Source organism: Crocuta crocuta, unplaced genomic scaffold, assembly GCF_008692635.1.
Source record: "Crocuta crocuta isolate KB4526 unplaced genomic scaffold, BGI_CrCroc_1.0 scaffold209, whole genome shotgun sequence".
NCBI lineage: Eukaryota > Metazoa > Chordata > Mammalia > Carnivora > Hyaenidae > Crocuta > Crocuta crocuta.
Genome location: NW_027551566.1, coordinates 4463452 through 4535326, shown reverse-complemented (window position 1 = coordinate 4535326; position 71875 = coordinate 4463452). Strand labels below are relative to the sequence as shown.

The 71875-nt window shown below is 45.0% G+C and overlaps 1 protein-coding gene across 5 annotated transcripts; it reads left to right on the top strand.

Moving 5' to 3' along the window:
* Nucleotides 1-12382: 12382 nt before the first annotated feature.
* BANF2 (BANF family member 2) lies at nt 12383-48287 on the top strand. Of its 5 annotated transcripts, none has more exons than XM_077750202.1 (4): nt 12383-12477; nt 34684-34811; nt 39519-39647; nt 48088-48287. In XM_077750202.1, the coding sequence occupies exons 3-4, from the start codon at nt 39522-39524 to the stop codon at nt 48232-48234; spliced, it is 273 nt and encodes a 90-aa protein (XP_077606328.1). In that variant the 5' UTR covers nt 12383-12477; nt 34684-34811; nt 39519-39521; the 3' UTR covers nt 48235-48287. The 5 variants fall into 5 exon arrangements, with proteins under 5 accessions (XP_077606328.1, XP_077606326.1, XP_077606325.1 ...); XM_077750200.1 differs by lacking the exon at nt 34684-34811 and adding an exon at nt 26746-26814; XM_077750199.1 differs by lacking the exon at nt 34684-34811 and adding an exon at nt 12661-12879.
* Nucleotides 48288-71875: the final 23588 nt, after the last annotated feature.

Genomic DNA, 71875 nt, shown 5'->3' with positions numbered 1-71875 from the left:
AGAGAAAGTAGACAAGTCAACCAATAAATAAACAAGATGAATTAAAATGGTGCAAAGGCCTATAAGGAAAAGAGAACAGCATCTAGTGATGGAGAAGGACAAGGATTTGGGAACGGGGAAGATGGTAGATATAAAGAACATGGCCATGGGGAAGTGATGGTTGAGTTGACACTTAAACATGAGAAGAAGCTGATCTTGTCTTGGAAACAAGGATAAGAAGAATAAGTGAAAAAAATCCAGGAGTGGCGGGGAGCTTAGCAGGCACTTCAGGGAACGGGAAGAAGGCCGGGAAGAAGGCCGTATGGCTTGAGCTCCCGGAGGAAGAAAGGAAAGGCAAGGATGAGTGAGGCAGAAAGGTACTTAGGTCCTGCATTCCCTAGGAGGTATTGGGAAGCCACTGGGGGTTGGGAGCTTTAAGCAGGAAAGTCTTGCCATCTGATCTACATTTAAAAGATTACATTAGCATTAGTTAAGTTAGTGGGAATGAGGGATCCCCAGACCAGCTGGGAGGCTTTGGCAAAATTCAAGCAAGATAAGACTGTTATACTGGTAAATATTTAACAACTGGCTATGGAAGTAGGGGGTAGAAGGGGTACTTCTAATTTGCAGCAATTGCCAATTTCTATGGTGTCACTACTCCCGCCATAGCTGATTTCAAGCTACTGAGTCACTGAACACAAAAGTGGGGAGAAATTTGCAGTAATATGCCTTTATACATCACAGAGATAATCTCATAAATAATCTCAAAGACATATGTAATAGTAAAATGTGGTGAAATAATTGGAAAGTGATGATGTTTAGTATTTCTTACTTTTGTTTTTCATATAATCTATTTCATTGTAAGTTTATATTATTAAATTTTTTTAACAAACTTTTTCTTAAGTTTATTTATTTATATTGAGAGAGAGAGAGAGAGAGCCGGGAAGAAACAGAGAGAAGGAGAGACAACCCCAAGCAAACAGCATAGAGTCTAATGCTGGGCTCTATCTCACAAACCACAAAATCATAATGAACCAAAATCAAGAGTCAGATGCTCAACTGGCTGAGACACCCAGGCGCCCCTTTATCATTAAAATTTTTAATAATGGTTAAGTTTAATGAAGTGCTTGAAAAATTCTTGAAAATGTAACAATCATCTGTCTTGAGCCAGCTGGCTTCTCCACACCACTGAATATAATAGTCATCTGGACCAGAGTAGAGGGTGTGTGTGTGTGTGCGCGTGTGCATGTGCATGTGTGTGTGTGTGTGTGTGTGTGTGCATGTGTGTGAGAGAGAGAGACCCAACAAGCTTTGAAAATATTAGAACAATGAAGTACTGTACATGTTCATGTTGACATTTCTGCACACATGTCATTCCTTGTATGAGCTTTGAACTTGGGGTCAGTAGCTCAATCTGATGTATCATGGTGCTCCTTAAACACCTAGCTCAATGCCTTGATTCTGGCACAAATTCACCCTAGGCTGGGTCTCCCCAGAAGACATTAGAGAAAAAGATTTGAGTGAAGGCAGTCTATTTGGAAGCTGATCCTAGGAATCACCAAGAAGGGAATGGAGAAATGAGGTAGGAAGGGAAGACAGCTGAGGAGCAGTGCATCCTCTGTAGGCAGCTGAAGCCTAATTCCATCAAGGAGCTCTGGGAGACAATGTGGACTATGCCTCAACGTCCCCCAAACTGAGAAGCAAGAAAGCTTGGGTACTTATTTACCAGCTCCTCTCCACCACTGGTTGAAGCCTGCTCCTGGTATTTCCAGCACACACTACAGACGAAGTCCTGAGAAGAAGGTGCTGGGGTTTGCAATCAGAGGCTATTGAAATCACAGAAATGGCAGACCGGATGTGAACAAGCCACCAAAAGTGTTGGTCCGAAACTCATAAACATTTCTTGAATGAACGAATGGGTAAGCGAATGAACGAAGATAGGGCCCTTTGAGCTCTCTTAAACACAAATTTAAGATTTAAAAGTTTTAAAACTTTAAAACTTTTTCCACCCCAGAGGCAGCACATATATACCTTTGCAAAAACTAGAGCGAAAGACCTATGCTATCCCAGAGGATTTAAGTTTTGCAGTCATGTTACTTAAAATAAGAGTAATTTTATTATACACTTAAAAATCTTTCTCAATGGACTATCGTAACTCTCAAAAGAAAAATAAAACGTACACAAAGAAATTAGATGGTAAACATGACCCTAAATTACCAATTTTTACAGTAGTAATGGATAACTTGGGTAAGAGTGGTTTTGTGTGGGTGACATTGGAAGTGAGCTTGGAGTTAGGAGTTTTGCAAAACTGAGGACTGACCTGGATGGCTGTGAGTACCCAAAGAAAGCAAGGGGGTGGAAAATAAATGGATGATGGTTATCTGACACTTTCCTGTTTCTAAAATGCTTTGCAAATGATCCTTAGTAGAAGCACGAGAGAGTAGTATTATTTGTTACCCTCAGTAGCATATGAGGCAGGTGACTTCAGGGAAGTGCAGTAGCTTGCTCAAGACTTCACACTTAGGACCAAGTTAAATAAGCCTTGGAGATGCCAAAAATGGCATCTTTCCATAACATGCCCTCTCTGGGGTCTGCAATCACATTCCCCTGTCTCAGATGGGAAGTACCAGTCGTGAGTAATGTTCCGTGGCTCTGAGGCCAGCTTGGCAGGGTTAGATGCCTCTCACCGACATCCTGGGACGAAGCCTGAGAGCCACTGAGTTAGACGCACGATGCGGCTTCATTTTTCCAGCCCTGAGCACAAAACATCCTTCACTAGCCCAGCTGGTTAGATATCTTGGCTCTTCTCTGTGATGACCAGCAATGAAGAACTCAGGACTCCAGAACTTTGCCCCCCATTCCCGACTTACTTTATTCATTCAATAAATATTTATGGAGCAATGCTTCACATTAGAGTCCCTGCTAGGTGCTAAGACTTCAGCAAAGAAGACCAGTAAGACCCTATCTATGCTCGGTGAGCTTATATCTGGTAGACAGGGGGGCAGGCAATCAATAATTCACTACACTAACGTTCAGCTTGTGTAAGTGCTCCAGAGTAGATAAAGTGAAATGGTAGAGAGGAACTGTGAAAAGATCTGAATGTCTTCTTTTTTTTCCCCCCTCTCTCTTTCTCTTTCTAGTCCATCCTCCTCAGTTTTAACAAACATAACTTTCCAAAACTACTGCTTCTATCCAGCCTGGCCTCACCCCGTCAGGAGCCTGGAATCGCTCCCACCACATTAAATCGTCCTTTCTCTGCCCAACTTTTGTGGAATGCCATAGCCCACTGGCTGCCACCTTTGCCAGGCTCTGCCTATTCCCATCTGCGCCCACCCTGTGCCTCTGCCCCAGGCAGGCTCTCCCCACTTCCGATCATTATCTCTCACTCCCACCTTTCGAGAGCTGCCTGTGGCCATCCATTCCAGAATCAGGTGCTAGGCTTGCCAGGCCCCCTCTCGGTGGGAGTGCAACGCTGGAGTGAACCTGCTTTCACTCTGCCCTTGCAGAGCCCACAGAACTGTTTCCTCCACAAAACCTCTAGATACGTCCCCCTCCCCCTTCCTGGCTCCATGTTGAGGCCTCTCTGACACAGCCGAGCACCTGAGTTCACTGGCAGAATCGGTGTGCAGGAATCGCAACTCTTCAGCAATGACAGAGACTTAGAAAAGGTCTGAGTCTTATGTTTTTCCTTCTGAATTCCCTGGGATTTCAGTTCTACAACAAGCTGCTTCAGGTTGGGGAAGTTCTTTCTTCTGTCTTAAAAAATGTTTTTTAATGTTTATTCATTTTTTGAGAGAGAGAGAGAGTAGAGGAGGTGTGGACAGAGAGGGACACACAGAATCTGAAGCGAGCCCTNTCAGCAATGACAGAGACTTAGAAAAGGTCCGAGTCTTATGTTTTTCCTTCTGAATTCCCTGGGATTTCAGTTCTACAACAAGCTGCTTCAGGTTGGGGAAGTTCTTTCTTCTGTCTTAAAAAATGTTTTTTAATGTTTATTCATTTTTTGAGAGAGAGAGTAGAGGAGGGGTGGACAGAGAGGAACACACAGAATCTGAAGCGAGCCCCAGGCTCCTGAGCTGTCAGCACAGGTCTCGAACCCACGAACTGCAAGATCATGACCTGAGCCAAAGTCAGACACTTAACCGACTGAGCCACCCAGGCGCCCCTCTTTTGTCTATCTTAAATCACTCCCAAGCCACTGTGTACTTATTTCTTAAAGCCTTACTCTTCCCAGCTCTGGGGCAGAGCAAAGGCATCCCACTCAATGCCTGGCGTCTGCTAAGTGTTCACAGAGTGCATGTCAGTTGATTAGTAAGTGCCCGGCACTTAAAAATCATTATTCTATACCCTTCTCCAGGTTCCCTCCAGATTTAAAAAGTGCTGGTCCTTCAACTTTTCTTCCACCTCTTTTCCCAACCACTTAATCATTGCATGGCTCTTCTCAAACTCTGTTAATCAGATTTTTTAAAATCATTAGTGAGAGTTTTGAAGAAGGTCTTTAACCAGAAGCGAAAAAAAGAAAGTATGAGAAAATTCAGAAAGAGCCTGCTAGGGCGGTTGAGTTGAGCTCTCTGCTCTGGTTTGGCAGGCCCTCCAACCAGCTCATACATCAAGCCGACTGTCTCAGCTCGGCACAACCGCCCAGTCTCGGATCTGAATGTGCACTGCAGAAAAATTAGATTTGGTGGGATGGGAACACTGCCTGTAACGCCGCTGACATTCTTCCTCAGACTGCTAATGGTCACTGCCGTCAGGAAAATCCAGGCTTGGGCAGAAATCAGTTAGCTGGTTTAACTTAGGCAACTTTTGTTTCTTCTTCCAGTGTTATTATACTGAGAGTCCGTGGATTCTTTCAGAGTTCTAGGAACTGTGGTGTGTGTGTGTGTGTGTGAGAGAGAGAGAGACAGAGAGAGAGAGAGACAGAGAGAGAAAGAGAGATGAACTCAGACTAATTCACACTAAAGTCTTACTGACTTACAATGCAATGTCTCTTTTTATTTTTAAGGTTTATTTTTAAGATAGAGAAACAGAACATGAGCAGGGCAGAGACAGAGGGAGACACAGACTCCAAAGCAGGCTCCAGACCCCGAGCTGTCACCACAGAGCCTGACGTGGGGCTCAAACTTATGAACCTCGAGACCATGACCTGAGCTGAAGTCAGATGCTTAACCACTGAGCCACCCAGGCACCTCCATGCAATGTCTCTTATTAAACCTTTGCACCAAACTGCCTCTAAAGACAGGGGAGAGTGGAGGTGGATATTAAGGATGGGCAGGGGAGTAGGGGCTCTGGGTTCTAAATCAACTGTATCAGGAAGTCATTCAGTTATATATGAATAGCCATGTAATTTTTGTATTCTTCTCCAAAATATATCTGCAAAGCAGATTTTCTAAAAATGAAAATAATTTTATTGTTATTTTCAGCAGAGTAGTATATACGAATACTATATACATAGTGCAGATAATATAGGAAAAAGTATCATGAAAAATATTTAAATATCCCCTGAAGTTCCAACCCCATAAGGTAACATTTCTTACTTTTTTCTTTCTATACCATTTTCTATTCATAAATATACAAAGTTCGTTTTAATATAAGCTTTTAAATTACCTACTTTTGTATAAAAAGATTCTGTGAGGTGCCTGAGTGGCTCAGTCGGTTAAGCTTTCGACTTTGGCTCAGGTCATGGTCTCATGGTCTCATGAGTTTGAGCCCCGCGTCGGGCTCTGTGCTGATGGCTCAGAGCCTGGAGCCTGCTTGGGAATCTGTGTCTCCCTCTGTCTCTGCTCCTCCCTCGCTCACGCTCTGTCTCTCTCTTAGAAGTGAATAAACATTAAAATAAATAAATAAATAAATAAAACGATTCTGGTTCTTTATCTGGTGGAATCAGGTCCCAGCACAGGGGATAACCCACCTATTTTCCAGTTTGGAAAGCAGGGCCTCAGGAGCGATCCCTCCAGGAATCATGCACATTTCAGAAAAGGAGGGAAGAGAGACAGCAGACGAACTTTCTAGAAATGTACTGGGTGGGCACTTTAAGGGGAAGTGGGGGTGCATTCCTGTTTCTGGTTAAGTCCGCTAGGGCCCTGCCCTGCCCTGGGCCGTTGGCAGCGGGCAGCCAGCGGTGTGGGGGGCACCGGGGGTCTCTGCAGGCCTGTAAGCGTCTTGCAGTGCACTGGGTTTTCCCTGAATGACCCACCTACAAACCTACATTAAACTTCCTCGCAAGCCGGCCTCACCCTCTTTCAGCAGAACGCTAAACACGCCAGTTCCTAAAGAAGTGTTTTCTTTCTTCCAGGCAGGAAAACTAATGAGCCCCATCTCTGGCATGGATCAGAAAATTCCACCGTGGCGCTGCCGGAGCCTGAGCCAACTTTAGAGAAACCTACGATGAGCTATGAGCGCTTGGAGGAACGCAGGTAAGGCTGATGGGCCTGACTTCCTCGCTCAGTCGCTCAGTCGGGGAGAGAAAGAGGGAAGGGAGAAGGGAACAAAGTACCCGGCCAGGAGAGGTGTGTCCAATTGGGGGGAGGGGCTTTCCCCAGACGTTCGCGGAACCATCCACGTCCGTGGGCGTGGGCGGCACAATGCTCTCCTTATTCCCCGCGTCCTCAACACTCGTCGGCTGACCTGGAGCCTTACCGGGCGCAGCGTCGGTGGCAAACGCTCAGACCTGTGGCTGCCGGGCACATCTTAGCGACGTTCCTTCAGCCACTGGGGTGGGTTCCCACTCTCAGCAGAGGTGGGAATAAGCCGTGTTTGCCTCACAGTCTCTTGTTTTTGGAAAACAGTTGGCAGACTGAACTGAGTCAATACGGCATGTCGCCTACTTAGCAATAAGTATCTGTTCCTTCATTCAGTAAATGAGTTTTGAGCACCCACAAGTACTCCAGGGGCTAGAGATGTGGCATGAACAAAACAGACAGAGACCCTCCCTCTACACAACAAGGCTTGGGATGGGAGGTGGGCAATCAGCATTAAACAAAATAATTTCAGGTATTAATAACACAGGGTGAGGAGGTAGAAAATGACAGTGGGGAAGAGGCTATTTTAGGATGCTTAGGTAGAGCCCCAAGTGACATTGTGACAGAAATCTGAATCACCCAAAGGAAACAGCTGCTAGAAGATGTGGACACGAAAGTCTTCTAGGGAGAGAGAACAGCATGTGCAAAGGCCCTGAAACTGGAACATGTTTGACAATTTCAGGGAATTGAGGAAAAGCTGAGGAGGAAGTGGTGGTAATGAGCAAGTTGTAAGGCCAGTGACCAAATTTATTATGAGACTCATCTCTACATCTAACGTTGTAGAGATAACACAGAGTTTGCACAGGGCTTTGAACACATACTATCTCAATTCAATCATCTTAACATTCCCATTATACAGATAAGGAAACTGAAGCTCAGGAGGGATCATCCTCAGGGTCACAAAGCTAGGAAGTGGTAGACAGAGACTCTGACCAAGAACCCTGTTTGCACAACTCCAGAGGGCACTATTCATGCAGCAGGGGGAGCCATTTGTATCATTGCTTAGAATTTGTGCCACTGTACAAAGTGTACATAGTGTACATAGTGACCTTGTGCTAGTCTGATCTATTTTCTCCAAATTTCTGTGCTTTTTCTGTGCTGGGGATTGTTGGGAATACAAAGAATAAAGATATTATTCCAGCCCTTGGTGAGCATATGATGTGGTTAAAGAGAAACAATATATGAAGAGATGGTGGATGATATAAGACAGTTTTTCTTTCTGGCAAGGATATTATGAATGACTTAGTAGGGGATGTGAGATTTTAAATTGGCTTGAAGATTTAGATTGGTGGATATACAGGAAGAGAAATCTCTAAGACTCATCACACATGCAATAAAAACCTAGCGTATTATATACATCATCTTAAGTGCTTGCTTCCAGCAATTCACGATGAAAACATGAACATTTATTATTCTATTATAGAACCTTACAGGTAAAAATTTGGCAAATCTAAGAAGCAAAAGGAGAAAGAAATCATCTATACTCTCATTAGTGAAACACAACTGCTTTTCATATTTTAGTGTATTTTCTTCTGTTTTTTCCTCCTAGGCAAGCTGTGTGTGTGTGTGTGTGTGTGTGTGTGTGTAATTATATGACTATGTGAATGTATGGATATGTAATATATGTCATGTATACACATCCCACAAACACACACACATGTGTTCTTACCTTTATTGAGCTATAATTTACATGCTTTAAAATTCACACATTTTAACCATGCAGGTTGACAAGTTTTGGCAAATATATGCACCTGAATAACACCACTGTACTAAAGATCTAGAACATTTCCTTTACCCCACAAAGTTCCTTTATACCTTTAGTCCATCCCCCACCCCACCCCACTCTTACCTCCAGGCCATCGCTAAACATTCTTGCCGCCTTAGACTAGTTCTACCTGTTTCAGAAGTTCATGGAATCAAGTACGTCCTCTTTGTCTCTGGCCTCTGCTATTCAGTGTGTCTTTGAGGTTTATCACATTATCAGGTAGGCGGTAGGACTTTGTTCCTGTTCATTGCTGACTAATGTTCCATTATAAGAATTTACAAGAATGTATTTGTTCCCTCACCTGTTATTGAACATTTACGTTGTTCCTGGTTGGGGGACATCCTGAATAAAGCAGCTATGAACATTTTTGTACAACGATTGGAGGTGTTTTCATTCCTCTTGCATAATACCTGGGAGTGGATTTGCGGGGTCATTTCATAGATCTTTATGTTCAAAGAAAACTGCCAAGCACGTTTCCAAGGTGGTTGTATTATTTTACAACATATGGAAGTTCAGGTTACGCCACATTCTTACCAACACTTAGTATTGCTATTCTTTTATATTGTAGCCATGCTTGTGAGCATGTGCTGGTTGTTTTGCATTTCCCTGATCACTAGTGATGTTGAGTATTTTGTCACAGGCAAATGTTTTCATGGTTGTAATTCTTTGTAGCCTCTGCTTTTTAAATTTGCACTTAATAATACCATTCTTCCCTGTTTTCCCATGGTCCTAATGACCATTTTATTATGGTCTTAATACTCCAACATGGGGATCTCTACAATTTATTCAATCATTCCTCTTTTAGACATTCAAATGATTTCTAATTTCTCACGTTTCTAGATAGCACTGAAATTTACACCCATATTTTAAATGGTGTCACAAATTAATCACAAAATAAAACGATTGGACGGCTTTGGGAGTGTAAAATAATGAGATGGACATGGAGACTGTTGTCTTTGAAGGTACCAGCTGAGCCCCCGTTTCCATCTCTTAGCCTGTGCTAAGGTCTCGGAATTGGTCCCCTCATGTATGTGATCCTTTTGTTGAGAGGCAAGGCTCATGGTTGTTTGGTAGCCATTATTTTTTGAGTCCTGGGTAATGCCGGAAAGGTTAATACTATCATTAGCACAATGTTCCAGGTCGATAGGCTTCCTTTCCACTTCTTGAAGTTGAAATGTGGGGAAAGAACTCTGGGGCCCCTGGGCCCCTGAGAATGATCTGTGAAGGTGCCCAGCCAAGGAGTAACTGGGGCCATTCACTGGTGGTTCCAGAATTTCGGTGTGTGTCCAACGGAAGGGGCCAGGAACTTGATTTGAAGTGTATTTTGATGCCATGTGGAGGGTTTTCATTTGGATTATATGTTTTTATGTGGAGGTTCTCTGGAGGACAGACATTGATGGTGAGGAGGGCTATGTGGGGCCAGTTGGGGGACCACGCCCCCTGCAAATGCAAGGGAGGAGTTGGATGAAGCCAGCTACAGTACAGATGGGGGACTAGACACAGCCATGGCATGGGATGGGCACCTAGGAAAACATGTTAATCCTATCAGACCAGCAGAGACCCTTATCAACCCCTCTCCAAGAATCTGACAGCCCCCTAAGCCTAACAAGAGTCATATTTTATATGGTTTAGGTTCACCCGTATTCCTGTTTTAAGAGAAATTGTCTAGGGAGGTAGAAGCAAGAGGAATTTGCATAGCAAATCAGTCCCCTGAAGGTGCCCCACTCAGGCCTGCCTGTGTGGAAGAAAAAGCCTTTGGGCCCTGTTGCCAGGCCCCTTCTTCCCCCTGGCCTCCTCATGAGAGTGTCATCTGAGCCCTTACATTTCCTTAAGGTGCCCTTGATGACACTCCTAAGGGCAACCAGCAGAATGCCTCATCTGCCTGGAGATCCGACACTCACCAGCAATTCCCAGAAATTCCTGACTTCACTAAGCCACAGCATGTAGCTTTCCCCCTCTAAATGTGAACTTATCAAGGACAAAAACCATTCCTTATCCATGATGTCTTGGCCTGGGTTCCCCCAGAAGCAGACCTTGAAAGCGAGATTTAAGGGCAAGTTGCTTAAATATTTAGAGGCAATCCCAGGACACTCTGGCAGAGGGGTGGGGAGGTGGGCCAGGAGAGGGAGGGCAGGAAGATCCAGTGTTATCAAGCCAGTTACTACCGGGCAATGGAGGCTCTGTCCTGTGGCGACCTCTGGGAGACGGCACAGAGCGTGCCACCCAGTGACTCTGCCTGAGCGGGAAAGAGCTGGGGTATTTATCCACCAATCACTAAACGTCATTGGTTGAGGCGGTTCCTGGGGAGATTTTAATTCCTGGACTCACAGCTGCACTGCCTGTAGCCAGGATAGGCTCCAGCAGCAGAGGAGAGCCTGCCAACAAAGGGACACAGGTGCTGGTGGCTAGAAGTCAGGCCACGTTTGTGCACAGAAGTGGTAAAGCCAAGAGCTATGGGCAGGACACAGACATGAGCTGTGCCTTCCCAACATGACTTAGCACTGGCATTGAACGGGTCAATAAAGCAGGTTGGTTGAATCTAGAGGACTCAGCTAGCTTTGGCCCCAAACTAAAGCTTCTTTCTGTTCTCCAGCAACCCCTGAATACTGTCATCAGCTGGCAGTGTTATTTTAGGATCAAACCCAGAAGACCAGCAGCATTACGTTTTTGAGCAATATGTTNCCTGAGCCAAAGTCGGACACTTAACTGACTGGGCCACCCAGGCGTCCCTGAGCAATACTTTTTAAAGTGTACTCCCTGGGGGCGCCTGGGTGGCTCAGTTGGTTAAGCGGCGAACTTTGGCTCATAATCTGGTGATTCATGAGTTTGAGACCCATATTGGGCTCTGCGCTGACAGCTCAGGGCCAGAAGCCTGTTTCAGATTCTCTGTCTCCCTTTCTCTGCCCCTCCCCTGCTCATGCTCTTTCTCTGTCTCTCAAAAATAAGCAAACAATAAAAAAAAAAAAATTTTTTTTTTTTAAAGTGTACTCTCTGGACCAGTAGCGGCAGTGCCTGGGAACCTGTTAGAAACACAGATTCTTGGGTCCTACACCAGGTGTACTGAATCAGGAAATATAGGGAGGAGGAATTAATCTGTATTTTTAAAAAGCCCTCCACGTGATTCAAATGTACCAAAGCTTGAAAACCATGGTTTCAGACTCGAAAATTTAGGATAGTCTCCAAAGCGAGGCCATTTTCCCTTTGGTTAGAATGTTTCCCATTCCTGGGGCACCTGGGTGGCTTAGTCGGTTAAGCGTCCGACTTTCCCTTAGGTCATGATCTTGCGGTTCGTGGGTTCGAGCCCCGCGTCGGGCTCTGTGCTGACTGCCACCTCAGAGCCTGGAGCCTGTTTCAGAGTCTGTGTCTCCCTCTCTCTCTGACCCTGCCCTGCTCACGCTGTCTCTCCCTTTCTTTCCTAGAAATAAATAAAAATTAAAAAAAAAAAAAGAATGTTTCCCATTCCTGACCTCAAGCCCTAGAGAAGCAAGGGGACAGAACTCAAGAAACCTTTTAGACTTTGGCCCCTTTTGTGGGATTTTCCTTCCCTTTAGGGGCTTATTAACTAGAAGTTGTCCCTAATTCCCAATCACCTGCAGAGGAAAGCAGTGCAGGCATGTAAACAGAAGATATCCTGAAAGGCATGCGTCAGGTTTGACTAAAGAGAGAGGGTGGGGGAGATTTACGTTTTCCTGTTTGTTTTCTGAGCTAATATTTAAATTCTTCTGCTTGCACTCTGAACACACCAGGTGGGCAGTGGGGGGAAAGTCCTGGGTGTGCCTTGGACTTTCAAATCAATCATGGAAAATGTGTAGAGGAATAGCTAAGGGTTGGGGGTTCCCCTGTGAGTCAATTTGTTGGGAAAATGAAAAGAGGCACTTGATTTACTTGTGCTGACCCAGCCAGGCAGGATAGGGACGTGGTGCCTCCCAGGCTGTTGGTCCCTAGCAGGGTGGTTGCTTTTTTCCGACAGTGCCCGTCAGATGTGTTACTTCTTCAGGAACAACTCCCTGTCGCCTGATACAGCAGGGACAGCAGACCTGGTGGGGGACCCCAGTGATGTGACCTCACAATGTGGCCCATTCAGGATCTCAGGCCTGATTTGCCCCTGAGCCCAGGATATGCGAGCTTCCCCTCCCAGGGCTGGCCTGCACTAACAGGGCCACGGCAACCGAGACAAGCTGACTTGTGGCGCCGACCAGCCAGGCGCTCTCGGTGAGTATTCAGACTTCTCGGGAAACAAAGAGTCCACGGCTGGCTGGGCTAGCACCCCAGGGTATCATAGTCACAGCAGCACATCCGATCTGGCGGCCAGGAGTGTGCCAGGACAAGCCCGAGCCTTTCAGGGGAAGCTAGTTCACCTGACTCAGATGCCCCTTTCCCAACCTCTCTCTGCAGGGTTGCCAAATGCAGGAAGTGATATTCTAATCGCCACCCAGGCCCAGTCTGCCACCTGCTCGGGCTCCCTGGGCAAAGGTCATCTAGGCGTTCAATAGAGGCTCCGGGGCAGGGAGGCCAGGCTCTCAGATGGCACATCCCCTAGAGGATGGCTCTGAGTCCCAATTGGGGGCAGAGGCAGCCATCGGCCCAGCGACACCCTTGCAGCAGCGCGAGCAGGTAAAGCTTTCCTGGCGATGCGAGCGATGCCTCCGACCATGTGCATGACGGCCTTCCTCTCTGTACACCTGGCCTTCTCTCTTTGGCTCTGGCGCCCGGTGTATCAAGTCTCTTCCTTCCCTCTTGGGACAGAGAGAGATTTAAGACTATCACCGGAAGTCCCTAGATGGGTTAGAACACCGGAAGCGTAGGCAACAGGGAAGACAACAGGGTGGGGTGCAGGGCTGTCTCTCTGGGAGCACGCTGACTTTTCCCAGCTGGGGCACCCACAGTCAGGCCTTCAACAGCCAACAGTGGGGGCCGGAGTAGGGGCACCCTGAGCCAGCTTTCCCCGCTGCTTCGTCTGTCCATTGGCTCCCCGCATCCAGAGCGCCCATTGGCCGTCTGCAGGAAATGCAGGTCTGCGCAGGCGCAGAACACCTCACACACCACGGTGGTCGGCCTTGCTGTGAGAGCTGCCTGCCATCCTCTCCCTCACACACTGGAGTACAAGTCGTAGTGGTACGCCAAGCCTGCGGGGAACACTGTAGCTCCATCTCAGGCCCCACTGAAAGCAAAGAACAGTCTAGAGGCTGGAGCCAGAGGGGTCCGTGTCCTCCGCTTGCAACAGCCCTCGTTTGGAAAGGGAAGGAACAGACATTAGGTGCCTACGAGTATCAGATCCCGTATCTCTGTTATTGCTGTGAGTTCCTGCCACCAGGAAGGTGAAGTAGGTATTTTCGTGCTCGTCTTACAGGTAAGGGAACTGAGAACTGTGTTCTGTGCTGGGTGCCATGTTCTAAGAGGGACATTAACCTAGAATTTCTATACACTCCATATACAGACAAGCGTATCCGTAGATTAGAGCGCTCTGAAAATAGAATGGGCTGCTTTGCGACACAGCGAGAATGCCTTTGGAAGCTTCCAGGCAAACCGAGTACCTTCCGTCAGCAGGGCTGGGACAGGATCCCTGTGATCAGTCAGGAGCAGAACCAAAAGATCTTTAAAAGCTGTTCCAAATCTCCGATTGCAGGATCTGGGTCTCAAAACCTTGCTAACCTCCCATGTTTGAACCCAAATTGGTCAGGCCTCCCAGGGTGGCTACAAACTTTGTTAGGGGGGAAAGCTTAAAGGAACCATAGAGACCAGCTCCACCGATCTGCTGGGCCCCAGGTAGGAAACTGGTGGCCACGCTGGTTCTAGGGAGGTGATCTGAGGCCACAGAGCCAATTCCCAGAATGAATATTTGTTGAATGAATGAATGAGGGGTGACAGGGTTGGAACCAGCCTGAATGCTAATCAAACACCCCTTAGCCCATTTCTCTTCCTCTCCCAAAACTCCTTCCTATGAAGACTATGATTCAGCCAACATTTATGGAGCACCTACTGTATACCAGGTGTGTTCCCATAGATTTTACATAATCTGCCCCTCACCCACCAGGTGGGTGTCATAGTCTGCATTTCTCAGATGAGGATGTTTGGGTAATCGCCACAGGGGTAGGGAAACTGTAGAGCTGCCACCAACAGTAAATGACCATGCAGGTGTGGCCATGAACCTCCACCTGCAGCCCCCCAGCCTGTGCAGGGTGGGGGAGGGCGGGGGGAGAAGGGAACACTTTCCTATTTATCCCTTCCTGAGGACAAACTGCTCGTGACTTGCCCAGTTCCTCAAGGACTGTTTTCCCTCCTTAAAAATTTTTTTTTCAAATTTATTTATTCTGAGAGGGAGAGAGGGCAGTGAGAGAGGGAGAGAGAGAATCCCAAGCAGGCTCTTCACCATCAGCGCAGAGCCCATTGCGGGGCTCGAACCCACAAACCGTGAGATCATGACCTGAGCCAAAATTAAGAGATCCTCAGCCAATAGCCACCCAGGCGCCTCTCCTCAGGAGCTATTTTACCTCCTCTTCAAGTTTCTCCAGCTGGTGTTGGGCTCCACGTGGGCCTGCTTCATTCACTGCCCGTGCCTCTCGCTCTGAGAGCGAGACTGTGTGTGACTGTTTCCACACCAACAGATGTTATGCAGCAAGGAAGAAAATATGCTAATCAAAATCAGCTTTAGCTAATTGTAGCAATTTCCCTTCTGCGCACTGCCCTGAAATAGTAGCCACGCTCCGTACTTTTTTCACATCAGGGAGCCCCAAATTGGCAGCCTAAATGAGGTTGCAAAGAAGTCAGTTAAGCAGGCCTTTTTGCTGCCAGTTACCATGGATGAAGCCTTGAACATGCTCTCCTGGTAAGACCTCAGTTAAACTATTTGTGGAGTTGACATCTTGCTGTGGATAATTCAGACCCACTGGTGGGCTGCAGGAACCTCATTTCATCCTAGGTAAAACCAGAACCTCCAGGGATTTAATGAAGTGCCAGGCTCAAGAGCACATAGTCTGACCTTGAACCTTGGCTTACTCCTGGTTCATTCTATAGCCAGAGATGGCTGATAGAACTTTCCTCATTGAGGGAAATATTCTCATCCATACTGTCCCATATGTTAGTCATGAGCCATGTGTGGCTATCGAGCACTTGAAATGTGGCTGGTGGGACTGAGGAAGTGAGTTCTAAATCTTAATTTTATGTACATTCGGCCTAAACAGGCTTGTGTGGCTAGTGGCTACCAAACTGGACAGTGTAGCTATAGCCCTGCCAACTTTTGTGACTTCGTCTCTTGACCTCATTCTCCCTCCTCCCCCCAGTTAGCCCCTCCCACTACATTCACCAACCAGACCACCAGCCTGTGCCTCCCACAAGCCACATTGGTCCCTCAGGGCTTTGGCAACATCCCCCTTCCCTCTGGTCATTGTACGGTTTGCCCCTGTTCAACATCACTGCCCAGATCAGGTGTGTCTCCTCAGAGCAACCTTCCTTGCTGTCTGATATTGTCCCCAGCCCCTACTCCAAACTGCTCCTAAATTCTGACATTATCGTGTGTCTTTGTTCAGGCTGCTATAACAAAGCACCACTGACTGATGGCTTATCTAACAGTTCTAGAGGCTAGAAGTCTAAGATTGGGGGCCAAACATGGAAGGTTCTGGTGATCATCTGCTTCTAAGGTGTGGACAGCCATTTTCTTGTAGCCTCATGTGGTGGAAAGAGAACTTTCTGAGGTTCCTTTTATTTATTTAGTTAGTTATTGAGAGAGAGAGAGAGAGAGAGAAGGAAGGAGGGGCAGAGGGTGAGGAGAGAACCTTAAGCAGGTTCCATACCCAGTGCAGAGCCTGATATGGGGCTTGATCTCAAAAACCTCATGAGATCATGACCTGAGTTGAAATCAAGAGTAGGACACTTCAGGGGCACCCGGGTGGCTCAGTTGGTTGGGCGTCTTATTTTAGCTCAGGTCATGTTCTCACGGCTCAGCTCATGGGTTTGATCCCCGCCTTGGGCTCTGTGCTGACAGCTCGGAGCCTGGAGCCTGCTTCAGATTCTGTTACCTCTCTCTGTCCCTCCCCTGCTCATGCTCTCTCTGTCTCAAAAATAAATAAACATTAAAAAAAAAAAACCCAAGAGTAGGACACTTCACGACTGAGCCACCCAGCCTCCTAAGGTTCCTTTTATAAAGGTGCTAATCCCATTCATGAGTGTTCCACCCTAATCACCTAATGACCTAATCACTTCTCAAAGGCCCCATCTCCTATTACTGTCACTCTGGGGGTTAGAATTTCAACATATGAATGCTGGTGGGTGGGGCGGACAAACATACCTCTGTTGCACTGTATTTGGGTATTTTCTTGCCTATTGCCATCTTCCTGGACAAGAGCTTCAGTCCTGTAAGAGCAGGGGTGCTGTCTATCTCATGATCACTCCACCCTGGACCTGGAACAGTGCCTGGAACAGCAGTTGGCAGTGGAAAGTGCTCAGCACAGTGTCTAGAGTGAGTGAACACCCTGCAAGAGGAAAGATAGTCACTACCTCAGTAGGCTTTTGCTCTATAACCCCAAAACTTAATGGTTTAATACAGCAGTGATCAATCATTTCTCCCAATTCTATGAGTCAGAAATTTGGGTAGGCTCAGCTCTACATGGTTGGTGAAGGCCACTCTCTCACCTTTCCGGAACCCACAGGGCCTCCACATGGCATCTCCATGTGGTTAGCAATGAGGTCCTGAGGTATTCAGACTTTATGACAGCTGGCTCCTGAGGGACAATGCAGAGCTGCTAGGCTTCTTGGGGGTGACGCGTAATACGGGTACCACCACTGCACCACATTCTGTTGTCCAAGCAACTCCTGGGCAAGCCCAGATGAACGGCCTGAAGAAACCGTCCACCTTCCTGTGGGTGGGCAAACAGGAAGGAAGGAGCTGATGGTGGCCTTCTTGGCATGCTACCACAGACACTACCGATAACCCCACAGCGGTGCTTCTCAAATCGGGTTGTGCACACACAGTACTTGGTGCCTTGTTAAAATGCAGACCCTGATTTAGTAAGTCTGAGGTGTGGCCTGAGATTCTGCAGGCTCCCGGGAGATGCCAAGCTGGAGGGTCCATGACCACCAGAACCACAAGCAAGGCTATAGTAGAGTGCATTCTGTCCTGGCCGGCCTATGTTTAGGTGTGGCCTGGAACACTGGCAGTGGTGCATCATTCCTCTAGGTTCAGCATTGCACAGTTGCCAGGGTCCTTGTGATCAGTCCTTTCTTGCCTGGTCCCACACAATGCCACAGGAACCATCCCACTCCATTTCCCAGATGCTTCCCATACACTGCTTCACCAAGCTCTACAGCCTCTTTCCCTTTTCTCTAATATTGGATTCCCACCACACCACTTGTAAAATTGGTGGGGAAGGGCTCTTTGAGTTATAAGGTAAAAACCAAACTCAAAACAGTTTAATGGAAAATGATTGATGAGTATGCCATGGCTTCAGGAAAGGCTGGATCCGGCCCCTCGGTGATATCATCAGGGAATTATCAGTTACCGTTGTCAGCTCTGCCTCCCCTGGAGATCTCTCTGGCAGGCTCTCCCAAAGTAGAGGAAGAAACAACTTGCTTTGCAACCATGCCAGGAAGAAGGCACCAGTTCTTTCCTAACCTTCCCAGCAAAAGTACCAGAGTTCTCTAGTTCATCCCACTGGGGTGCCATGCCTGTCACAAACCAGTCACGATGGCCAGGAGGATGTGTTACCTCAACAGCCAGACCTAGGTCATAGGGATATTCCTGGAGCCAGGTAGCAAGGCCAGCCCCACCCAAGCCACATGGAATGGGGTCAGGAAAGGTGCAAACATCAGAAAGGAGAGAGAGAGAGCTCTTGAGAAGTCAAGAACTCACCACAGTTGGCCATGAGAACAGATGTTCTGTGATGGCCAGGGAAGCAGAGGTCAGGGACCTTATCAATTCCAGAGGGCCTGAAGCCAACTAGGTCTTCTGGACCCCAACACAGACTCAAGAGCAAAGACTACCATTAAATACTTGAAAATTAGCCAAAGCATGTTCCACAGAACACTGGCCCAAGGAATGTTAACTGATGTCAATTAAAAAGCTGTGTGGTCTAGGAAGCTCAGAAGACGGTGTGTTAAGCCAAGACAGCAGTTTGCTTGCTGCACAGGACTTGTCAATGCCTTGAGTAAGCTGAAGTACATACACTGTAAATTCTCAAGAGTGAGGGGGAAGATGAGAGGCTAATGCTCTTTTGAGCACACTTTAGAAAAGTATCAACCTAACTCCACCTCACCCATTTTATAAATGAAACAGCTAAGGCGGAGAAAGGGAAAGTGATCTAGGCAAACTAATGTGACTAGTTAGTATGGAGCTTCTCCCCAGCTGCTGTGACAGTGACCTTCCCCTTGGTGCTGTCAGGCTGATGAGAACCAATGACAGGGCAGGAAGCCCCATGGGTCTGGACTTAGAAAAACATAGCCACCTGACCAGCAAGATGGCAGCATTTTGAAGTTGAAGAGGCTCGAAGTTTGGCCAAACGTGGAAAAGTAGCAATAGTCAGGGCACTGGGAGTGCCAGGCAGGAGGGGCTGGGGGAAATGAGCTTTCTGGGACCAAGCATGCTCTGTAAATCCAGACAGAGATTGAGCGTCAGGGCTGTGGCTTGAGGTGATGGTTATAACAACATCTCTAAGGACCTCTCTGGTCAGAGCACTTCATGTGTGGTGCTTCTAAGCCACTCAGTGGCCCATAGTTACAAAGCATTGGCAGAACTCACAAGCATTAGCTCAACACGAGGATTCAAGCTCCTCTCTTTGCCAATTACACAGTCATGGATGTGTTATTAAGCTCTCTAAGCTTAATAAATGAGTTTCAGAGTACACGCGCACACACACACACACACACATACACACACACTTGAGGATTCAGTGTGTCTTGTCTATCCATAATGAGAACTCTTTATGTGGTGGTGGTAATGGAGAGGTGGGCTCAGGTCCAGGTTCCTGGCTAGTCAGGGGCAAAGCCTAGATCAAACACAGGTCCAGCCAATGCCCTGGCTTGGCTCTTTCCTGCCCCTGTACCACCACTCAGGGCAGCAGCACTGAGCATACAACAGTGGCTCAGAACCCAAGATGTGCAAAGAGCTTTTCGAGTCTTCTTTTGTATGAGAGGGGTAGCATATGTGTCTCTTTGGTCTCTTCCAGGGGGCTCTATCCAAAGACCAGGTAGAGAAGTAGATATCATGAGGGTGGGGTGTGTGTATCTGACCCACATGAACAGGACCAGCACCAAGCATGATTTGGTTGGGCATCTGCCATCAGCAATCAGGCTCGGAAGGGAAGAGACTGGGGACCACACTCTAGCATTTTCAGCCAGGTTTACATGCGCTGGAAATCATGTCTTCACCAGTGGATGCTTATTTTGCCCTTTAAATTGAGATATACCATATGAAGCATAAACGGACATATACCATCATGTTAGTTTCAGGTGTACAACATAATGATTTAATATTTGTTTATATTGTGAAATGATCACCATTATTGGTGATTATTGGTCTGGTTAGCATCCAACACCGCATATAATAATACATTTTGTTTTTGTGATAAGAACTTTGAAGATCTACTGTTGAAGCAACTTTCAAATACACAATATGGTATTTTTTAAAGTTTATTTTTATTTATTTTGAGACAGAAAGATGGAGAGGGAGAGGCAGAGAGAGAGGGAGACAGAATCCACACTGTCAGTGCAAAGCCTGGCACAGGGCTTGAACTCACAAACCGCAAGATCATGACCAGAGCCAAAATCAAGAGTCAGTTGCTTAACTGATTGAGCTATTTAGGTACCCCTATAATACAGTATTATTAACTACAGTCACCACACTGTATGTTACATCCCTGTAACTTATTTACTTTATAATCGGAAGTTTGTGCCTTTTGACCACTTTCACCTATTTCCGCCATTTCCACCCCTTGCCTCTGGGAACCACCAATCTGTTCCCTGTATCTATGAACTCAGTTTGTTTTTATTCATTTATTTTCTAGATCCAACATATAAGTGAGATCATATGATAGTTGTCTTTCCCTGTCTTATTTCACTTAGCATAATGTCCTCAAGTTTCATTCGTGTTGTTGCGTGTGGCAAGATTTGCTTTTGTTGCTGAATAATATTCTGTTTTATGTGTACATGACATTTTCTTTGTGCTTTCATCCATCCATGGACACTTAGGTTGTTTCCATGTCTTAGCTGCTGTAAATAGTACTGCAATGAATGTGAGGGTGCAGATATCTTTTTGAATTAGCATTTTGCTTTCTTTAGCTAAATATCCAGAAGTGGAATTGCTGGATCATCTGGTAGTTCTATTTTTAATTTTTTGAGGAACCTCCATACTGTTTTCCATAGTGCCTGCACCAATTTACATTCCCACCAGCAGTGCACAAGGGTTCCCTTTTCTCCACATCCTCACAGCACCTGCATTTCCAGTCTTTTAGATAATAGCCATCCTAACAGGGGTGAGGTGATACCTTATTGTGGCTTTGATTTGCATTTTCCTGAGGACTGAACATCAGCAGATGCTTTTTGGATGAAAATCCCTGTGAGGATTTAAGGGGACATGCTGGGAGTAGTCTCTGGCCACCGAATGGGAAGATGGAAGTGGAAGCAAGCACACTGGTTGCCTGTTTGTAGATAACCTTCATGGTGAAGGTCAGAACATGTTCCCAGGAAACCATGTCTAAGTCTGTTTGTTTTGTGTGTGCAGAGGGGAGAGAGGCAGAGAGAGAGAGAATCTCAAGCAGGCTCCACACTCAGCACAGAACCTGATGCAGAGCTCAATCCCATGACCCTGGGATCATGACCTGAGCCGAAATCAAGAGTCTGATGTTCAACTGACTGAGCCACCCAGGTGCCCCAAACCATGTCCAAGTTTAAAGATGAGAACTGCTCACCCAAGATGAAGGTTTTAGGCCCCTTGAAACTTGAATTCAGAGGTTCACGGATTTCTGAAATTTGATGTCGAATTGTATTTATATGTGCAAACTGGACATTTTTCTGGAAGGAAAGTCTGTGCAGCAGGAGAGGCAAGATGGTGGTATGGCTTTGTGTGATTGGGTCCACATCATGTGACAGATATTTGAATTATTGTCCAACATTTAGAAAACAGGAGCATTCACATAAAACTTAAAATTTTTAGATTCTTTTGAAATAACTCACAAGACCTGGCCACATGGGACCCATGTTCCTGAGAGGGGACTACCTCGTTTTTGTGGGATGTGGGACCGCACTCAGCCACAGACCACACTTTTTGTGACCTCCCTGATGAATGCCAAATGTCAGTCTTTATCTTTACCCTTGCACTGTTTTTCCTCACTAGTTTATTTTTTTTTCACTTACTTGGACCCTTTGCATTTCTGTTGGTCGCCTCTCATCTGAACTTTTAATAGATGCTCAAAACAGTATCTGATTTCAAAAGAGTCATTGAGGCTAAGGTCTCTTTCAGTCTAAACTCTTCCCTGACAATCCAGGGTTGAGACTGGTCCTTAGCAGGAGAGGAGCGCCGCCCTACCCAGGCCAGGGAACTGAGTCTCTTCCTTCTAAGGAATGTGCCTATGGTGCATGTCCAAGAGTGTGTTTACAAATGGGCAGGCTTATCTTTTGATGGCTATAATATGCCAAAAGATCTCTGGGAATTACTGAAACTCCTTTGTGTAATACCTGCGAAAACCCTGTTTGCAGTACAAACAGTTCATTACCTGCTCACATAAATAATGCAATAAATGAAATCAATGGCAATCTTTGGGAAATCCTTTCTTTATGGCCTTGAGAACCTGGCTTTGAATGGAAACAATCAGAAACAGAAGAACACCACTTCCCGGCTGAGGCCCTCTATCTGAAGCTAGAGTCTAGAAGGCTAGTGATTTTTTTTGGGAAAGAGTCTTAAGTAGGTCTTTGCACTTGGGAAAATTGGGTAAGTCACTTAGGGCCATTTCTGTACCGAAACTCACAGAACATAGACACATACCCTCACAACCAGTGACATGCAGAATGGGAGGGGTCCTTAGAAGAAGAACCACTGGGCTGAGGACCAGGAAACAAGGGCAGGTACGTAAGATGTGCACAAAAGGAATCAAGGAAAGCTGAATCTAGGTCTAAAGCACTCTGTCTGACAAAGAACAGGCGGAAGACACATAGCATGGTGACCTCACATATCTTAGGGTGGAGTCAGTGCAGTGCTTACGATACTACACAACTGCACAGATCCACGTATACCACCATGAAATGTCCCCTTGCTGGCCATCAGCCAGCTGCCCCAGTTCGTATTTGCACCCCAGTAAAAGAATGCAGTGCACAGCTGGAAGGAGTGAAAATGACTGCCCAGAAATCCAGCAAAATCTCCCCTGACGACTCAGCACTTGGGAATGCAGATATTGGTCTGAGGCTCACTTGGGTTTAAGGCCCTGCAATGCCTTGCATTGGTGAAAGTATTTTATCTGTAAAATGGAGTAATCACAGAGCCCACGTCCTCAGAGGGAGGGTAGGGTGAATGAGGTAATACATGGGAAAGAACTTCCCATGATGCTTTGGGGAGCCTAGAGAGGCACTAACTGCTCTTTTAGGCTGGCTTTCCCAGTCACCAACCCTGAGAGCCTAATTTAAGTGCAATTAGATCATTTGGGAAGGGTTCAGGACTCGACCCCTCTGGGGACATGTTGGAGGTGACCCGGCACACCTGACCTGAGCCATCCCAGCACCCGGCATTTATCCATCTGCTGGCACCCTTCGGCTGCCAGGCGAGCCACAGGTGCTGACTGAGGGAACCGTGAACCCCCAAGAGGATGTGGGCAGGCAGGGACACCTGCTACCATTGCTGTTGTTGCTCTTCTGATTCCTCTCCTGGAGGGGAAAGAGCGTGGGCTCTGGAGCTCCCCCTCTCCCCCAGGCCTGAGCTTACATCCCAACATTGCCTTTTCCTACATATGGGACCTTCTTTGTCCCTCTGGGCCTTAGTTTCTTCATCTCTCAAAACAGAAACAATTTTTTGGTGCTGCCAGATGAATTTTGAGGATTATGTGGAACTGTGGCCAGAAAGAGGCAGGCACATAGAGGATTGAGAAAGTAAGGCCCACAGGGCAAAGAGGGTTCTGTATCTAGTAAAAGGCAATGCTGGGATGGAAGCTCAGGTCTGGGGGGCTCCAGAGCCCACATTCTTTCCTCTCCAGGGGAGGCATCAGAAGAGCAACAACAGCAATGGTAGCAGGTGCCGTCCCTGCCCAAACCACATCTGTTAGGTTCCATTTCTCCCACTTGCTCATAATCCTTTTTCGGTTCCTAGACCCAGGGTGAGCCCTGCTGGCACCAGACGTTCTTTCCAGAGAAGCAGGGGCACCCCGACATCCAAACGAGTGTTTGCCTCCGAGGCAACTTCTGAGTGACGTGTTGTCCTACAGCAATTATCTCCCTAGCCATGTATTATGCCGTTTCCCCTTCAAGCTTTCTGAGTGTGCGGCTCTCGTCAGATCCAGATAGGGAGGCATACGTGGATTAAGATCCAGGAGGGAAATCTCAGCAGGAAGACTTTCTGACTCCTGTAGCTCACCTGGCAGCTCAGGGTCAGGAGTGGGGGCAGATTTAGGAGCTTCTGCTGAGCCAGAGGTGTTAGGAGAGAGCTGCCTGAAAAAAGTGCAGGATTCCCAGTTAAATTTGAATTTCAGATAATCAATGAATAACTTCTTTGGTATGTCTTTTTTTTTTTTTTAAGTTTATCTATTTTGAGAAGGAGGGAGAGAGGCAGCGAGAGGCTCATGGAGCCTGACACGGGGCTCGAACCCACCAACCATGAGATCATGACCTGAGCCAAAACCAAGAATCAGATGCTTAACCAACTGAGCCACCTAGGCTTCCCTCATATGTCTGTCTTATGAAATACTTGGGGATCATATTTATAGTACTAGGTTTTTTAAATTATTTATTTGAAATTCAAACTGAACCGAGCACTTTGTATTTTTATTTCCTAAATCTGGTGACCCTCATGATAAATCCTGAGGAGAGGGAAACAGGAGGGCAGGAGCTGAGTAGGCTGTGGTGCCAGCTGGAATCAGCTTCCGCCTGACACCATGAGTATTCGGGGGCAAGAGTGGTGCCGGAGAGTGGTCCCACCTTGAGAAGAAGGGATTGGGTTTTTCTACTTCAGGGTGAGAGGTCACTGGCTGCCCTCAGGCAGGACCTGGGCCTTCTAACCTCCCAGGTGCCTCCAGGTGGCTGGCTTCCATTGCTGAGACACTACTCTGGGGAGAGCCACCCCTGGGAGCATTAGCAGCGGCACCAGCAGCTGGGGGATGGGCGTATCAGTTGGTTCACAGGCTCTGGACCTACTACTCTGTCTCTTCAGTTGCAAACCTTGAAGAGTCTGTGTTGGAAAGTGTATCTCCTTACGGACTGCTCTGCCCCTTCCTGCCTTCCCTAAGGAGCTTTGTGCTGTGGGAGTGGAGAGAGGTACTGGTGGGTCCTTCTGGCAGTAGGGGCACAACGCTTTGAATACTCATGGAATCTGCAAGGCAATAGCCTGATCCTGTGGCAGTGTGGTCTCTCTGGTCCACACGGATGATTGGCCTCTTCTGGTCTTTTAGGGATATCTTGGCACCCACTTTTGGAGTCTGTGACTTGGCCCTTTGCCCTGGTTGTAAGGCTCCCTCTTATGCAGCCTCTTCATTCTGACTCCAAGCTTTGGCTCCCTCATTAGCCCTCGCCGCATCTTCCCTGTGCTCAGGATCATCTATCTAGCCATTGTTCACAGTGCTGCACCACTGCCCCAAACGTTCTGCAAGTGCCTGTTCCTGTCATCTCTGGGTAAGCCCAAGGAAGGAGGCCACTAGGTCTCAGGCACCCTTTTCACAGCCCAGCCAGCATTCCAGACATTACCCTCAAGAATCCAACATGTCTGCCCACTTTGGGATTTTTGTCCCAGAAAGGGAAGATCAAGTCCCTTGCTTCTATTACCGACTTCCCAGACATTGTCTTCTCTCTTTTGGATAATGGAAGCTTTCTCCAGAAAGAGGCAGAAGAGATAGGCTGTCCCTTTCTTTTCTTCTTTCTAGGGGAAAATCCTCCTCCTTCCCAAGATGACATTGCTTTCCCTTTCTTTCTGGGGCTATAACAGCAGAGAGAGGCATATTCATAGCAGATTTACCCACTATAGTCAAATGATGGAGGCAACCCAAATGATCCTCAATGAATGAATGATGATAAGATTTGGTATATACTCACAATGGAATATTTTTCAACCAAAAAGGAAAATTCTGACACATGACACAAAGTGGGTGAAGCTTGAGGACATTGTGCTGAGAAACGCCAGTCACAAAAAGACAAATGCTGTATGATTCCACTTATATGAGGTACCTAGAGGTGTCTAATTCATAGAAAAAGAAAGAATGGTGGTTGCCAGGGGCTGGGGCTGTGGGGAATTGGGGAGGGGTAGTTAGAGTTTAATGGGTATGAAGAAGTTCTGGGGATTGCTTGCACATACCGTATGGATAGACTTAACACTATGAAATGTACACTTAAAAATGATTAAGATGGTAAATTTTGTGTGATGAGTATTTTATCACAATTGAAAATAAAAATATGGAATGTCTGAGTGGCTCAGTCAGTTAAGCGTCCAACTCGTGGTTTTGGCTCAAGGCAAGATCTTGCAGTTTGTGAGTTTGAGCCCTGTGTCGGGCTCTGTGCTGACAACACAGAGCCTGCTTGGGATTGTCTCTCTCTCTCTCCCTCTATCTCTGCCTCTTCCCTGCTCGCTCTGCCTCTCAAAATAAATAAACAATAAAACTTTAAAAATAAATAAATAAATAAATAAGATAAAAATAAGCCAAAACATCTGTTACAAATGTAAATGTCTTGTCCACGGAGGGTAGCTAATACACTCATCCATTCCTTAGATGACTTATTTTTCTTAGCTCAGCCCCTGGTCCTTTACAGAGAACAAGGCTTCAAAGTACAGGACATGTTTTCATGAAGCAAAGATGTAACCAGCTATAGTCCCAGTTAGAACTACTATCCAGACAAAGGATATCCAGCACAGACAGGAGTAAGGGGACAATTCTATTTGGGGAGAGAAGGTTGGGAGCCTTAGTGACATAGACAAGAAAGATGGAGTGTGGACAAGCCAGGGAGACAAGTGCCTTCTGCAAGAAATTGTTGCGGGGTGCCTTGGCCACAGGCTCAGTGATCTTAGCTTACATCTATAAAACCTAAGTCTAAACCACTGGGGCTAGAAATTTTGGAGAATTCAGATTTTTTTAAAAAAATTTTAGAAAGGCAATATGGTGCTGGTTCTGTGTGTTATAGAACATTCCTCCTGGTAGAGTCTGGCTCAGTATGCTGTAAACAAACCCATTAATATTCCTGTGGTGAAATGTATAAATATTCACACTAAGAGGGATAATAAAAGACTATAAATAGCTTTATGTTGGTCCAGGACAGGTTTTGCTGCCAAGTAAGTTTTTTTTTAAAACAAAACAATCTTCTCGTTTTCAGAGCTTTTTGGACCTGAAAATGGCAGAATAGGGATTACGAACCTGCATGAATTTGTACCACCTAAAGGCTGTAAGTTAGCAAAGACACATAGCATTGGGAGGGACGAGAACAATTAGGCCCAGCCAGTCAACATTCTGACTTTATCCACATGAAATGGAAGTGGCTTGACCAAGGTCACGCGTCCAAGTTCATGGGCAGAACTGAGATCAGACTCAGGTCTCCTACCCCCAACCCAGCACAGCCCGGAGGGCTCTAGTCAACCCACACTGACTTTGGAGTCTAGAGCCTGTGAAGACAGTCCTCCCTCTCCTTTACAATTCCTAAAGAGGTGACCTCTTGCCTCTGGGAATGTTCCCCCTCATCACTGAGGTTTTCTCTGACAGCCACCTGCAGAAGTCTTTGTACTACATGTTCATAGACTTAACCCAAGGCCTTGTAACAGGTGATGTTCAGTAAACTTCTGAGGAATCATTGCATTTATTTGGGTATTCATTGCATGCATCAGGAGAAAGATGTACAATTAAAGAGCCATGGGTGAGACAGCCACCAAGGAACCTTGTTTGCCATTGTAGAATTGGAGTTAAGGGCAAGGAAGGCAGATATGCTTTTATTTGTGAATGATGAGGATTAATGGTCATTGAAAAATGATTTTTTTCCATCCCTGATGCCTGGCTGTGGGACTAATCCTGCCCCAGGCCTCTGAGTGGAATGGGGATGCTTCTGTGTCTTGCATTGTACTTGGTGCATGGAAGGTATACTACAAACACTTATTCAATGAGTAAATGAATGAGTGAATGAATATTGGGGGTGTGTCAGTTAGGACTCTGTTAGAAATTGCACAGTCCTAACTTAAATCGAATTAAACAAAAGTGAGAAAGCTTGCCTGATACAATTGAAAAGGCCAGGAGTAGATGCCTTCAGGCATGGCTAGACCCAGGTTTGCAGATGAGTACTGGGAATCTGTCTCTTTCCTTCTCACAGATTTGTTTTCCTACATGTGGCTTCCTTCCTAGGCAGGTTCTGAGACAGGTGATGGCAGAGATTGTCGCCAGGAGTTCTGAACTCATATCCTGCCAGCTGAATTTGGCCTGGGCTAAAGAATGCACCCATCTCTGAACCATTTGCAGTAGCCAAAATGATATACTAGTTTCATTGGCCAGGCCTGAACATGGTTGCCCCCTGATCCTAGGGTATTGGGAAGACAGAGACTGAGGTTTGGAAAAGAGTGAATCCTCAAGGGGAAGTAGAGGTGCTGGTCCCAGAAGTAGAGACAGCCAGTGCTGAGCAGAGGTAGACAATAGGTGACCCTTAGAGGGGCAGATGCCAGAGGGTCTTCATGGGATGTGAAGGACACACAGGCTCGTTTTTTAGAAGTTAGTGCTCACTCATCAACAGGGAAACACAAATCAAAACTATGATATATCACCTCTTACCTGTCAGAATGGCTAACATCGACAATGCAGGAAGCAACAGGTGTTGGCAAAGATACAGAGAAAGGGGAGCCCTCTTAACACTGTTGGTGGGAATGCACACTAGTGCAGCCACTCTGGAAATCAGTATGCAGGTTCCTCAAAAAGTTAAAAATAGAAATACCTTATGATCCAACAACTGCACTACTAGGTATTTACCCAAAGGATACAAAAATACTGATTTGAAGGGATATATCCACCCCAATGTTTATAGCAGCATTATCAACAAACACCAAATTATGGAAAGAACCCAAATGTCCATCGACTGATGAATGGATAAAGAAGATGTGGTGTATATATACAATGGAATATTTCTCAGCCATCAAAAAGAATGAAATCTTGCCATTTGCAATGACATGGATATAGCTATGGTGTATTGTGTTAAGCAAAATAAGTCAGTCAGAGAAATACCATATGATTTCACTCATAGGTGGAATTTAAGAAATGAAACAGATGAACATAGCAGAGGAAAAAATGAGGCAAACCAGAAAACAGATTCTCAACTATAGAGAAAAAATTGAGGGTTGTTGGAGGGGAGGAGGGGTGTGTGTGTGAGAGATAGATGATGGGGATTAAGGAGGGCACTTGTGATGAGCACTGGGTGTTTTATGGAAGTGATGAATCACTATATTGTACACCTGAAAATAATATTACAGTGTATTTTAACTAGCTGAAACTTAAATTAAAAAAAAACATACAAAAAACAAAACAAAAAACAAAAAAAGAAGATAGTGCTTAGAAGCAATAGAAATCAACTTGATCATATAACCATTGAGATCTGTGTAATAATAGGCTCGGGAAATCATGATGTAATACAATCCCATTGAATTGGCTCTCCTATAGCAGTGCTTACTCTTTTCCAGACAGAGTACTGCACATTTGGCATTCAGTTAACTCATCTGATCTGTACAGCTATCCTGTGGTTGGGTGACATTCATTATGCCCACCTTATAGATGAGGAAATGGAGTCTTCGGTTCAGAAATTCTCCCGGGTCTCCCAGCTAGTAAGTGAAGGGGCAGATATTTGCACCCACTTATCTCTGACTCCCTCTCTTGGGCATTTCTTCCGCCCATCTGCATTGCCAGGGGCTTCTGTCTCTCAGATCTGCTTTTCTCCCGGTTGCTTCCTTCTCAGGCAGGCTCTCCATATGTGGTGGCAAAGATGGCCGCCAGCAGGTGTAGAGCCCACCAGCTGAGCAATCTTCACAGAGAAAGCCATTCATAGATGCCCCAGCATGTAGTCTGAGAAGAGGTGTGGCCACAACCCAACCTCATGACATTGTGGTGAACATGGTAGGCTCTAGAAATTAATTTCTGAGTTGACTGTACAATGTGGAGCCCTATGTCTTGAGGCCATGAGCTTCATCCCAAAAAGGGACACATCCAAAACGTGTGCCCTTAGACCATTAACAGCTAAGGGGGAGAGAGCCCCTCAGAGTCAGACCTTATTTTCATAGAAATATTACTACCCTTCTTTTCATTCTTTCGTTATGAATGACTGGGAGGGACGGGCAAACCGGCTCATTTGAAGAGAGAAGATGTAGCTTTGAGGAGCAGGGCAGAGATATATAGAGCCAGGAGTGATACTTGATAGACAACATTCCCTTGGATCCTGATGGTGAGAAATGTGCACTGTCCTCATTCCCTTCTGGTCCAACTCCACTGTCCCTCCATCTGCATACTGGAGACTAAAGGCCTCTGTAGGGACAATCCTGAGATTATTGTCACCCTCATTCTCTTACCTTCTCTTGGTGCGACAAGGCTGCAGTTTTTGAGGCCATGGGGATGTACTCTAATTTTTCCATAAATCTGCTTAGTTTAGGAATGATTTTTATTCTCCACACCTTTGAGGGTTTGAGTACATAAAAAAACAGCATATTTTTTTTTATAATTTACTGTCAAATTGGCTAACATACAGTGTGTACAGTGTGCTCTTGGTTTTGGGGTAGATTCATTGCTTACATACAACACTCAGTGCTCATCCCAACAAGTGCCCTCCCCCATGCCCATCACCCATTTTCCCCTCTCCTCCACCCTCCCCATCAACCCTCAGTTTGTTCTCTGTATTTAAGAGTCTCTTATGGTTTGCCTCCCTCCCTCTCTGTAACTATTTTTTACCCTTCCCTTCCCCCATGGTCTTCTGTTAAATTTCTCAAGTTCCACATATGAGTGAAAACATATGATATCTGTCTTTATTTGACTGACTTATTTCACTTAGCATAATACCTTCCAGTTTCATCCATGTTGCTGCAAATGGCATGATTTCATTCTTTCTCTTTGCCAAGTAGTATTCCATTGTGTATATAAACCACATCTTCTTTATCCATTCATCAGTTGTTGGACATTTAGGCTCTTTTCATGATTTGGCTCTTGTTGAAAGTGCTAAAGCAGCATAATTTAAAAAGCATGTGTGTACTCTTAGCACATGAATTTAAGTTTTAAAGTAAAATTAGAAAGAAAATGAGGGCATTGAGTAGAAGAAGCAAATATGATAACTAGATGGGGAGAGAGGTTTTATCCATGTTAATTTCTCTATGTGGTCATTTAGTTTAGCTCAAAGCTTCCCAGCAGGCTGAGTAAAAAGAGAAATATGTTGACGAATTCTGTTTCTTCATAAAGGTAGAAATATACCAGTTTTGAAAGTATACCTTTTTCTTCACATTCAAAAAAGATTCACCACGAGGGGCATTTTCTAGGACAAATGTGGGTAGCAGCATTCTCAACAGTGTTGCCACCTATGCAGATTTCTGTCCTGCACCCCTTCAATAAAATGTGAGAGCAAAACAAAAAACTTAGGTTGTATTAACATCTGTTCCTGGGGCACCCGGGTGGCTCAGTCAGTTATGTGTCCGACTCTTGGTTTTGGCTCAGTTCATGATCTAACAGTCTGTGAGTTTGAGCCCCACTCAGGCTCCACGCTGACAGTGCAGATCCTGCTTGAGACTTTCTCTCTCTCCATCCCTCTCTGCCCCTCCCCTGCTTGCTCTCTCTGTCACTGTCTCGAAAATAAATAAATAAACTTAAAAAATTTTAAAAACTCAGTTCCCTAGAGTAGGCAGTATCACGTATGCCCAAATATAAAGCAAACACAAAAATAAGATAATCTCTTATTTACTTAGAATAAGAAGACCCCACCTGCAATGTTTTCTTTTGGTCATTTGAATACATGAACTCATAGAGATGTAGATAAAATTGTTTACTTATAGTTTTTCATTTCATAATTTAATTATGCACATTTAAAGTCACAGACTATGCAAAGTAATATATTTAGAAATATTACACTTTTACATTTATATTTCAAAGAAACTATAGTATTCTACCCATATTCATGTATGTTCCACCCCTGTTTCTCTGTCACTGGGGGTCACTCCCTGAGTCATCTTACTTGGGCTCTAGAGGATAACGAACTTCACTTCCAACTAATGGTTGTTGAGGGATGTCACTTTTTGAATTGTGTACAATGTCCCCACTGGAAATTGTATCCCAAGCCCCCAGTACCAATTTGTATGATATTAGAGTAGCACCCCCCACCCCCACTCCATTAATCTAATGGGGCACTTGTGATTGCCTCCTCACAGACTCATTGTATAGATTTTTAAAGTGATCTTTAAACAATGCCAAACATTTGCAATTAGAAGGTCATCCCTTTGAGAATCATGATTAAATTCCATTGACCCTTTTACTCCTTATTTAAACAGGTAAGTGACTTCTGTGAGCCTCTAAAACCTGACTTGGTTGAAGTCATTTCCTGCCAATGTATCCTCCCCAAACAGTAGTTTGTGGTTCAAGATGGGGTCATTGAGAGAACACCTTGTAATCTAAGACTTTTTTACAAGGCGGGACCATGTTAAGGCATCTGGCGTAGTATTGCCATATGATGGCTGAGTGATTGATCCAACCATGATGTAGCCCTCCCTGAAGCCCACCCAGGTGATGCATGGGGTCTTAGACAGAGTGCTCCCCTGGGAAACAGAGCCAACCATATTGTGCTCAGTGCAGAATTCTGAGCAGGCAGCTTAACTTCTGGGGCCTTGGTTTTCTTAGGGTGAAATGAAGACTTTAGGCTGGATCAGACAGGGGTTTGAAGGGGACACAAGGGGGGCCACAGGGATGGCTCCGCATATCCAGAGCAGGCTCTAGTGGCCTCCCTTCTTTCGAAAGTCAACAAAGTAATTCTGCTTTGATCTATTTTATATAAAGGGATTCCAGGTAAAATTTCCTTTGAAGTAAAGGTCCCTTTTTTTAATTAAAAAAAAAAAAAAGGAGCAGGCCGTTATTGAGGTCTGTCTGCTCTGAAGTTCTCTGACTTCAAAGCCATCAGGGGTCATAGTTAAATCTTCCTGTTGATGGCTAATGAGGATTTGATGTGCCTGGGGAGGGGGGACAGACACTGCCTGCTAGTAGGTGAACATTAGCCATCTGGAAACATGGACATTAGACAACCCACTATAAAGTCCCACTTAGTTGAAATCCCATCATCCTAGAAAACCTGCTCATAACTTTATGAGGAAAAAGCAAATGACAGGGAAACAGTGGCTCTCAAACTTGGCAGTATATGGGACTCTCCTGAGAGTTTTTAAAAGTTCCAATGTCCGGGCCCTACCCCATGCTAATTAAGTCAAATGCTAGAGGAGGGATCCAAGCATGGGTTGTGTCTTCCAGTATGAGCCTAATGTGTGGTAAAGTTTAAGAACACACAGCATTGGTACAGTCACTGTGGAAAACTGTGCAGTGGTCCTCCAAAGATGAAACATAGAATTACCATATAATCCAGTGATTCCACTCAATCCAAAAGAATCGAAAGCAGGATCTTGAAGAGATGTTTGCCCACCTATGCTTATAGCAGCATCATTCCCAATAGCCAAAAGGTAGAAGCAAGCCAGTGTCCACTGATGGACGAATGAATAAACAAGATGTGATGTATCTATACAGTGGAATATTATTCTTAAAAAGGAAGAAGATTCTGGGGTGCCTGGGTGGCTCAGTCAGTTGAGCATCCAACTCTGTTTGAGCTCAGGTCTTGATCTCAAGGTTCATGTGTTCAAGCCCCACATCAGGCTCACACTGCTGACAGTGCGGAGCCTACTTGGAGTTCTCTCTCTCTCTCTCTCTCTCTCTCCCGTTCTGCCCCACACTTCTCAAAATAAATAAATAAACTTAAAAAAAAGAAAGAAGATTCTGACCCATGTTACAACATGGTTGAACATTGAAGACATCATGCTAAGTGAAATAAGCCAACCACAAAAAGACAAATACTTATGATTCTACTTATATGAGCAATCTGGAGTAGGCAAATTCTAAACTTGACTTAGAGTTTTTAGTTTTGCAAGATGAAAAGACTTCTGGAGGTTGGTTGCACAACAATGTGAATATACTCAACACTACCTAACTAGACACTTAAGAATAGTTAAGACAGTAAATTTTAGGGGTGCCTGGGTGGCTCAGTCAGTTAAGTGTCTGACTTCAGCTTAGGTCATGATCTCATGGTCCATGAGTTCTAGCCCCATATCAGGCTCTGTGTTACCAGCTCAGACCCTGGAGCCTGCTTCAGATTATGTGTCTCCCTTTCTCTCTGCCCCTCCCCTGCTCATGCTCTGTCTCTCTGTGTCTCTCAAAAATAAATAAATGTTAAAAATTTTTTTTTAATTTTTAAATTTTTTTAAAAAATTTATTTCTGAGAGAGAGAGAGAGAGAGACAGTGTGAGCAGGGGAGGGTCAGAGAGAGAGGGAGTCACAGACTCTGAAACAGGCTCCAGGCTCCGAGCTGGCAGTCAGCATAGAGCCCGACGTAGGACTCGAACCCACGAACCGCGAGATCATGACCTAAGCGAAAGTCGGGCGCTTAACCAACTAAGCCACCCAGGCGCCCCTAAAAATTTTTTTAAAAGACAGTAAATTTTATGCTATGTGTATTTTGCCACAATTCAATATAAAATATAAAAAGGGGGGAAAGGGCATCATGTAATTCAAAGTGTGATCTGTGGGCCCCCAGCATGGGGATCTTCTTGGGAGCTGGCTAGGAATGTAGCACCTTGGGTCACACCTGAGACCTTTTGCATCAGAACCCCCATTTTAAAAATTTTATTAAAAGAATTTTTTAACGTATTCATTTTTGAGAGAGAGATAGAATGCAAGCGGGGGAGGGGCAGAGAGAGAGGAAGACACAGAATCCGAAGCAGGCTCCAGGCTCTGAGCTACCAGCACAGAGCCAGATGTGGGGCTTGAACACATGAGCAGCGAGATCATGACCTAAGCCGAAGTTGGACACTTAACTGACTGAGCCACCCAAGTGCTTCCAGAACCCCCATTTTTAGACAAGACTCTCCCACCCCCACTGCAGGTGGTCTGTGTGCACATGAAACTTTCAGAAGTGCTAATTGTGATGACTGACCCTTTGACTAATTTGGAAGACATGGTGGACATGGACTTTTGCTACCTAGCATCCACCTCCTCTCCCTATTTCTTTCAGAACCCAGCATTCTCTGAGCTGCTATGTTCAGGGGGCTGACCTCATCCATACCCTCACACAGACCACTCCCCTGACAGTGACTGGCTTACAGGTGGACATGTTGTCTGGTTCTGGCCAATGAAACTAAGGTAAGTTCTACTGAAAAAAGGTTCTGGGGACACCAAAGAAGAAATGGCCTGTCCTTCCTTTTGAAGTTTCCATGTTAGGACAGAACCCAAGCAAATTCTGTATGCATCTTGGGACCTTGGACACTGCTAGTCTGGTCCTTGACACATATGCACACACATGGCCACTAACGGACAAAATCCTGAGGTCCACCTCAGCAATGGATTTCTGATAATGTGAGATTAGAAAAGTACTTCTTGTTTAAGGCCATTTGAGTCAGGGTTTTCTGTTACTTTTAGCCAAAGGTTTCTCACCCTTGAAACTATCGACATTTGGGGCTGCATAATTCTTTGTGGTGGGAGGGCTATTGTATGCATTACAGGATGTTAGGTGGCAACCCTGACTTCTACCCATTAGATGCCAATAGCACTACCCCCTCCCTCAGCTTTGACACCCCAACATGTCTCTGGACAGATTGCCAAATATTTGGGGTTCAGAGGGGGAAACAATTTGCACCCGATTAAGAGCCACTGTTGCAGATAAAAGCATCCTAATGAATGTTAGGGCCTTCCAATCAGTGGGTCCTCAGGAGGATAAAAGTTGCTACCGCCTATGCTCTAGAGTGTTTCAAGGATCAAAGTGAGATGAGGTGTGTGAGAAAAGCAAATACACACAAGGTGTTGCTAATCATTACCTGTCTTTGATGCTGCTGCTGCATTGATAGCAATGTTGTAGTTTCCATTTATTCTTTTAATGGGCAGAGCTGTTTAACTTAACAGATGGCCAACGTGGATAGTAAATGGAATTTTCCCTGGGCAAAGCTGGTGAACCCCACCAGCACTCTCTGGGGCTCTTCCTCCTGCTTAGAAACTCTGATCTCCTACAGCCCAGCCCTGAGCTGGACCCCCAATCCTGACTAATCACCCAAGGAGGGGATGGGGGATATAGAGCTCACCCTTTAACACATTTGCAGAGATTAAGAGAGATCTTCATATTGAGATGCTAGAGAGATCAATGCCCTCCCCACATAACAGTGTATTCACAACTCACACATCTGTGTATTTGAGGCCCACAAGGTCAGGGGACCCTGGACAACCAGTCTTGGCTCCAGCTTTCCTTCCTCAAAGCTGCCAACACATCAAGGCCTCTGTACTTAGGAGTCCCCTGACTCTTAAAATCAGTGCTTTCAGATTTCTCACTTGGAGAATTTGTGTCCCTCAAGTGTCACAAATGTCCCCTGGAGTAGGAAGGCTTATGTAGGGGAGCTGGACATTAGGTGTGGAGAATTGGGAGTGTGGGAACAGGCAAGGGGGCCAGTGCTGGAAGCATTTGAAAACAATGGATGGATTGGTCATTTAGGTCTCAGAGTGCTTACTGCATGCCAGACACTGGGGCTGGGGCTGGGGTGGGCAGCAAAGGGCATTAGGAGGTAGCTGTGGCTCTTGCAATCTACTGGGGACCGTGTGGTGGACACTGGGTTGGTCTCCTGACCTTGTCTTGTATCATAGTAGGGGATGACTACCCCCACTAACATGGCAGCTACCCTGATTTTGTGCCCCACTCCCACCCCTGCAGCCTATGTGCTTTGTAGGTCACTGACTTGCCTTCTGAACCAGAGGAAGGACACACATCAGGTCTTGGCATATGGGAGTTTGGACTGGAGAAGACATTCATTGGCAGCTTTGAGGGAAAAACAGTTTTCCTTTGAGGGACGGGGCCACATTTTGCAAAAGTGATGCTAGGTCCAGCTACAGCCTGATAATTTCCATGAAGGAATCAAGCTGAAGACTGAACTGATATATAAAAGGAGTCTGAGCCAAGAGGCTTGCAAGGAACTCAAGCTGGAGGCTTGTGATCCATCTCTGGGGCTTTTGGTGGCATATGTTAATAAAACCTTACTGTGTACACCAGTTTGAACTCGATTTTTCTGTGACTTGAATTATAAACTGTCCAAACTGACCCAGAGTTTGGTACAAAGAAAGGGGTGCTACAATAAGCAAACTTCAAATGTGGCTTGGCCAAGAAGATGTGTTCACACAGAGAGCAGCAGTGTCTTTACCCGGAACTAGGAAGTTGGTGATCCCGGTTTAGCAAAAACGGTTACTTATTCCTGTTTTACTCTGGGATAGAGTCCCTATGTGGAGGGAGATATGACATTTGGAGATCTGGAGGAAAATACTCAGGATGTTGTCTACCTCTGGCAGTCTTTGTTAAGGTCCTAAGAGACTCAAATTTAGAAGGAGGTAGCCCGTTTGAAAATGGGGAGGGATAAAAACTCATCTTTGCTGAGAGAGGACCTTTCTGCCTGTGGTCTGCAATCCAAAGTGACTGGACTTTGATGAGCAAGTCCCGCAGAGTCAACAAAGCTGATGTATAGAACTGGAGTTAGAACGCAGGTAGCAAGTTGGGTGATTTAACAAGAGAAAAGATTGGGGTCCTGGAAAAACAGTGCCCCCAGCTCCCAGGTCTCTATGGAGCATCTGGTCTTAGACACATGCAGCCTCATGACTGGGACAACTCACTGCGGACATGCAGCTAGGATACGGCTGGGGGACAGGAAGCAGTCTTGGGGTACCTTCACGCGAGAGGTAAAGGAAGATACCACAAATCTGAGGAACGGGGCAATGGGCAAGGCAGAGAGCCCAGTTGCCAGTTCAAGGATTCTGATGTGAGGCAAAATCCAACTTCAACTACTGGCCCATGGCCTTGAATAGAAGAAACCCAGTAAATTCTTTAGGGTACTGACTTGCCAAAGAAAGTGGCCAACTTATGCCTGAAATTGCCCATTCCTTGGGGGCAATCCCTGAACTTGTACCCACAAGAAGTATGTTGTTAAAGCAGTGACACTCCTTGAAAGACATCAACCCTATGCCCACTCAGATTTTAACAAGGCAGTGAATGGGGCAGATACCCAGAATTGGGGCCAACCATCTCTGCTGACTGAGGAACTTGCTTTACCATCATGGCAAGGAATCCCCCCAATATTTCCTCAATATTGTATATACTGTAGGCCAATGACTTCTGAATGTGTTTTCCATTGTCCCCTTCTTCAAATGGAGAATTGCCTTTCTTGAAATTTTTATTGCAGATACACTGGGTTTTTTCCCCTAGCACTTACTATATTGATGGTAATGAAGTTCAGAATTCATGGGTTACCATCCCATGAGTTGCTACTTCCAGACATGATGGAGAGTATGATGCATCTTCCAGAAAATACTGAATACAGTAACTAGATGAGTCATAGGGCTTTACCCTTTGAGGGAGAAGGTGAGTCCACATTTGTCAGTATGGGTATTTCTGATGATGATTTAAGGGAATGAGAGTGTACCAATGTTGGGTCACCAAAGGAGTGGACTTTAGTGGGATATTTTGTTTCCTATGTAACACTCATCCCCCTTCTCTAGGTAATAATCCCAATTTTGTTCGGGTAACTACACTGTATCTCACAACTTGTATGGTTTAGAGAAAGCTAACTCCACTCCAAATCTAGGACCCTGTGCAGACCTTCAAGACTGGATGGGCTTCTCCTTGGAACACTCGTTTTTCTTCTGGGGTGGAACATTGAGTAATGTGAGTCCTGAAGCAGCCCTTTTGCTGCCATGAGGGGAACCAATCAAGACTGAAGCCAACACAAGGAGAAAAAGTTGAAAGAATCAGAGAAAATGGAGCTGTGGCCTTGAGCTCATACCCATCCTTTCCCTTAGGCTTTTGATTTCTGTGATGTCTTCTTTAATATTTGGTTTAGCTTAAGAGATTTCTGTTACTTGCCACCAAACAACCAACTATTACAGAGTGTGATGAAAGTGTTGATGATGGAGAAGGTAGGTTAATTAGCTAAGAGAAGCAATGCTTTGTTTTCTTTCAGACAACCTTATTGAGATATCCTGGACTTACAGAAATTAAGGTGTACAGGGGCATCTGGGTGTCTCAGTCAGTTAAGAGACTGACTCTTGATCTCGTCTCAGGTCATGATTTCACGGTTCATGAGATCGAGCCCCAGGTCAGGCTTTGCGCTGACAGCATGGAGCCTACTTGAGATTCTTTCTGTCNCACCAAATATATACACACATTTTTAAAAAACACTCCAGGAAAAAAATTTTAAGGTGTATAATTTGAATGATATATATACACACATTGTGCAAAGATCACTACAATCAAGCTAAACAACTTCTCCCTCAGTGTTTCATATAGGTATTCTTTTGTATATGCGCATATGGTGAGATTTAACTTAAGATCTATCCTCTTAGAAATTTTCAAGTATACCATACATTTTTGTTAACCATTATTACTATGCTGTATATTAGCTGCCCAGAATATATTCACTCCACATAACTAAACATTTGCACCTATGACCCCATATCCCCATTGCCCCAACCACAATTCTAGTCTCAAGAAACAACGTTCCTTTAAGCACTTAGGGTGGGAAGAGGAGGAGAGGAGAACATATCGCAGTTCTTAGTGTTAAACACAGTCTTTTGGTGGAATTTACTGGACTCATTCATGGCCATCATTACACATCTCTCAGCGTATCCAGGTGGGAATGAATGTGTTGAGGCCCTCAGTGCAGGGCATGTCCCTGATATCTAAAAGTCCCCAATAACCATTGGGTGCTGGAAGGAAGCCTGCCATCATCTGTTGCCTCCATCCCTTGGCAAGGCAATCCCCCATCGTCCCTCTCACTGTGAGGAGCCAGCCACCTCCTAACCCTGTTCCTCCCACTGCCATTACAGGAGATGGATCACATGTCTCCCAGGCTGAGAGCCTTCCTCTCTGAACCCATCGGAGAAAAGGATGTTGCCTGGGTGGACGGGATCAGCCGTGAGCTTGCAATCAATTTGGTCACCAAAGGTTTCAACAAGGTAATTCACTTTTTTCATATTTCCCTACCTTCTCTCTCCAATGTCTCTTCCCCTATTCTTGCCAGATGGCAACTGCTGCTCCATGTCCCTGCAAGGGGCCATGAGAGAGCAAAGCTGCCACTTGGCAGGGTGCCCCAGTCTTCAGTGCTGCTGACCCCTCATGCTTGGGCATCCTTGAGGGCCAGTAGATGATGGGCAAATTGAATGACTTTGGCTCAGAGCAGCTGGGCCAGGCATGATTCAGTGGGTGTTCCAACACCCAGAGGTCAACAGAAGTGAACCAGCCATGCGAGCCTGGGGCTGAGCTGTCAGGACAGATGATTTGGATGCACTGCCCACCTCCAAGAAGAGACTCGCGGGGTCTCACTTGTCAGGCACCACCCTGGCAACAGCAGGTGGAGTAACAGCAGACTGGGGTCTACACCAGAGTAAGAGGATATGAGCTGTTCTAAGATGTCACTCACAACCCAAGAATGGCCGGCCTCAAGGGCATCCAGTGGAATCCAAACATTCCTTTTCTACATAATGATTTGGTTTTTATGGTGCTGGTAAAACTGCTTGGAACTTTAGAGGAGAATAGGAGATGATTCTGAGAAAACCCAAAGAAAGTGAGCACATGCAGAGGTGAATGGGAATCTACTTAGAACATTGCACACCTGTGAGGAGATTTCACACACAGTTATTGCTGTTCATTCCCTTCAGTTTTTTAAAATGTTTATTTATTTTTGAGGGAGACCGAGAGAGACAGAGTGTGAGTAGGGGAGGGACCGAGAGAGGGAGACACAGAATCCCAACCAGGCTCCAGGCTCTGAGCTGTCAGCACAGAGTCTGACATGGGTCTTGAACTCATGGACCACTAGATCATGACCTGAGCAAAAATCAGATACTTAATCAACTGAGCCACCAGGGCTCCCCCATTCCCTTCAGTTTTTAATGTTAGTCTGCACCACTGCACAAGAAGAATTTACAGCAACACCCAAAGAGGCTGGGAACTGTGGCACACAAAACTGATAATCAGTTTGGTGTGCTGTCAGTATACAGTGCATGGCTGCTCCCAGGGGGGTATCTGAACTCCTGGGCCTGTGGTTTTTCTGATGGTTTTCTGGTTGACACTCTGCCTGCACCAGTTGCTAAATATTCTGAAAATCACCCCAATCTACCAGCCAATTTAACATCCAACAGGTGGTATGTCAGCAAGCTGGAGCTCCACGACTGACGTAGATTTGATTCTTTCCTCCAAGATAAAAGATGGAACCCTTCCCTAGCAGGTAGTGGAGTAAGCAAGTCTGGCTAGGGAAGACATTTTCCATTCAAAATTCCTTTTTAAAAGTAATGATTGTCCCCTTTTCTTTTCTATTGTGGTGTGCTTGCATTGATATGAAGGGTTCAGCTCAGTGAATTTTTACATGTATGTATGCTCATGGACCCACCCCCAAGATCCAGTGATTGGACACCTCCAGAATGCCAGATGGTTGCATTGTGTGTCTCCCTTGTCCGTGTCATCCCCCCACTCTCAGAAGTAACCATTATTCTGGCTTCTAAAACCTTTGATTTAATGTTTTTTGCTGTTGTTCAGACATACGTGGCATTTAAAAAAATATTTTTATTTGCATATAGCAAACGTCACCTTTTTTAGTACACAATTATGCAAGATTTGACAAACGCATGCAGCCATGAAGCCACTACCACAATCAAGACCTAGAACAATCCTATCATTTCCAGATGTTCCCCTGTGTCCTTCATATCCCCCACCCTCAGCCCCTAGCAACTGCTGAATTATTTTCTTTCCCTCTAGTTTTGCCTTTTCCAGCTTGTTTCCAGCCTAACATGTATATATATATGTGTATATATATATATATATAGAGAGAGAGAGAGAGAGAGAGCCATATTTAAGATAAAGGAATGAATTGGGGTGCCTGGGTGGTGTAGTTGGTTAAGCATCTGACTTCATGATCTCTCACAGTTTGTGAGTTTGAGCCCTGCTCAGGCTCTGTGCTGATAGCTCGGAGCCTGGAGCCTGCCTCAGATTCTGTGTCTCCCTCTCTGTCTCTCTGTTCCTCCCCCACTCACTCTCTGTCTCTCAAAAATGAATAAATGTTAAAAATTTTTTTAAAAGATAAAGGAATGAATGAATAATGGGAAAATGTCAGGCATCCCAGAAGCTGCTCCACACAGGAAGGGCTGTAGGGAAGAAGGAGCTGTTTGTCTGTGTGTGGCCAGGCCCCTCTTGTGTCCACAACCTCCTGGTGAGCACCAAGACCAGCACACCACTTCCAGGCCCTACTCATTCCTAGGGGCGCTGATTCCAAGCACTGACACAGGGGATTTCACCTTTCTCCTTTGCTTTGAGCCCCTCACTTACCTGCAAATAAGATGAGGGCCACTATGTCCCCTTTACAAAGGAGAAGACAGAAGCTCCAAGGAGTTAGTTCCTTGATCAGGGGCCCGAGTGAGGATGAGAATGGCCATGTATCCTCACAAACCAGGCAGGCAGATCAGGGTCGGAGGGGTTACCGCATCATGGAGGGGACTTCTGCTGGGATGTGGTGGCTAGACTCCATATCAGGGCTGGAGCCTGGATGGGCCTCTGAAAGGATCCATGAGACACTTTGTAGGTGAACAAGGGCTTCTGGGTGAGGACCGGTCAGCGGGTAGGGCCAGCAATAAGAGTCTCCAGGGTGGGCAGGGAAGGGGTCTCAGATTTAGCAGATAAAAATGCAGGCTCCTATACATTTTTGAAACTTTTATTTTTAGGGCGCTTTTAGGCTTACAGCAAAACTGAGCAGAAGATGCAGAAATTTCCTATGTATCCCCTGCCCCCACACATGTACAGCCTCTCTCCTTAGCCACACTGCCACCAGAGTGGTACATTTGTAACCATTGCAGTAATTACAGTGGCACATCACAATCACCCAGGCTCCATGGTTTACATTAGGGTTCACGTGCAGAGTTTCTATGGGTTTGGACAAATGCATGATGACACATATATCCATCTTTATAGTAGCATGCAGAGATGTTACATCCTCTGAGCTCCTGGAGTTTTATACCCTGCCTGCAGGAGATGAGACCTTACAGAGGGACACCTTTCTGGGCCTTATGCTAACCTTTGTCCTTGCTGGCATCTGCTGGGGTGTAGCTGTCCCCTCCCTCCCTCAGCTATGGCATGACTTTTAAATAAAACTATTGATTCCTCTATGGATTCACCCAAGACTCTTCAGGACCTCGACAGTCAAAAATTTGACTGCACCCTTCCTGGGTTATTTTGTGCCTGCCCTTCCCCCCAGCTTTCGCAGATCTAGATCTCTGAGAATCTAGACCTCTGCTGTCTAATAACGGTGGTCACTGGCCATTTGTACCTTTTGAGCACATGTCTGAATAAAAATGTGCTGTGTATGTAATATACATGAGGTGATTTAAAGATTTAAGATTTTAAAGTACCCCTCCAAATGTCAAGTATCTCATCAATAATTTTTTATTGGTTACATGTTGAAATAAGATTTTTGAAATAGAAAATAAAGCATGGTACCAGAACTCATTTCACCTGTTTCATCCCCCACCCTTTTCCTGTGGCTACTGGAAAATTAAAAATTATATATATGGCTGGCTCACATTAAATTTCTACTGGACAGGGGCACCTGGGTGGCTCAGTCACTTGAGCATCCCAGTCCGATTCTTGACTTTGGCTCAGGTTATGATTTCATGATTCATGGGTTTGAGCCCCGTGTGAGGCTCTGCACTGATAGTGCAGAACCTGCGTGGGATTCTCTCTCTCTCTCTGCCCCTCCCCCTCTCAAAATGAATAAATAAACGTTAAAAAAATAAATTTCTACTGAACAGTGTTGGTCTAGATTTAATGGTGGAAGGGCTGCAAAGGACAAAGGAATGACCAAGAAAGGAAAATACGTTGTGCATAAGGTGCTGAAGGCTTTCCACGGCCCAGCTCTAGCTCTGTCTTATATTGCCCACCCTCATCCACTCCATACCCAAGCCAGACTGTCCATGAATCACAAACACATATGGGACCACCCTCCTGCAGGCCTTTCTTGAAATAGACATTCACCCCCTTCAGGACCCCATTCACTATCGACCTTCTCTGGGAAGAAAGCCTTCCTTCTGCCTACCCACCCCAGCCTAACAAGCTTGTGTTTCTAAACACAGAGTATTCAACAGGACCCCTTGCTGTGACATTTGTACTGTTGATTACTTTTTCCACACATGGCCTGAGAACCCATACTCTTTATGCTAGCGAGGCACAGCTTGCCTTTGGGGCTCTCCCATGTCTCCTCTGAAGCACAGGATGGTGCTATGATCTTTGTACCTCCTCCTCTCCCTATGAAAGCCCTGCCCAGGGGCAAGTGAATTTCCAGGCACTCAGTAAATCCAGGGACTTTGAGCAGTGCCCTACAAGGCAGGTGTTTTACTGTAGGGATAACCCTGAAGTCATCCAACAGTGAGGAAGTACATTTCCATCCTAGAGACTCTAGTTTGGTTCAGTGCTCTTTGAAGACACTATAAAGTCATATCCTTGAGACTAAATCTTCCTCCTGAAAGATACTTGGAAGATCAGGGAGGGGTATGTGTTCTGGGTGACTACCTGCTGCCTAAGGCTCTCCTAATCACAGAACTTGTGCATAATATTTGCTACATGTCAGGCACTGCCCTCAATGCATGACATATATCTCATTTAATCACCAAAAAGTCCTATAAGGTATACTATTTCACCTCCATTTTACTGATGGGGAAATGGATAGCCACGTGACTGCTCAAAGTCACTTGGGGTGAGAAAGGTGAAATCTGAATCTGGGCAGACAGTCCCCGGCGGGGGTGGGGGTTAGTAATGCAAAGGACCCCACTCCCAGACACCTGGGCCCTACAAGGAGTCAGTCATGCAAGTTTGGGGTTACCCTGCATAGGGTTGCCAGAAAAAATATAGGGAACCACTCAGTTAAATCTGAATCTCAGTCAAACATACTTTTTTAGTATGATTATATCCCAAAAGAGTGCCTGGGTGGCTTAGTCGGTTAAGCTTCTGACTCTTGATTTTGGCTCAGGTCACAATCTCATGGTTTCTTGAGCTTGAGCCCCATCTTGGACTTTCTGCTGGCAGTGTGGAGCCTGCTTGGGATTCTCTGTCTCTCTCTGTCTCTGTCTCTGTCTCTCCCTCTTCCCCCTCCCCCAATGCTATCTCTGTTTTTCTTAAAATAAATAAATAAACTTAAAATCAAAAGTATATCCCAGGGAGACATGGAGAAGAAAGAAGAAGGGGCAAGCCCTGCATTGGATCAAGCATTTGCACTGCGGCAAGGAGTTTTAAGCCAGAAATGATTGAGAGGTACTGGATTTTCAAATTTGTCAATGGCTACCAGTGGTCATGAAGGCTGAAGAGCCAACATCTGGTTAGAGAAAAAGAGACTTGTTGATCACACAACGAAGTCTTGTGGCTACGTAAGTGCCTTCACTGTAGGCTCCAAGGAATGGCAGCTCCAGGTAGAGGTATCAGACAAGCCTGAGAATCAGAGAGGGCCAAGATGGCAGACCTCTGTTGTCCACCTGAAACTCAGGTGCATTAACTTTACTCAAACAAAAAAAAAAAGTTAAAAAAAAGGCCAGGTGTTACAGTGGAGACAAAAAGTTTTAATTGACATTTTGCACTAGGACCAGCTATCTAGTGCAAAATGAAGATATGAGGTCCTCGTTCACATATACTGAGGACTTCAAGATGCAGCTGCAAAACACTAAACCAAGGGGGGCTCTGTCCAGGGTGGTGGGGGCACGCTGAGCTGTCTGCTCAGGGTGTCTCTGCATCACCCTCCCCACAGCCAGAAATTTGGCCCTTTGGTCCAAGTAGAGAGGGGTGAGAGATTTTCTTCTCCTTGGTGAAGGGCTCGCTTTCTGAAACCAGTGGAGAAACCAAGCAGGTTTTGGGTAGGGCCGTGATGGGGGCCCACGACTCCGGCTTCCCTTGGGAGCAGGGTGATGTGAGCTAACTTTCCCTCCCCACCGCTGGAAGGTGGCAGAGTAAGAGGAAAAGAGACAGGTTGCAACTTGGCTCCAGAAGCCACAAGAAGAGGCCCTTTTTCTACAGCATTCCTGGAAAATGTGCCGCTGGTCCTGCATGCCACGCATTCCCTGGCTTCCTCGCTGCTGAGGTTGGCGGGGATGCGGAGGCTCTGATCGCCACCGGCTGATGGCCCAGCAGCAAGGCCTCCAGAAATGGCCGAGGCCACCATAGGTGCCCGGCCAGATGCGGGCAGGCGGGATGAGCCAGAATGGGGCTCGGGAAAACAAGAGTCAATCTCTCAGATTCTTAGTGATTCAACCTGGAGATTGAGACTGGGTTAAAATGTGCCAGGGGTCTGGAGCCCATTGAAGGTACTCAAGTGCCACTTGCTATTACCATCATTATTACTCTTATTTATCATCATCACTAATGCTCCCTCTCCTTGGACAGAGCCCCTTGTTCCTTGATCCTATTATTCACCTCTCAACCTCCCACATTCACTGCAGCAACTGGCTCAATGAACATTCAACAAATGTTCATTTTTTAAAATGTTGAATTACAAAAGATCATAAAATCACCAGCAAAAATACAAGGATACTGATAAAATAAAATGAGATCGTTCTAAACATCCATATAGCTTTTCTAAAAAGATGATGAAGGTAGCAGATTAAAATAACCATGACATCCTGGCTGTTTTTTCAATCTTTTCAACAACTGGACCATGACTCAAAATAAGAAACCCCAAGTTCCAAGGCTTGGGTACATTTTACAACTGGGACTCAGCTTCTATTTAATCTTTAAAAAAAAAAAATGTTCCATTTGGTTAGGGTGAAGTTTTTTTTTTGTTTGTTTGTTTGTTTGTTTGTTTGTTTTAATGTAACTGAAAGCAAACAGACACCAGCAGGTTTTCCTGGAGAGGGGCCCAGGATCGCAAGCGTGGACGCTGGTTCCCATTCATTCCAGGCTGGAGAGCCCCCAAACCAGCCGCGAGAGGCGGGTGTTTACATGATCTTAAACCTCCAGGCTTCACCATTTAGTGGCTTAGTCAATCTGCGGCCATGTAGTCTCAGGCACCTCTTTCTCCATGGAGATCTTGGTCCTTGTCAATAATCATGTGATAAAATTGTAAGAGAGAAATGAAAGGCTGTGGGGCAGTAGTTAGAGAATGAGAGAATGCCATAGAGCTATCTGTCCCAGTGTACTTAATGTTAATTTCATGCATTTTTCATGCACACAGACTTCAGAAGGGAAAGGTAGGCAAGGTTTATGGAGTTTTATATGTTCCCTACTCCTCCCACAGGGCCACGTATCCAGGACAAGCAAGGAATTTTCATTTTCCTAATGTTCTCAAGCTGGATCCGCTTAATTCCATTTGCAGGGTGGGGTGGGGCATGTTGTATGCTTTGAGGTGAGGCCGGAGTTCTTGGGGTCTTCACTACAGGTTAAGTGAATTGCCTGAGGTCACACAGCTGGTTTGAAAGAACAAATTGTTGCTAAGATGCCCCTCGTCTGCCAACCCCATGGGCAGTGATTCTTGATCCAGGGAGATTTTGTCCTCAAAGGAACATGTGGCAATGTCTGGAGATGGTTATGATTGTCACAGTCTGGGTGGATAGGAGAGTGCTACTGGCATCTGGTGGGTAGAGGCTGGGGATGCTGCTAAACTTCCTGCAATGCTCGGGACAGTCCCTGCTCCACCCCAACAGCACAGAATCACCCACAATGTCAATAGTGACGAGAGTTAGACACTCTGCAAGGTCCATAGAGGAAGTGATGGGGTGGGGAGCCTCTCTGACTTCTCCTTGTGTGTGTGTGTGTGTGTGTGTGTGTGTGTGTGTGTGTGTATGTGTGTGTGTGTTTTGAAAAGAAATACTAGGGGTGCCTGGGTGACACCTGGCTGGTGCCAGTTGGTAAAGCCAGCAACTCTTGATCATGGGGTTGTAAGTTTGAGCCCCATGTTGGGTGTAGAGATTACTTAAGATCTTTAAAGAAAGAGAGAGAGAATACTAGATCAGAGGCCAGAAGGGAGCATTAGAAGTATGCTAGGCTCTTGCTACTCAAAATGTTGTCCCTGGATGATTCTCAGGCCATGCTCCAGACTTATTGAGTCAGAACCTCCCTTTTAGCAAGGTCCCAGGTGATCTATGGGCTCATTAAGGTTGAGAAAAACAAGTTCTGGTTCACCCCAGGCTAGACAGCCCGCAACCACATACCGAGAGATGTGCATTTATTTCGAGCTCACATCTCACCAAGGGCCAGTCCCAGAATCCCCATTACCTCGGTCAGGGATTCAGGACCTGCCACCATTCTTCCCCACACCTGACTTGTGCCCCTTCCTTTGATTTTCATGCGAGTTTTGGTGTTGGAGAAGAGCACATCTTGGCCGGTTTATTATAACTTTTCCCGTTTTTCTCCCTGCCTCATTCCCCTTCCCCACAGGCCTACATCCTGTTGGGACAGTTCCTTCTGATGCACAAGAATGAAGCTGAGTTTCAGAAGTGGCTCATTTGTTGTTGCGGTGCCACCGAGTATGAGGCCCAGGAGAGTTCCAACTGTCTGAAGGAGTGGTGTTCCTGCTTCCTATAAGCACACACCCCCTTGCTCTGATGCCTGGGTAAACGACACATTCTGTACTAACACCCTGGCTTGAGGTCATTATTTTTGTTATTTTTTATTTTAGAGAGCACAAGTGGGGAATGGGGGCAGAAGGAGAGGGAGAGAATCTAAGCAGGCTCCCTGCTCAATGCAGAGCCTGATGCAGGGCTCGATTCCACGACCCTGGGATCATAACCTGAGCCAAAATTAAGAGTTGATGCTCAACCAACTGAGCCACCCAGGTGCCCTATTTTTGTGTTTAACTTTAAGGATACACAGTCATTATATGAAGTAGTAGAAGAATATATAAAAGAGAACAAATGAAAGACAAGTGATGCTCAAATTGACCACCTAAAAACAATTATCATTCACCTTACACGAATATCATGCCAAATATTTCAGCATATAGATTATTTTAGAATAGATTATTTTAAGTTTTTAAGCCAGTGTATTGATTATCTATTGCTGCATAGCAAATGAACTCAAAGCATAGCAGCTTAAAACAAACAATTTTATCTCACGCAGTTACTTGTCTGGGTGGTTCTGTCTCTGGGTCTTCCTTGAGGTTGAGAACTGTCAGCTGGACTGCAGTCATCTGAAGGCTTGACTGGGGCTGAAGAACCCACTTCTAAGATGTTGCACTCATGTGGCTGTCAACTGGAGTCCTCAGTTGCTTTTTAAATAGGCCTCTCTATGAGGCTACTCATGGCATGGCATCTAGCTTCCTCCAAAGCAGCTGATCCAAGAGGGAGTCAGAGAGCAAGCAGGAAGTGCAATGCCTTTTATGACCTTGTCTCTGATTCACACTATATTACTTCTGTCTTATTCTATTTTTAGAAGCAACTCATTAAGTCCTCAAGAGAGTTAAACTTTCTTGAAACAGCAACTAATATGCAGATATATTTTTAAGAGCATCATAGTCCGATTTCTGAGGTATAATTTATATTCAGTAAAACTTGCCCTTTTTTAGGTGTATAGTTCTACAACTTTTGAGAAATGCATTGTCCCCAAACCACCACCAGAATCAAGATGGGGAGCACTTTCACCTCCACAAAGAGTTCCCTAGGGCCTCCCCATAGTCATCCCTGTGCCCCTGCCAACAAATGATCTGTTTTTTGTCCTTATCATTTTGACATTTACAGAAAGCCAAATAAATGTACTCACACAATATGTACCTTTTGCGTGACTGGCTTCTTTCACTTAGAATAATTCAGTTGAGATGAGCCCATTAAACAGGCTTTTTAAATTCAAGAAAATGTTGGCAGCTGTTATTGGTGCCTGGCCCCATAAGCTGTTGGAATTCACTGTTCTAGTACAGTCCAGTAACTTCCCTCACCAAGCACCTGAGTACCCTCTGCCAGAGGGTATCTCTAGATGCAGCAGTAGGATCTGCCCATGCCCAGGGCAGGAAGGAAGTGTCAGGGAGTTAACATCCAGTCATGGGTGGAAGCTGATGGTTAAATGCCTTGGGTTCCCTGCCCTTTGGATGGGATAGCTCTGAGGTGGTATCCCCCAGCTCCCCAGTGGGGTTGGGCCGTTTGCTCACAGTGCCCCCCTGCCCTTTAACACCCATGGCATTTGCTTTCTTTTCTTCCCTAAATTGCTTTCCCACTCTACTTCCAGGGTTTCTTGGGATCATCCCTCATGAAATATCTAAATACTAGTATCAGTCTGCTTCTAGAAGAATCCAGCTTAAGACAAAAGTGTTGGAATTTAATTTTATTTCAACAGAACTAAAAAATGGAACTGAAAGAATTCTTGAACGTCACTGAATTTTTTCTTCATTACTAGACATCATAATTTCTAAATCAATTTCTTCTGAGCATAAGTAATAATATGGGGGAAACAGTAAGGGGGAGGTTAGTATCATTAGGTTTATTTTAAGCTCTGTTTTTCAATATTAGATGGTATGAATTCACATTTAAAAAAGTAATAAAACTAAAGAGATATTAGCACTCTTATTTCTTCCCTATCACTTTTTAAAATGGGTTTTAGTATTATTTTTAACTTGTTAAGGTCTATAGCATTTACATTCTTCCCATAAGCATAATTCCTGCAGTTGCTTAGTCTTAGTTGTATATTTAAGAGGTTATAAATCCTTGTTGGTATAATTATTTTAAAAATTATAACTTTTGGGGCACCTGGTTGGTTCAGTCGGTTAAGCATTTGATTCTTGATCTTGGTTCAGGTCATGATCTCACAGTTCATGAGGTTGATGCCCATGTCAGGCTCTGTGCTGATGGTGTGGAGCCTGCTTGGGATTCTCTCTCTCCCTCTCTCTCTGTCCCTTTTCTGCTCGCTCTCTCTCTCTCAAAATAAAAATTTAAAAAAACTTTAAAAATCATAACTTGTTTACTCCTGAGTTCTTTGTTCTCATACATCTTTCTGTTGGTTGAGTTGGATGATTATATTGGTCAGAATAAACTATATTATGCTGCTGTAACAAACAATCCCTCAAAGCTCAGTGATATAGCCAACAAATCTTGATTACTCTCTTAGGCTTCATGTCCAGTATATGACATCATGAGAGCTCTGTCTGTTATAATCACTGTGAGAATTAGGTAGATGGAGATTCTCTTTCAATACCTGCTTCCAAGGACTACCACAGCAATGGGTAGGTACCATGGTGGATTACACACTGTATTTTATATCCATTACCCAGTGTGATCTATTCTACTTAGGTTCACATTTCATTCATCAAAGCAAATCACATGGTCATACCTAACTCTGAAGGGTCAGGTCAAGGACTTCTGAACTCAGGAGCAGATATGGTGACAACACTAATCAAGACCACAGTCATCATTTAGGTTTAATACTTTTTCTCTGGGTACCTCACAGGTGTTACATTTCATAAATTCATAATATGATTGGGATATTTCCGTTGAGGTCTGTTTAACTCTTTCTAGCTCTGCTTCTCTAGCTGTCCCCAAGGAGAGGCCAAGAAGATTCCAAGTGAGCCACCTGGCTGGCCCAAAGATTTAAACAGCTCCATCTTGGGGTGCATGGGTGGCTCAGTTGGTTAAGTATCTGACTCTTGATTTCAGCTCAGATCATGATCTTGGTTTGTGAGATTGAGCCCCGCATCAGGCTCTATGCTGACATCGTGGAGTCTGCTTGGGATTGTTTCTTTCCCTCACTCTCTTCCCCTCCTACCTTTCTGAAAATAAATAAATAAACATTTAAATACATACATACATTACATACATACATATCTTCCTCTCCCAAGATCTCAGGTTCTGACTATCCAGAGCCCTTCCCTTGTTCCCTCCTGCACAGCCCACTGTTGGATTAATTCTCTACTAAAATAGTCATGGGATTTATTTATTTATTTATTTATTTATTTATTTATTTATTTATTTATTTATTTTAAATAGTTTATAGTCAAGTTGGTTTCCATATAGCACCCAGTGCTATATGTGGCTCATCCCCACAAGTGCCCTCCTCCATGCCCATCACCCCCCTTCCCCTCCCCCCCACACCCATCAGTCCTCAGTTTGTTCTCAACATTCAAGAGTCTCTCATGGTTTGCCTCCCTCCCTCTCCCCCACTCTTTCCCCCCTTCTTCTCCCCCACGGTCCTCTGTTAGTTTCCTCCTAATCCTCCTATACGTGCAAACATATGGTATCTGTCCTTCTCTGCCTGACTTATTTCACTCAGCATAACACCCTCAAGGTCCATCCATGTTGCTACACATGGCCAGATTTCATTGTTTCTCATTGCCATGTAGTATTCCATGGTATAAATAAACCACATCTTCTTGATCCATTCGTCTGTTGATGGACACTTAGGCTCTTTCCATGTTTTGGCGAGTGCTGCTATGAACATTGGGGTAAGTCATGGGATTTAGAAGTCACCCATTTTCTAAGACAAGAGCTGGTTGGCTCTAGAGAAAGGAAAATGGGAAGTAGCTTTGTCTTTCTTTCTATTTCCACACACTTCCCATATTGCTGAAATTTGTCCCTTTAATCAGGTGGGGTGGGATCATGTAGGAGGATTAGGGAGCTGAGAAACCTGGAGGAGATGGTCTTCCAAGACTAAGCAGGCTCTAAAGAGGGACCCTAGCACAGATACTGAAAATCAGAGTAGTAGTTCTTTGTGTAATGTGACTGGAGGGACACTGAGGATGAACCCTGTTCCCCACAATTTTCTCTACAGACATTCATTGCCTTGTGTTGATTTTAGTCTTTCTCATAGATAAAATTATTGGCTTCAATTATTCATTTCTCCCTGTATTTTCCACCTTTGTCAGGTGATTTTACAGTCCCTCCCACTAGAGGCAAAGTAACTCCCAGACCCTTGACTTAGACTTGGCCATGTGACTTACTCTGGTCAATGGTATGAGTCTGAAATGACAGCATGCCAGTTCTGAGCCTCGCTGTGTATTTCCACGTTCTCTCTCATGCTTCTGTCAACACCAAGAGAAGAGCTATCTCCTTGGATAACTGCTGCCTGCATCCTAGAATGAACCCCAGTGAAGCTGATCTGAGCCCAGCTTGCAGCAAGGACCTGAGGTCAGCCAGACCTGCAACTTGATGTAAAGCTGCCCATCAGAGCCCACCCTGGATCAGCCAACCCTCAGCCAACTCAGATGTGTGAGTGAAAATAAATGATTGCTGTTAAAAGTCACTAATGTTTGAGACAGTTTGCTATGCAGCAGTATCTCACTGATACATTCTTTTTAGTCTAACGTCTTTACCCTGCCAAAGGTGCTTTAGATGGAGCAGCAGTCCAGGGTGGGCAAAAGAATATTGCCTCTGAAGGCAGCCAGACATGGGTGTGAATTCCAGCTCTGTCAATCAGCACCTTATCCTGGGTGAGCTACTTAACCCTGCTGAGCCTCAGTTTCTTTATCTGTAAAATAGGGGCAGGAAGGTAATTACCTTGCTTCAAAGGCTGGATTAATTGAAATAGTGTAGGTTAGGTACATAGTTCATAATAGAAGCTCTGTCTCTGTTCTTAGGGCTCTCCTCTGAGTCTGATGATCTGAGTGCTTAGTCATCTTATGATACTTGGGAGATAATTCATAGCTATGAAGAGGGAGTGTCTCCAGCTACCAGCTTATCCAATTCTATTCCAGTATACAAGTATAGGACACTGTATACCATACACTCTTTAGGGACCATGCACTCTTTAATGAATGGGTAAGAAAGGGCAACCAGTACAAATCAGATTATTTCAGATTTTGACTGGGATCTAATAGGGTCACATCAGCCCACCGATCCCCAAAGGCATGTTCAAGGACACTCAAGAGAGGTGAGCATGCACGTGTGTCCCCAGCTATGTCAAAGGCTCATCTTCTACTTGGCAAGGCAGTTGTTCCAAAGATTTGGGAGAAGGTTGGTACCTAAGTACATTTACCAATTATCACGGATTTGACCAGCATCTAAAACAGGAGCCAAACCATCTGCAAGGAAGAGGGGTCAGATATTGACTCTGTCCCCAAATCTGTAGTTTGAGGGTATCTTGAATCAATAAATGATTTCAGTTAGTATTTACAGAGTGTCTAAGTCTCTGAGCATGGTTAGGTGCTGAGGGAAAGGTAAAAGGAATAAACGTGAGTTTCTCTGGCTTCAAGTAGCTTACAGCTTAACAAGAAATGATTAGGAGAACAGAAGGGAAAAGTACTCAAGATATTAGGAGGTATATCTTAGCTTGCACCATCCTGGAAGTATCCCCTGAGACAAGGGTCTCAGGGAAAGTCATGTGTTCATAAATGTTCCCAGGAAATGCCAGTAGGGGAGTGAGCAATGTCACAGGAAGGGGAAAGCAGCCAAGAAAGGCGTTCCATCTCTAGCACTGTGGGCAATGGGAGCCCAGTCCTGCTTGGGAAATCTGAGAGCCAGTGTAGAACACACATTCAGTCATCCCACCATGGGGCAGGCAAAGAGATGCAGGCACTGGCAGCTGGAAGTTGGGCCAGCTGTGTGCACTGAAGTGAAGGTGAGGGCACATGGGCCATGGGGCACCCATAGCTTCTGCTAGGTGGTGGAGTAGAACAGGCCTGGCTTTGGAAACAGAATCCACCACCCCTTACCACCAGTTGGAAACCCTTTGGAAATGGATTCCTGTTGACCTAGCTACCCATCTGTAAAATGATGATAATAATAGTATCTACTCAAGCACTGGGAAGATTAACATTCCTGGCACCTTCATGTGTAGTGTCACTAAAAACCTACGGTTTAAAATGTGCAGCACTGACTGTGTATGGACAAAGGAGAGGTAGAGATGGATGAGAGTAGTCAGAGAAGGCTTCCAAGAAGAGGTAGCATTTGAGTTTGGTGCTAAAGGGGGAGGTCAGGATTGAATAAACTGTGGACAGGGAGGGTGGTGGGAGGGGTGTGCAGCGAGAAGAAGGTGAAGGAGAAAGAGCTATGAGGGGAAACACAAATCCAACTGTCCCAGGCAGAGCAAGCTGTGGGAACCTGTAGAGTCACTGCAGGCTCTCTGTCCTAGGAAAGTCAGTGCTCAGCAGCAGTCATTGGGGACTGGAACTCCACTGGTGCTTAACTCAGAATAGGGCAGCCGGGCTCCCTGCACCGGAGAAAGATCCTGTAGTAACTGGTTGCTACAACCAACAATGCTTTTCTCTTCCTCCTATCCACACCCTTCACACAACTTTGTAGTTCCTCCTGCCAAGGAGGCGGTCTTCCTCCATTCCTATTGAATCTGGACTAACTTCATGACTTGATTTGGACAAAAGAATATGGCAGATGTGACACTGTGACAGTTGTGAGCCTAGGCTTCTGCTTGCTTTCTTTTACTCCTGCGATGACCATGCACACAAGGCTGTGCTAGCTATAGAGGATGAGACCCACATGGATCAGCCATCTCTATTTCCTCAGGAAACAACCAGCCAACAGCCAGCCATAGGAGTGTGGCCATCCTGGACCAGCCAACCCATTAGCTGACCTCAGATCCATGAGTGATTCGAATTGAGATCAGCCATGCCTGGCCCAGAGCCGGGAAAGCACCCGACTAACCCACAAACTCATATAAATAAATCCTACTGTTTTAAGCTACTGTGTCTTGTTTATGCAGCTATAGCTAACTGCTAGGATTCCCACATGAAACTTGAGTGTGGAGCACCTCCAGATACAAAGTGGGAAGCCACCATTTATTTTTTAGAGGGCATCCTGAGTGATATCCTGGTAAATGGTGATAATGAGAGGGATCCCATGGTTCATACCAAAAGCCAAGTGACTGTGGTGGAGGTGGACAGGGCAAATAATGGAAGCAAAGCTTTGAACAGAGTATTTGGTAAAGAGCATGGCTCAGTGTGTAAGAAGGTAAGATGTAATTATAACAATCTCAGAGGGCAAGGCAAGAGTTGTCAATTGTGTCACCAGTTGTGGGAGGCCAGGGTGATTTATTCTGGGAAACTTCTAAAAGAATGCTGACTCATGGAGATAAACCTTTTAGCAAGTGTCTTTGGAAATATGTGTATGTATATGTATGTGTATATATGTTTATATACGCATATATATGTATATATGAGTATGTATGTATCTACACACATGTATATATGTATGTGTATATACACATATGTGTGTATATGTATTTGCATACATATATAGATATGTGTATATGTATATATACATGAGTATATTTATATAATTTTTAATGTATTCTGCTCTAAATACAGAAATATGGAAATAGGAATGATTGACCAAGCACACACTGCACCAGGTACTTTGCTAGCATCCCAAATCTTCCTGGGGTGAGCAAGAGTACTTTCTCTGTCTTACAGATGAGAAAACTGAGGATCAAAGGAGTCGACTGCCAGGGCCACACTGATTCTGCAAGTTGTTTCAATCCAGGTTAAAGCTGTGCCTGCCACCTGCCTAGCCACCCTCGGGGATTGGGTGCCAGGGAGAGATGGGCATTAGAAGGGATGAGGGAGACCGAGGAGAGAAGTTGGGCTGAGGGCCTCAGGACACATTCTGTGTGGGCACTACCACCCCTGGAGCCTCCCATGTCACTGGCCTCACATCACGAGCTGTCGCTCTAGGCAGAGGGGAAGCTCTTCTTCAAATTCTTTGGCTTGGAGACTTGGGGACCCCCTTTCTCAACCCTCCTATTTTCTAATTCTCTCCCTTCTTTCCTAAGATCAAGGCCACCTTGGAGAAATAGAAGTAGGTAATTATCTTCATAGACCTGTTCTTGCCCATTTCTACCAGATGCTTCTTTACTGTGCTTTGGTTTTTCTTCTACTGTCAAGTCTCTGATTTGTTTTAAGGACAAACTTTATTGAACAAGCTATGCGTTGTATTTCTTAACCTGGCCCCGTGGCTGGATCTTTTTGGACCAGACTGAGGGGCCACTGCGGCCAGGGCACTGGACAGTGCGACTGGATGGGTCTGGGAACCAGAGACAAATCACTTGACTTGCCTGTGCAAAAAGGAGAATATTTGATTCTCCTATCTCCCATCTTTGCTATAAAGAGAGCTCAAAAATAAACATAAAGGTGTTTGAACATAAAAGGAGGTAGGGCACCTGACAGCAGTGCGATGGGTAGTCATTGCGCTGTTTCAGTCTGGACAGCAGCTACACAGGGCTAATGGCAGCGGCGTCTCTTCAGATCACATGGGTTACACACATTGGTCGGTACCAGCTAGGTTGTGCTGTGACAAAAATGTCCCACTCACCTCACGCGCCTGTCTCAGGTCTGCTGGGAGTGTTCTGTGTTGTCATGACTCTAGGACCCTGGCTGACAGAGCAGTCCCCTTCCTGAATGTTCAAAGCTTGCTTCAGCAGAAGGAGCCCTGGGGATGGCTCACGCAGGCAATTACATGCTTCGGCTCAGAAGTGACATGTCACTCTAACAATTGTTGGCCAGAAGTGTTGTAGTCTCGCCCAACCCCAAGGGGGCCAGGCAGTACTGTCTGCTAGAAGAGGGGAGGATGGAAAATTGGGGCAAACATCACAAATCACTGCCATAGGAATCCTTGTCAGGTTGGTGAGAATTGCAGAAAGTCCCCGGCGAGGCTCTGTTCCATGCCATACTTGTCTTTTTTCTTTGTCATTTTGCAAATTTGCTACCGTCACTGAGATATAGGAGAAAAGTGATAACTCCCCCTGCAAAAAAACATTACCCTCCAATATTTTGTTATATTTCCTTCCAGTCTTTCTCCAATGGCATAGGTATACATTTGTTAATAACAGCTTTATTGAAATATATTTCACACATCATAAAATTCACCCTTTTAAAGTGTACAATTCAGGGGTTTTTAGTATACTCACAGAATTGTGCAAACTATCACGACTATTTAATTTCAGAATATTTTTATCACCCGAAAAGAAACTCCATTAGTAACTGGCTGTCACCCCTGCCCAGCCCCTGGAAACCACTAATCCACTTTCTGTCTCTATGGATTTGCCTATTCTGAACATTTCATGTAAATGGAACCAAACAATATGTGGTCTCTGATGACTAGCTTCTTTCACTTAGCGTAATGTGTTCAAGGCTTGTCCGTGTTGCAGCGTGTACATGTGTACATTTAAAAAACGAGTTAATATCCTATCAAACATCAGTTACCCTGTTTCCTTTACATGTTTTGTTTTCCCCCATCAGTCTTTGAAAAATAGTTTTTACCACTTCTATAGCAATTCATCAAATTTATGCACAATAATGTGTTGAATTGTGCCCCTAGTTTTGGACTTTTAGGTGTTTGCTAGCTTTTTTAAGCATTACAAACAAAGCTTTCATGATACCTATACATTTTTTAAAATGTTTTTTATTTATTTCTGAGAGAGAGAGAGACAGCATGAGCAGGGGAGGGCCAGAGAGAGAGGGAGATACAGAATCTGAAACAGGCTCCGGGATCTGAGCTAGCTGTCAGCACAGAGCCTGACATGGGGTTCTAACCCACGAACTATATTTTCATGACCTGAGCTGAAGTCGGACGCTTAACCGACTGAGCCACCCAGGTGCCCTCATTTTTTACTGAATGAATGAATGGAGCTGTAACTGTAAATATGGATAACATTCTCATTCTTCCCTTAAGGAAGATGCTTAGAAATGGATCTAAAAGGGTGAAAAAACAGGGAGGTTTTTAAGGCTTATGATTCTTAATGCAAATGCTAGTTTCTAGAAGGCTAAGTCAATTTGCTAAATGCGGCTTTGAGTTAGTTCGACCACATCTTGCTCAGAGTAAAAGCAAATTCTTCACAGTGGCCCAGGAGACCCTCCACAGCCCTCTGACTGCCCCTTCTCTGCCTACTCGCTCTCTCCCCTCCAGCCACACTGGCCTCCTTGTTAGCCCTTAAACACCCACATTGAGGAGGGCACTTGTTGGGATGAGCTCTGGGTGTTGTACAGAAGCCAATTTGACAATAAATTATATTAAAAAAAAAAGACCACTCAGACCCACTCCCTAGCAGGGAGCTCAGTAACCTTGCAACAGCTGTTCCCTGTGCCTAGAACACCCTTCCCCCCATCTCTGCATGGTTCCCTCACTACTTCGAGGCTTTGCTTACAAAACGCTTTCTCAGCAACTCTCTCATTACAAATGCCACTCCCTGGGTGTCTGGGTGGCTCAGTCAGTTAAGCATTGGACTCTTGATTTTGGCCCCGGTCACCATCTCATGGTTCATGAGCTCGAGCCCCACATTGGGTTCTACACTGACAGCACGAAGCTTGCTTGGGATTCTGTCTGTCTCCCTCTCTCTCTGCCCCTCCCCCAGTGGTGTGCCCCTGCCAAAAAATAAACATTTAAAAAAAAGCCACCCCCAACATTCCCTATCTCCTCTGCCAGCTTTAATTTTCCTCCGTAACACTTATCGCCTGTGTAATTTACTTACTTCGTTCATTATTTCAACCCACCGAATCAACTGTTAGAACCTGGCCTGGTGCCAGGCCTGGGTAGGCACTCAATAAATCTGTGTTGAGTTGTGCTGATAGCTAACACTAAACCCTGTGGCCCACCCCGCCCTTCTCCCTGGAGGCAGCGGCAGGCTCTGGTCTTTGAACCAACTCCTAGTTGGTGGTTCCTCCTTGACTTAGTTCTGGAGCAAACTGGCCAGGTGTCTGCTTCCAGGACTGTTTGTTCCGCCCTACAGTGAAACCTGGAAGAGGTTGACCCTGACAGATAAGCCCGCTTGTGCCTGGGGAGTACAAAGATTTGTTTCTGGGAGGAGGGCAAACCTTTCCAGGGCCCACACAGCAGAGAGTCCACCAGTGGCCCAGCCAGCCTCTGGCCCCTGAGCTGCTTCAGGGACAGATGGAGCACTGGGACTGCACTACCACTTCCCAGGGAGCTCCCCATGCCCAAGGAGAGGCAGCGGCCACAGGCCTCACAGAGTGGGTGGTTTCTGCACAGCCCCCACTGCCACACAGGCAAGGGTCAGGCAGGGAAAACCCACAGGAAGCCTAGAAGCTGGGGAATCCCTTCTCTGGCCCCGTCTGGCCAAGCATCAGGGAGTCCCTCAGGAGCCTCCCATTGTGAGACATTTCCGGCCAGGCCCCGGGGTTTGCACTGTAAGGCAGAAGATCAAAATTCCCAAACCCATACAGCAGTGTTTTTAAAGGGTCCGTAAGTTAATGGACAGTGACCCATAATTAATAGTCTTAGAGTTAGGCCTGCATCAAGGAAGCAAATTCAGAACCATAGCTGTTCCTAAGTCACCTCCACCAGCAAGGAGGCTCACCTCAAGGGCCAAAGAGCTTTCCCTCCTAATTCTCCTTACCCAGGTCTCTGGGGACACAGCCACTGGGTAGTGGGGCACCCACTACTGGCTCAGAGCATTTCTGGATTTGTCCATCAGAATGACCACCAATGCCCAAAATGTTTTCTTAAAAAAAAATCTCAACATGCCAAATCTCTGTCTTCTGAAAGTCCGTTTGAATTTTGGGAAGAATTAAGTTATTTAGAGCAAAGTCTTATGAATATGATGGGTGATCAAGTTATGGACCATGATCTTTTACATAATTTTTTAGTCAAGTGTAATGGACACACAGAGAGGCACACAAATCATAAACTAGCTGCTTGGAGAGTTTTCAGAAATGAAATACCACCCGGTGACCACTGCCCAGATCAAGAACAGAATATTACCAGAGGCTCAGAGGTCCCTCATGCCCCGTTCAAACAAGGTTACCTCCCCTGTATCTGTCGTACTGACATCAAGTGCAGAGATTGTTTAGACTATTCTTGAACTTGATATAATGGGTACCTGCAACATGTACATTTCTGTGTCCAGCTCTTTCCATGCTATGTGGGATTCATGTATGATATTCATGTGTGATTTGTGTATAATATTGCTGTATAAAATTGCTATAATAATTGCCATTGCTGTATACCTATTTCATTGTATGAATAGACTAATTTGTTTGTTAACCATTGCAAATAATGCTACGGAGAACATTCTTGTACATATCTTTTCAGGAATTGCCAGAAATCCAGATTTTCACGTGAGGTTTCCCAACTTTTTAATATTGTAATAAATTCAAAAAGTTTGAAAGATATTATGCAGGGCAACGCATATTGGTAACTGTAATCTGTCTTACAGTGAGGAATTTGTTATGTCTGGTGAGGTAAACAATGCCTAGGGAGCCCAAAGACCCCAGCCCTGCCATGATCAGAGGATGGAGGAAGGGGAGGAAGCTCTTGGAAAGGTGTAATCTCTGAATGGGGTCTTGAGAAGGAGAAGCTGGGGAAGAAGGTGAGGAAAAAAGAGGAAAGGAATGTCAGGCAGAGGAAGAGATGACAGGCTCACCCATGCATGGGGAATAACAAGAGAGCCTTGGAGTTTTGGACAATGGTGTATCTGGAGTGTGGAGATGGAGACTTCTCCATAAAGATGAGAATGTCAATGACAGTCCACTATATGCCAGGCATGGTATTAAGCACCCGTGTCCATTTTTCACTGCATTGTCATAACAGAAGTTAGAACCATTCTTTGCTTTGTATATGGAGAGAATAAGACTGAGAAGTTATTTACCTAAAGTCGCACAGCCAGTAAGTGGAGGAGCCTGGACTTGGAGCCTTATTGCAGCTAAGGTGGGGTGGGGCCAAATCAGTCAACACCTCATGTGTTATTCCTGGATCTTTAAATTTTATCCTGACCATGATGGGAGTCCCTGGAGGGTTTAAGCAGGGAGGATCATGTCACTATGACCACAGCACAGAGAAGGAAGGGAGAGGGAAGGTGGGATCGGAGGTGATTGCAGGAATCCAGGTGAGAAATGTCAAGGTCTCAGCTAGAACAGTGTTAGGGCATGAAACCGAGGAGAGAAATTAAGGAGATATTCTGTAAGACGCTTCCCTCCTTCCCAGGACTTGGGGACTGATTGGAAGTGGAGGAGTGGAGTGGGACAAGAAACAGGTTTGTAGGAGACACTGACAAGTTCTATTTTGGACACACTGAACTGGAGGTGTCTATGTAGCATCTGAGGGTCAAAGTTTCATACGCAAATAGCCCTGTGGTTATGGAGTCAGAAAGAAAGTTGGGACAACAGAGGAGCCTTGGGGGGTCACCAGGATGCAGGCTGAAGATACAGGTGGAGGAGAGGATGGTGGAAAAAGAAGAGGAGGTGGGACATAACTGAGGGCAGCTGCAATGGTTCAGGAGCAAGAGGGTGTAGATGGACACGCTCAGACAATGAAGAAGGAGCAGTCATAAGTGTGGTAGGTACACTGCAAGAATGGTTCCATGGCCCACTGATAGAGGAGAGGGTTTCAAAAGGCAGCATCAATTCTTCGAGGCTGAGCAAGAAAATTACCAAAAAATCCGCATGAGGTTTGTCAACAAGGACACCACTGGTAACCTTAGTGGGGTCCCTTCAGTGGGGACAGTGGCAGATTGGGGTGCACTAGGGAGGGAAGAAGAGGTGAGGGGGAGGGAAATGATTAAGAAGCACATGGACCAGAAGTTTGCCTCACCCAGGGCCCCTTGGGAGGCTTTGATGCTGGAGGCCTTTCATCATTTCAAAGCCATGTTTGATGGGTTTTTTAATACACATATGTCTGTCTATCGACCTCCATCATTTAACTAGCTTTTGAGAAGGCTTCTTTCTCTTTGTTGTTTTACCATCTTCTTGAAGAGTGCTCGCAACTGCTTACATTGCATATGATCATGCACACCATCTCTCAGTCCAACTCCAGGCTCGAGTTCTTACTGTTTTAAATTCTCATGGTGGTGGGCAGGGGTGGGCAGGATCCATACCTTTCAACTTTTCACATCACGTGAAGTGATCTAGAATGGCATGTCCACATTTGGCCTGGGAGAGCTACCATGCACTGCATTGCTCGTGTCTAATTCAGCATCTACCATCTGTGGCTTGAGCAGGAAGACAAGGTGTTAGAAAATTCAATGCAGTAACTCATGTCCTCACTCGCCGATTTGTTAATGTAGGCCAGAGGAGCAAGAAGCAAAGCAGGCAACAGGAAGGATCCTCTAATTGAGTTGGCATGGAGGAAAAAATGCATTTATCTAAATGTCATCCTTCAGAGAGATATCTCAGTATTGGCTTTGGTTTCAAGGCTGATACATGAGACTAATCACCTAAAGATACCCTAAGATTCATTCATTCATTCATTCATTCATTCATTCAGCTGACAAATATTTATTAAGAACTATTGTAGTTTTTTTATTTAACAGCTACAAATTGTTTTACATTCTTCCCATTAAAATAGGCATATAGAGTCCCATTAACAGCTTTGACCAACAGAATGTGGTGGAAGCTCTGTTTTGTGACTTCTGAGGCTACAAAGCTTTAGCCCAGTTCACTGAAAGTCTAAACCACCATCTAAAGAATCTGATTACCCTGAGATTATCAGGCTAGGCGCCACCAAACATTCTCAGGTGAGCCCCATCTCCCAACCATTCCAACCCAGGCACCAGGTACATGAATGAGGAGGACCTCTTGGAAGTGGATTCTCTAGCCCCATCTCAGCCCTTTGAGATGCTCCTAGCCACTCTAGGCTTCCCTGCTGAAGTCCCAGACATTGTGACACAGAGACAAGCTATCCCTGAGGTGTCCTGTCTGATTCTGTGGGCATAATTAAATGGCATTGTTTTATGTTTGGGAAGGCCATTCTGCATAATACATAACAATTATCTGGGATAAGAACCTGTTGTGTATTAGTTGTTGTTTCAGGCACTGCAGATAAGGAATGACCAAGATAGGCTAAGTCCTATGTGGGGCTAACACGCCACCTGGGAAAGGCAGATAATGTAAACAAATAGTCAGTAACTCAATGATTCAGAAAAATAAAACCAGGGAATATAACACTGATTGTCAGGCTACCTTGGGGGGTGTGTGTGTGTGATAGGTCCAAGGAAGGTCTATAGAGAAGCTGATATTTGGGCTGAATGCTGAATGATAACAGAAGGAATGGGAACAGCAAGTACAAAGGTGCGAAGGATACTAAAAGAGCAGACAGAAGCCAGTGAAAGTGGAGTGTGTTTAAGGAAGGGCATGAATGGAGGAGATGAGGCCAGAGAGATATGTTGGGTCAGTCCAGCAGGACCTTGTGGACCATGGTGAGGAGGCTGGATTATATCCTAAGAGCAAGTGACACATCTGTACAGTTGGCTCTAGCTGCTGTGTAAGGAATGAATTGCAGAGGAACAAGAGAGGAAGCAGAAACACCAATGAGGAGCCTTGGTTAGGAATCCAGATCGGAGATGATAGTGGCTGGGACAAGGAGGTCATGTTGGAGATGGTGAGAAGCAGATGAAATGAGGCTGTCTTTTTGAGGTAGAGCAGACATTTTTCACAAATGGGTTGATTATAGAAAGCTAGAGACAGGGTAGAATCAAGGACAAGTCTTAGGTTTCCCTATGTCCATCTTGGATTGTGTTCTAGGTATTGTGGATGCTGTTTTGTGGAGACCCTGGATTATGTTATATTTCTCTGAATAAAATTGTTGCTTGTTTGTCTGTATACTTTTTTTTAATAAAACAGTAAACTTGCCTAGACTCAAACTACAGACCCTGCCGTTTGGGAAGTTGTTCAAATCTCAGTTCAGTTCATCTGGCTTTGCCTGGGCTCTTAGAAGTCTTTTCCATACATGCATAATTCAGGGATCAGCCAGAGATTTGGACAAAGTTAATACACAGAATATGGTACTGATCCTTGCTTTTCTTGGGTTCTCTTCTCTGTTTTAACAGCTGTATTTGCCTAGACTCTGTCTTCTGGTTTTGTTTTGTTTTGTTTTGTTTTTCTTTTTCATCCAGAAAGCCTGCAGATTTTCTACTGGAGTTTTAGCTACTCTACATAGTTCAGGCTGGGAACTACCCTCAGGTGAAAGCCATAGAAATAAAAAATAGGAAACTCTTCCTTTGCCATTTCTTAATTCTAGTGTATAGCCCCTTCCTGTTTCTGCCTGCTTTTGTTCACTCTGCAATGCATTCAGGTAGGTTTTTCTTTTTTAATTAAACTTTATATTTCGAGATTATTTTATTTTTTCACATTTAATAATTTATTTATTTTTTTAATTTCATCCAAGTTACTTAGCATATAGTGCAACAATGATTTCAGAAGTAGATTCCTTAATGCCCCTTACCTATTAGGACATCTCCCTTCCCATGGCAAACTTCTGTTTGCTCTCCATATTTAAGAATCTCTTATGTTTTGTCCCCTTCCCTGTTTTTATATTATTTTTGCTTCTCTTCCCTTCTGTTCATCTGTTTTGTATCTTAAAGTCCTCATACGAGTGGAGTCATATGATATTTGTCTTTCTCTGACTGACTAATTTCGCTTAGCATAATGCCTTCTAGTTCTATCCATGTAGTTGCAAATGGCAAGATTACATTCTTTTTCTTTTTATTGCTGAGTAATACTCCATTGTATTTTGAGACGATTTTAAAGTCATATCCAGTTGTAAGAAATAACAGACATATCCTTTGTACCCTTTACTCAGTTTCCCCCAATGGCAACATCTTGCAAAACACTGCAATAGCACAACCAAAATATTGACATTGAGATAGTCAAGACACATAACATTTCCATCACTACAAGGGTCACTAATCATTGTCCTTGTATGACTACACTCCCTGCCCTTCCACCTACACCCCTTCCTTAGTTACTGGTCACCACTTTTTGGTTGTTCACTTCTAAAATTTCATCATTTCAAAAATATTATATAAATGGAGTCATATAGTATGTAACCTTTTGGGGAATTTTTGTGTTTTTGTTTTGTTTTTGCCTAACATAATTTCCTGGAGATTCATCCAAATTGCATGTATCAATAGTTCATCCCTTTATTCCATGGCATAGATGTATCATAGTTGTTTTTGTTTTCTTTTGTTTTTGACCATTCACCTATTGAAGAATACCTGGGATGATTCCAGTTTTTGGCTATTATAAATAAAACCGCTATGAACATTTGTACATAGGCTTTTGTGTGGACAAAAGTATTCATTTCCCTGGAATAAATGCCTAGGAGTGCATTGTTGGGATGTATGACAGTTACATGTTTTGTTTTTATTTATTTAAAAAAATTATGTTTATTTATTATTTTTGAGAGAGAGACAGAGTGTGAGTCAGGGTGGAACAGAGAGAGAGGGAGACACAGAATCTGAAGCAGGCTCCAGGCTCTGAGCTGTCAGCACAGAGCCCAATGTGGGGCTTGAACTCACAAACCACAAGCTCATGTCCTGAACCAAAGTCGGTTGCCCAACTGATTGAGACACCCAGGTACCCCTCATGTTTAGCTTTTAAAAGAAACTTCCAGGGGTGCCTGGGTTGCTCAGTTGGTTGAGCATCCAACTCTGGATTTCTAGCTCAGGTCATGATCTCACGGTCATGGGATGAAGCCCTGCATTGGGCTCCATGTTGGGCATGGAGGCTGCTTGGGATTCTCTCTCCTCTTTCCCTCTCTGCTCTCACCTGTTTGTGCTTGTGTTCTCTCTCTCTCTCTCTCTCCAAAACAGAACAAAACAAACAAACAAAACTGCCAAACTCTTGTCTAGTGTGACTGTACCATAACACATCCCACTGGCTGTGAATGAGGGATCCAGTTACTCTGCATCCTCACCAGCATTTGGCCTCATTACAACTTCTTATTTTAGTCATTCTGATAGCTATATAATGGTATCTCATTGTGATTTTAACTTGCATTTCCCTAATGGCTAAAGATATTGAGCATCTTTTCATGTGTTTATTTGCCATCTGTATATTCTCTTTGGTTAAATGTCTGTTCATTTCTGAGCTTAGTCTTTTGGAAAGGAAAGAAACATATAATTCTAACATTTGTGCTCCCTGCAAGGCTCCACATTTCAGGTGCCCCATCTTCCATCAGCTGAGGCTGACGTAGCAGCACATTGTTGTGCTTCTAGGGTTCAGAAAATGATCATGGGTAAATCACCCATCAGATCAGAGAGGAGGTTGAGGAGAGACAAGGGAGAAATCCAACTTTGTGGTGTCCTTAAACAGATCTGTGAATGGGATTCCTTCTCTCTCTCTTCACCTCTCTGCTTTTTCTAACCAGAACAGAGGCTCCTGACCCACTTGTCAGAGTCCTGTCCCTTCTATATCTTTCTGAGGTGTCCCCTCCCTCAAAGCCTCTCTCAAGTATCAGCCTCTGTCAAAGCCACAAAAAGCTGACCACACTGCATTGTACCTGGTAGGTGCTGCATAAATATTTGGACCTGGTGGATTTGGTCTTATTAGAATCCATGGTGTGCACTTGACAGAAACCCAGTCAGAGCTTGCCTGGCCCAGAGCAGGAGTTTGTTGGAAGTTGTTTCTGAGGTCTTGAGTTAGTGCAGGAAGGAGTCTGGGTCCCAGTCCAACTCCATCACTACTCTCTTTCTCTGGCTCTCACCTCTGTCTCTCTGTCTCCATCTCTGTCTCTGTCTCTGTCTCTCTGCCTAACAGCTTTATTCCCTCTGAGCACAGACTTCAACTTTCACAATGCAAGGAACATAGTTGCCTCCAGCCCTCATATCCACGACATCCGGAAACAGAGGGTCTAACCTTTAAGTTGCAGGGATTTTTTTATGTTTATTTAGAGAGAGAGAGAGGGCAGAATGTGCACCAGCAGGGGAAGGGAGGGCAGAGAGAATCCCAAGCAGGCTCCATGCTGATCATGTGGATCTTACAAACCCTAAGACAATGACTTGAACTAAAATCAAGGGTCAGACGCTTAACTGACTGAGACAATCAGGTGCCCCTGGTTGCAGTTTATAAAGTCCTGGAAGGCGGCGCCTGGGTGGCCCAGTCGGTTAAGTATCCGACTTCAGCTCAGGTCATGATCTCGCAGTTTATGAGTTCAAGCCCCACACTGGGCTCTGTGCTGACAGCTCAGAGCCTAGAGACTGCTTCAGATTCTGTGTGTGTGTCTCTCTATGCCCCTCCCCTGCTCATGCACACTCTCTCTTTCTCTCTCAAATAAATAAACATTTAAAAATATTTTAAAATTTTTAAAAAATTAAATAAAGTCTTGAAGGAAGGTAATGGTGGATTCAGTCGAGACCAGGAGGGTGGGCCCTCATGATTGGCAGTAGGGAAGAGAGTTGTCAAAGTGGGAAGGATTTGTGGACTCAACCATTAGATACCCCTCCAAGTTTACTGTCAGTTTTGAGAGTTCAAATGAGACCAATGGAAGGCACACAAATCTCCTGCTTTCCTTGGCTCTTCTCACCTCCCAGCCTGTAACATCTGCTGGACTCGAACCCAGATCCCAACCAAGTTTGGGAGCCCATTCAGTCAGCCTCCTCTGAGACTTCCTTCCTGGGATTACTCTAACTCTTCATGACTTCCTCTATGAGTTAGGGTAATGCTAGCTGCCATAACAAATAAACCCCTGCATCACAGTGGGTTACATAGTACAAGGTTTTTCTGGCTCACTTAAAACTGCAATGTGTGTGTTTGAAGATGAGGTTGCCTTCTGCATGTTAATTCAAAGATCTAAATCTTCTTTCCATCTTGTGGCTCCACCTTCCCCTGCTTCAGAGTCCTTGACATTCAGTCAGGAAGATAGGAAAGAAGGAGAAAAGACACACCAACTTCTTAACCACCTCACTTCTAGTCACATTCTCATTGCTGAGAACTGCTCACATGACCCTTCCAGAATATAAGGGGTGGTGAGAAATGAAGTTCCTGGCTGGATAACTGCTTCTCAGCCATGACTTTATACTATCTAAGGAAGACGATATGGGCACACCTCAGAGATTAGTGCTGGTTTGGTTCCAGACCACCTCAATAAAATGAATATCACAACAAAGCAATGAATTTTGGGGTTTTCCAGTGCATATAAAAGTTATGTTTACACTCTGCTGCAGTTTACTAAGTGTGCAATAGCATTATGTCTAAAAAAACAATGTATATACCTTAATTAGAAAGTACTTTATTACTAAAAATGCTAACCATCATCAGAGCTTTCAGTGAATTGTAATCCTTAGTGACAAATCCCCGCAACAAATACAACAACAATGAAAAAGTTTTGAAATATTGCAAGAATTATCAAAAAATTGATACAGAGACACCATGTGAGAAAATGCTGTTGGAAAAAGTGGCACCAAAAGACTTTCTCGACACAGGGTTGCCACAGATCTTCAATTTGTAAAAAACACAGTAACTGCAAAGCACAATAAAATGAAGTATATGTGTCTTTTGGCTGACCATTGACCATCTGGCCACCACCCCTGACCTAGGCAGTCAGCCACCCACAGATGAATGCCTCATTGTCCTGTTTCCTGTCTGCTAATGTCAAAGTCCACAACACCTGGAGCCCTGGTCTTTTGTCACACCCAGAGACCCAGCAGGCTGATGGATTCATGAAAGAAGATGGTCAGCCTCATCCAATGGTTTTCTAAAAGCAAACTGGTAAGCTGTGGTCTTCAGGCCAGTTGCCTGGTTTTGTTAATGATGTTTTATTGGACCCAGGGTAGGGACTAGGGACAGGTGAGTGAGACACAGTCAGGCAAGTGAAGATTAGGTCCTGTCTTCATTTGAAAATTTGACATTTTTTTCATCATGGATTTTTGGAGTTACTTTTGCTTTTTAAAAAATAACATGATAGGGGTGCCTGGGTGGCTCTGTTGGTTAAACATCCAACTCTTGGTTTCAGCTTAGGTCATGATCTCTGTCCCCCTCCCCTTCCCTCTCTCTCTTTGGTGATCTCCTCCACTATCACTGCAACTTCACTTCCATCCCCTCCAGGCCTGGGGCTGGATTGGGAGGAAGAAGGAATGTCTTCCTGTGAGATCCAGGCTCTGGCAGTTTCTTTGGTGATCATGGTGTGGGGGGAGGTGGCAGCTTCCTTTAAATGAAAATGAGACTGTTTCACAACCAAGTCAGACACCTTGTATCGCACATGAGAAGGACCAAAGCCTAGGAAAACAAACAGGTTCCATGAACTTATGGAAGTTGACCTACCACACACATTCATCCCATGGCCCTGCAGTTCTGTCCCAGATGCTGAAAGGAAGAGCAAGAGCCGCATTCAAGAAAGTTCACAGCAGGAATGCCTGGTGACCCCGTGGGTTGAGCATCCAGCTCTTGATTTTGGCTGAGGTCATGGTCCCAGCATCATGGATTGAGCCCTGTGTCGCTCAGGGTGGAGCCTGGTTGGAATTCTCTCTCTCTCTCTCTCTCTCCTCTAAATAAATAAATATATAAATATCCACAGAAGCATGAGCTTTGAACTGTGCATCCTGCAGCCTCAAGGCTAACAAAGCTGATATGGGAATGTCAAAGAACAAATAGACCTGCTAGGGACAAGCAAACAACTGGCCTTCCACCTAGCCTAGAAGGCACTCGAAATCATGCTGTTTTGCTCATTTATTTATGGCCCCTGTTCAGCTTCCAAAACACCCCATCTCCTTATCTGTTCTCTGGAATCTCTCTCTGGGGTTGGAAACCCAGTAGCAAACACCGAAAACGTTCTCAAGCCTTGTTCACACTCTACCCCAAGGACATATGCTGCAGACTGGGAAACTCACTTCCTTGGCACACTTCCTTTGGGCAGTTAGTGGTAGCTGTTAGTGTTGTACGCATACTAAGCCAGCACTGAGTCTGGGGCATGACAATCCTCCCCCACCTATAAACTTCAGACCCAGGAAATCCCACAATGCAGTGGGGATTGTGGGGACTGGTGAAAATTGTTCTACTACCTAGACAGCAGGCTAATTGGAGACAAACCACCTTTATTACTCACGAGATAGGGGTAATGACCCTCTACATGGCTTTGGGTCCTCTGGGGGTATCAATGCAGAGTATCACTAGGACGATTTGAGAAAGATACAGAAATCCAGTTCCAACTAGCTTTAATAGCAATACAACAAACTCATTGATTTATATACCTGAGAAGTCTAGAGATGTTGGTTTCAGGAATAGTAGGCTCCAGGCACTCAAAAATATCATAAGTCTCCAATTGTCCTCATTTTTTATTTTTGCCTTATTCTCTGTTGGCTGCACTTTTAAGCTAGTTCACTCCATGTGATGTGATAGAAAAACATGGCCACCAATAGAACAAGTGTACGTCCTGTTTTTTAATCTCAGCCAGAAAAAGTCAGCTTCTTTACCAATGTAGTTTCCAGGGTGGGTTTTCCTTAGACTAACCTGGGTTGGGTATTCAACTTGAACCAATCACTGTGGTCAAGAGCATTGATGTGCTGATTGACCACCCTAAAATCAGAGGGTGTACTAAGAGTTAAGGAGGGGGCTCTCCAAAGAAAGGTGGGTATTATTTACAGAAAAAGGGGAAGTAGATGATGAACAACCCCCAAAAAGCAGATTTTAAATTGCATCTGGTTGCAGGGTACCTGGGTGGCTCAGTTGGTTAAGCTTCTGTCTTTAGCTCAGTCATGATCTCACCATTTGTGAGTTCAAGCCCCGTGTTGGGCTCTGTGCTAACAGCTCAGAGCCTAGAGCCTGCTTCAGATTCTGTGTCTCCCTCTCTCTCTGTCCCTCCCTTGCTTGCACTCTGTCTTTCTCTCTTTCAAAAATAAATAAACATTAAAAACCTTAAAAAATGTTGGCATTTATTTATTTTTGAGAGACAGAGCAAGGCAGAGCACAAGTGGGGAGTGGTGGTGAGAGAGGGGGACAGAGAATCTGAAGCAGGCTCCAGGCTCTGAGCTGTCAGCACAGATCCCAACACGGGACTTGAACCCATGGACCATGAGATCATGACCTGAGCCAAAGTCAGATACTTAACTGAATGAGCCACCCAGGTGACCCAAAAAAAATTTTTTAAATAGTATGTGATTGCTTCAAATACCCACACTTTTCTCTCATGAAAGTTGCTGATAAACTCATTCCAAGTAGCCTGAGAAGAATGAATGGGTGGGTGGATGGACGGGTGGGTGGGTGGATGGATGGGTGGTTGGATGAATGAATGGATGGATGAGTGGGAGGATAGATGGATAAACAATTGAACATGCACAGGAACAAATATTTACCGGTCACACTGGTTAAGCTACTTGAGAGTAAAAACCTAGCTGAGGACAGGGCACATAGTAGTAAGTCAAGGGTGGCAAATGTCTGGCATCACCAAGAGATGACTCTTCTCTTTCCTGTTGAGCTCAGATTGGCCTCAGAATCCTTCTTAACACAGCACTCCAGATGAAACTAATCACCATCCTTTTCAAATATGTACATCACTCACTTCAGAACCTGCCCCAGTTCCCTGGTACTGCTCAACAGAAGTGTATTGACATGAAGTAGGTATCTACCATGGGTTGG

Bases quoted from the DNA above. Each gene is read 5' to 3' on its own strand.
- BANF2 (XM_077750199.1), top strand. From the start codon at position 12,790: ATGGCACATCCCCTAGAGGATGGCTCTGAGTCCCAATTGGGGGCAGAG. The intron at 12,880-39,518 runs GTAAAGCTTTCC...CTGCCATTACAG, and splicing joins CCTTGCAGCAGCGCGAGCAG to GAGATGGATCACATGTCTCC. The intron at 39,648-48,087 runs GTAATTCACTTT...CCTTCCCCACAG, and splicing joins TCACCAAAGGTTTCAACAAG to GCCTACATCCTGTTGGGACA.